The 72,089-nt window shown below is 37.7% G+C and overlaps 1 protein-coding gene and 1 non-coding gene across 2 annotated transcripts; both read left to right on the forward strand.

Annotated features, from left to right (window-relative positions):
• The first annotated feature begins 22,990 nt into the window (after positions 1-22,990).
• On the forward strand, positions 22,991-23,063 carry Trnav-gac (transfer RNA valine (anticodon GAC)). The gene has a single exon. It is a non-coding gene; the product is annotated as a tRNA-Val (tRNA).
• A 23,105-nt stretch (positions 23,064-46,168) lies between these two features.
• LOC135076546 (uncharacterized) lies at positions 46,169-50,010 on the forward strand. Its single transcript, XM_063970993.1, has 5 exons — positions 46,169-46,341; positions 46,805-46,926; positions 48,797-48,895; positions 49,252-49,362; positions 49,900-50,010. The coding sequence occupies exons 1-5, from the start codon at positions 46,320-46,322 to the stop codon at positions 50,008-50,010; spliced, it is 465 nt and encodes a 154-aa protein (XP_063827063.1). The 5' UTR covers positions 46,169-46,319.
• The last annotated feature ends 22,079 nt before the right edge of the window (positions 50,011-72,089 follow it).

Below are 72,089 nucleotides of genomic sequence, written 5' to 3' on the forward strand. Positions count from 1 at the left end.
ATGATGTTGGTATACACGTTTGTCAAGCTCATAAGAGCTGCTGAACTGAGCCGCTGAACATCATACAACTAATAGAAAGGTACGAAGAAATATGCATTGTAACATTGTACCCCGTGTAACATTGTGCCCCACCTTACCCTACTGTTAAAGTTAGGTGGTGCAACTCAGCCTAAGGCTTTACTAATTATTGACGAATATTAGATGAGATGATATGAAAACCACAAATGGTCAAAAAATTTCAAGCTCTTTAAATTTTCAGATTATGTTAATCTCATGCTAATCATCTTGTGGGTTGAAAATCAATGAAAATCCACTTATAATCAACTCCAAAGGAAAATATCCAGTGTTCAAAAAAACATTTATTGAACAGTAAAAATTATACAACAAGTGGAGTTAATGCTAAAAGCATTCTCCGGCAAGCCCTGGGTTATGCATAAAGCTATATTTAGGACATGACAAGACTCTTTTTAGGGCACTTACACACACATACTAACAAGGAGTTTGAATTGAATTGGTATCAGATCCAAAAATAATTTAATCTGGTAGTCTCATAATTCTCCGTGATTTAGCTTTAACATGAAGTTTTTCTGTCAAATACATTTTTTTTTAACTGTTGGTCTCTTAATTCTCTGTGATTTGACTATTACATTGTTGCTGGCAGTTTAGCCAGCAATCCTTTTTTGATATTATTTATATGTTTTTTTACTTTTTTAAAATATTGTTTTTGGTTTTTGAAGTGGCCTTTTTTACTGTCTCTTGTGCTCGGCTAGTTTTATGGCTTGAGCTAATATACTGTTTTGGCCCTATTTGGAGTTTTTCCTTGAATTACTTCTTGCATATTAATCACCACCAGCAGGCCTACCTCTCAGCACTATACAGTCCACTCCATCACCCATTAACAACATGTTATTTGTTATTTTTAAACTATGACTACGTTTTGGCTACGAGGAATTAAGTTTCCTCGTGGCCAAATAAGTTAGGCATTTTAGTTTGGCCACGAGGAAATGAGGCATATTTCAAATTCACTTTACACTATATTTCGCTGAATTCAGTCCAAAAATTTGCGGTCAATCGACCACCGATAGTAATTTATTACTGACGCATTTAATTTAGTCACCAGACCAGTATTAAATTGGCTTTGAAATATTAGCAATTTTGTTAAATGTTTTAGTAAAATATTTTGGGGTGATAAAAGGTTTGCGTAGTTGAACTACTTGTAATATTTGTATTATAAGTAGGTAGTTCTGAATAATAATGAGAAGTATATTTTGTGAATGTCTCTGTAATACGAACCAGTTCAAATATAGATTTGGAACACAACGGACGTCTCATTCCACCTACCTTCTACAAGCCCTACACGGACATAGGGTTGCCAGGTCCAAAAACACAAAAGCCGGACTATGTGCTTCATTTGGCCGGACATTTTACCCTAAAAGCCGGACATGCGACGGGGAGGGGGGGGGGGGTGCAATTAGTGAGCTCACGAGTGAGTACTATCATCATCGGTTGCCAACGTCCTGATGCGTGCGTGCCTTATTCTGTGGCTCGACATTCGCCTGGCGCGGCAGCCAAATAAAAAGCCTAACAAAAGCCGGACAGGCCGGACATCGGTTATTTTGGCCGGACACGCAATCAAAAAGCCTAACTATGTCCGGCTTTATCCGGACGCCTGGCAACCCTACACGGACACCGTACACTTTACTACTGATAGCCGATTTTGTGGTTTGTGGTTGCCTATTACCGAGTAAAATAATGTAGCATTTATCAGTCAAATTGTTTTAAAGTGGACATATTTGTATTGTAGCGATTAATTTTCCCTATAACAAAATAATAATACCTACATAGTGTTAACTGTTTATTGTGAGTCTTGCCCGTATTCACAAACGATGCTTGCTTAAGTGAATGCACAGCGTTGAATAGAGCTCTGTGATTGGTTGGTGTGTCACCCTGTGCGTCCACGCCCACTGTGAGACCTCATAGTAATGTTTGTGAATAGGACATTAGGCTGAGTTGCACCACTTAACTTTAACCGTAACTATAACGATAAATCGGTGTTTTTTGTATGGACTTTGACAGATTTTTATTTGATACATTTATGGTGCAAATTAACGTCCATTAGCACTACGTAAGATACCATAGCATTTATATTGACGTGCTGTCGCCTGTACATATTACAAATAACGGCAAAACTTTTGCGAACGAACAAACTGACTTACAAAGACCGTTATCCGGACAGGCGCAGAACATCGCATGTCTGTGCCGGTCATTACGGCCGGCCGACGGCAGTCCGGGCTAATATATGTTTTCACACTAAATAAAACCTGCCCGCCTTTTTCAGCGGGTTAGAACTTATGTGTGGGGCCATTAAACTAGCGTGTGAGAGACACTATCTTATATACTGCAAAAACGTGCCATAAGATACTTGTATAAAATGAAAGCAAGAGCGTCCCTTAGAGAATTGTTTAAAGAAATTGGCATTCTCACGGCCGCTTCACAATACATCTTAAACTGTATTCTATTTATTCAACAAAATATTAATGAATTCAAAAAGAAAAGTGATATTCACCAAATCAATACTAGAAATAAAAATAAATTGGCTATACCCGCTTTTAGACTTTATAAAGTGTTTGCCACCTTTATGGGACAAGGTATCCATTTTTATAACAAAGTCCCTGATAAATATAAAGAGCTACCGTACAATAAATTTAAAGGTATAGTTAAAGATCACATGCTTAAAAAAGCCTATTATACAACTCGAGATTTTCTTAATGATAAGTCATCCTGGGAGTAGGATTATGGTGCTCTCATGCTCGCACTAAAAAGAATTAAAATCGTGCTATGAAAAGTAATGTATCATCATCATCATCATCATCAACAGCCCTTTACAGTCCACTGCTGGACTATGAGCCTCCTCCACTATAGTGGAGGGTTTTGCCATAATCTCCACGCTTGGCAGGCGGGTTGGAGATCGCAGTTTAAAAGATTGATGTTTTTCAGAGAGCGCTGCTGTAAAAGTAATGTATAAACTAATCTAATTTTCTAAAATGTTATAGTGTCATGCTTCTCAATCTGGACTGTTACTTAGCTTTATTATTAGTTTTTTTTTTCTCTAAGAGATAACTTGGTATTGTCATTCTCACTAAAATGTCTCTGGGGTGGTGGCGTAGTGAGGCGGGTCGTTACATTCCCTTTAATATGGTCGAGTGAAGCGATGGCTGGTTCACTCGTCATGTCTGTGAACAGGCGCTGCTTTCGGGGACTGGTCAATCCAAGTTATTCCAATTTATGTATGCGAGTCATTTCTACTGGTATTTAGGTATGTAATCTGTAAGTCTAGATATTAGCACGTCACTACCTTGTTTAATATACCACGCAATTTTGTATACCCATTCTTATAAGATACACTATACAAGAATGCATGGTAAATTCAGTGAACTGCTCCTGAATCGAATGTACCTACTACTGCTATTTCTATTTATTTATATTAACCGGCAGACAGTGGTGACTGAGTTTGTTGCGGCGCTTCTTCTCAGCACTTGCCAAATGTTGGTCTCGAAGCGCTGGTAGGGTAAAAAGATTATGAGACATGTAGAGGCTCCTTAAGAGCAAAATAACGATTTGTAAGAACTATTTATTAGTCTAAACAAATAAAGAAATTTTGACTTTGACTTTGACTGTTTAATACCACTGCAGTGTTCCAATAGGTAAAAGTAGAGTTCTAAAAACTATCGCGTCTTTTGATACTACAGTACCTATGTCTTGTACAACCCTGTTTTGCATATTTTCTAAGCTCAAATGAACAATGAGAGTACCTAATCAGTAAAATTGTCAGACGAAAAAATTCCTAACAAAACTTATATTACGCGAACTAAAATATAAGTAGATGTTTCTGTGATCTTCCTAAATAAGTCTACGAAGAATTATGAATTTCATCCTTCAGTATTCATATTTAAGTTAATCTTTTCTTAAGCAAGGTCTAGATTTTAAGCCAAAGTACACTGCTGTCCTCAAAAAGCGTTTCCTTGTACCGCGTCGTGGCCCGCGCGCCGGCCGTCCTGCGTGCGCGGAAGTGGCAATTCCAGCGCTCTCTCGGGAGCGACCCACGACAACGCCTCGCTAAACGCGCCAGATTCACGCCGCGGCTTCACTGAGAGCGGAATATGATTGTTCTACGAGATGTAGGTATGTTTACACGTGGTTTAATTGTCTGGCCTAAGCGCACTATTTTTAATAATAATAATAAATAAAACGTTTATTGCCAGTAAAATCAAATACATAAAGTCCTTATATCTAGCGGATACCGCACTAAGCGAGGCTTGTTCTCAAAGAGCGGCAATCCTGCGTGCGCACAAGTGGTAATTCCATAGCGTTCTCTAGAGAGAGACCCACGACAACGCCTCGCCAAGCGGCTTTACTGACAGCGGGGCGGACGTAATTATTCTACACTATATGTATTTTTACATGTGGCTTAGATTCTGGCCTCAGTTACATTTGTTTCAGGTTTCAGGCAAAGAACACTGTTATCTGTTCTCAAAGAGCGGCGGTCCTGCGTGCGCGGAAGTGGCAACTCCAGCGCTCTCTCGGGAGCGACCCGCGACAACGCCTCGCTAAGCGCGCCAGATTCGCGCCGCGGCTTCACTCACAGCAGCGGGCGGACGTAATTATTCTACACTAAGGCTGAGTTGCACTACCTAACTTTAACCGTAACTATGTATAACGATAACCGGTATTTTTTGTATCGAGTTTGACAGATTTTTGACGTTTGCCAAAGTTAAAGTAGGATGGTGCAACCCAGCCTAAGTCTTTTTACATGTGGCTTAGATTCTGGCCTAAATTACACGTGATTCAGATTTCAGGAATAAGCGAACTGCTATCTGTTCTCAAAGAGCGGCTCTCCTGCGAGCGCGGAAGTGGCAATTCCAGCACTCTCTTGGAAGCGACCCACGAAAACGCCTCGCTAAACGCGCCAGATTCGCGCCGCGGCTTCACTGAGAGCGGGTGATTGTTCTAACAGTAAGGTTCTTAAAGATGCGATTGGAAGAAAAGGTTTTTTTATTTAGCAATATCGGAATCGTGCCACAGATTGAAAATACCGCCAAAGATTTATGGCATAAGAGAATCTCAATTAGATTATTGTGCAACTATTATAGTCATAGTCCTTGCTATTCACTCTACCCTGAAAGAACATTATTCAGAATATCGTTAGTTCAAATGCACGCTATCCCGAAAAACTGTAGACCTGAAGATCCCCATACAACGCCAATTTTCAGCCCCGCCCAATATAGCACCGCTTTCTATCAAGCCCCGTCCTAATAGCTCCAGATTCGAGATAGATTTTTTCTATAAAGATGTCCAGGTAGATAAAAGAGGTCGTTTGCCGAAAACTTCTGCTAAATGCCTCCAACTTCAGCCTTTATTTTATCTTTCACTAGCAGACGCCGTCGGTTTTGCTCGAATTTTTGATGCATAACAATTGACTTATTAATATAGATTTCACGGACCCCTAATCGTGCCGTAATCTAGAGTACGTCAATGATAAAAAGATTGTTAGAAAAGTTATCGAAAATTAGGAGAAATAAAGTTTTATTTTAATACTAGCTTTCCGCCCGCGGCTTCGCCCGCGTGGAATTTTGTCTGTCACAGAAAAACTTTATCGCGCGCGTCCCTGTTTCAAAAACCGGGATAAAAACTATCCTATGTTCTTTCCCGGGACTCAAACTATCTCTATGCCAAATTTCATCAAAATCGGTTGCGAGGTTTAAGCGGGAAAGCGTAACAGACAGACAGACAGACAGACAGACAGAGTTACTTTCGCATTTATAATATTATAGTATTTAGTTGGGACTAGCTTTCCGCCCGCGGCTTCGCCCGCGTTGAATTTTGACTTTCACAGAAAAACTTTATCACGCGCGTTCCTGTTTCAAAAACCGGGATAAAAACTATCCTATGTCCTTTCCCGGGACTCAAACTATCTCTATGCCAAATTTCATCAAAATCGGTCCAGTGGTTTTGGCGTGAAAGGGAGACAGACAGACAGAGTTACTTTCGCATTTATAATATTAGTATAGATTTATAAGTGCCCTGAAAAGGGCATACCTACACACTCGTAGTATATTATTTTGATTTGATTTGTAAGTTTGACCGTTCATGATTTGCCAAAGGCTCAATTGGATCAACGGCTTAACGTACCCTCTGAAGTACAGAATTTCATATCAAATTGATTCCAGCCTGCAATGTCTTAACCACACGGGACAAATACACAAATGGATTTTGCACTGTGTCTAAACCTAATCTTTTAGTCCCCTTGGAATAGTACTTATCCTTTGTTTTGATAGTAGTACCAGTGTGGTACCAGTAACCTCTTTAGGTTTAAGTGAACATAATGAATGGATGCAGATGGCATAAAAAAGTTAGGACAATATACCTACACCTCTTTGTGTTAGTAGAAATGAATCTAAATACAAAACCAATAAAACTCAAAGTTGACTGACTGACTGACATAGTGATCTATCAACGCACAGCCCAAACCACTGGACGGATCGGGTTGAAATTTGGCATACAGGTAAGTAGATGTTATGACGTAGGCATCCGCTAAGAAAGAATTTTACGAAACTCCACCCCTAAGGGGGTAAAACGGGATCCACGCGTACGAAGTCGTGGGCGGCCGCTAGTTAAAACAATAAAGTAGAACCTACTATGATGTGAAAGTTTCAAAACGCTCATAAATATCTAGTTGTTTTATCAAGAACTTTTACATAACCAAAAACATTTAGCTCGAATTTTCGCTATTTATGTTTTTCGTTGTAATAAGATATTCATTTTTACCCAAGATCGTGTAATGTAGAAAATTTTCGCGCAAAAATAAAAAGGAGGTAATGGCAAAAACTACTTTGGTTTGTAAGAAACACTGGCTAAATAAACAAACACCTTGGTAAACTTTGTGATGCGTATCGCGGCTCTGAGAATTTGCGTTTTTGTGGCAAGAATGTATTTTTTGCTTTTACTAAAAACATCTTAATGAAAGTAGGTACATACATTTATGACTCAGCCTGAGTAGATAGAGATTCTAAATTTTCTTACCAACTGAATGAAAAAATTCACAAAGATTGTAGTTAAATACCTATTTTGTTACAAGATTAATATCTGGGATAAAATATGTGGCGTAAAGGCATGTAGATACATTGAAAAATCTTGCTGACTGTAGACTTTTTCCGCTATCTATAAATGTATTAAAGGTCTAATAGTCTTAATAGGTGCTAATAAGGAAAAATTGCGTATTTTTCAGCGTTGAAAAAATATTTCCCTAAATACTAGAGAGTATCATTAGTAATTTTAAGGTAGGGCTCTCCTAATTCTGGCGTAATAATACTTAAAAGGAGACCCAGCCATTTGTGACCCAGCAACAGGCAAATCCTACCCAAATTAAAATACTCAATGAATATTCACAACTGTTTCAAATATAAACACGTAGGAGGAGAGTTACAGAGGTGGGTACAACAAAGGCTTTCTCTAAGCCTTATAGCAATTTATGGTTTATGGTTTAAGACATTTATTTCTCTAAAAGAATTACATTCACTTACAAGAGAAATACAAAATTAACCTTAAAAATATAAATTATTTCGCGAATTTGTTGCTCTTTCGACACTCCACAGTTTGTTGTTGTATGTTTGCTTTAGTTGCAGCAAATCGAACGCACAGTGTTGAATAGAGCTCTGTGATTGGTTCGTGGGTCACCCTGTGCGTCCACGCGCACTGTGAAACCTCATAGTACCTAATGTTTGTGAATACCGGCGTTGTCACAGGCGCAGAGAAATCGGCTCTCCTCGGTATCCTCTACAGTAAACAAACATCAAAAGTACCTTTAGTCTAAATGAAATATTTTACGATCCCCATAAAAATATGGAGATTCCTCTTTTCACCGTTTAGCTTAGGCCTCGTAAATTCGGGATATCGATGTTCCTACGGGAACTATAAGGGCTTCCCGCTCGCATGGGACTCATTATGAAGTTTTTAATGGTGTTATACCTTATTGCTCCCTTGGCTCAAGAATATGCAAAATTTGAAGACGCTGAAGTTTGAATGTTCTTTCCCTTTAGACGTATTAAATGCTGTCATTATGAAAACGATTGTTCGTGCCTGATAATGGCACAGATTCAGGCGCGGGTTATGAGATTTTCTGCATATTTTATACTTTATCGTTGAAGTGTTGACTTAATATGCGAAGACACGCAAGCTCAAAGCGCAAGCCGTTTGAATGGTTTTTTTTTCTGAAATAGACAAAAGTACTGATCTTCTTACAAAATTAAAAACAAGAAAACCTCTTTTCGTGCCTCTTTGATTTAGTTTTTTGTTATTGCTTAATCACTGCACGTTCTCAGCATCCATCAAGCGCCGACAAAATTACTTCGAGAACATACTTACGAGTATGTAGGTACCTACTTACTTATTTAGAGGATGACGGTACTTCAGGCCAACCTACACCACGCTATCGCAGCCTCTGCGGTTATAGAAAAGATCTTCAGCGAAGGTGGCCTGGACATCGCCCTCATTCAAGAACCATGGATAAACGCCGACTCCATGGTAGCCGGTCTGAACAACGCTGGTAAGATCCTTGTATGCGAAAAAGGCCGCAAACCTAGGGCTTGTATCGTGTTTAACAAAAATACTAACTTCCTACCTGTTCCAGAACTTTGCAGCGAAGATACTGTCACCGCGTACGTAGAAGTCAAAGGGCCGAACAGGTCCAAAGTACTCTTCTGCTCGGCATATCTTCCTGGAGATAAGCAAGATCCCACTGAAGAACTGACTAACGTCCTGGAATACTCTAGAAGACAAAAGTCGGAACTGATAGTGGGATGCGACGCTAACGCCCACCATACCATCTGGGGAAGCTCGGATACCAACATGAGAGGTGAGTTACTATCCGATTTTCTTCTATCTAACTGTCTACAGGTGTTGAACAATGGCCACACGCCAACATTTGTAACTAAAACCAGACAGGAAGTAATAGATATAACATTCGCAACGGAAAATGTGTCAAAATGTATTACAAAATGGCACGTCAGCAGCGAAAACTCAATGTCTGATCATAGACATATACGTTTTGATATTTCAGGGCTGGCAGAAGCTCAATACCCAAGAGTAAGAAATCCAAAAGATACATCCTGGGATATGTATATAACCCTGCTCAGTGAGAATCTAAAGGATTTACCCAAAACCATCAAAACACCGGACTCTCTTAATGCCGCGGTCAAAATGCTCAATAATGGCATAATCAATGCCTACGAACGGAGCTGCCCCGAAAAAGAACTAAAATCTAATAAATCACCAATGTGGTGGAACAAGAAGCTGGAAAAGCTCAGAGCCATTACACGTCGTATATTCAACCGTGCCAAACCGTGTGACTGGGACAAGTACGGAAAGGCCCTAACAGAATATAACAAACAAATCAGAAAAGCCAAAAGAGCCTCTTGGCGACGCTTCTGTGAAGAAATTACACAAACTCACAAAGGAGCAAGAATTCACAAAATCCTCGCTAAGACCCCAAACAACTATCTTGGACTACTAAAGAAGCCAGATAACTCATTTACGAACACCGAGATGGAGACTCTGGATCTCCTTAGGTCTTCACACTTTCCGGGTTCGTACCAAATCAATACACAAAGCAATACCCAAAGGAATGATGAACTCCATAGGGCTAAATGCTCAGACTGGAATAAGGCCTGCAATATCTTCAGGCCTAACCAGATTAGATGGGCTTTGGAAAAGTTCAAACCATTTAAATCAGCGGGAGAAGATGGCATCTTTCCTGCTATGCTACAAAAAGGAAATAACTTACTTCTCCCGCATCTGGTAAAAATATTCAGAGCAAGTTACGCTTGGGGCATTATACCAGAACCGTGGAATTGGGTCAAAGTTCGTTTTATACCCAAAACGGGGAAAAGGGACTACTCACAACCCAAATCCTTCAGACCCATAAGTCCAACATCCTTCCTGATGAAGGCCATGGAAAGGATAATAGACCAGCACATAAGAGCCAAATACTTAGTGAAAAGACCACTAAGCATCAACCAACATGCATACCAAAAGGGAAAATCTACTGAAACAGCCCTGCTCGATCTGGTCGACAAGGTGCAAAAATCCCTAGAGGATAAGCAAACGGCCCTATGTGCTTTTCTTGATGTTGAAGGTGCATTTGACAATACCCCTATAGAAACCATTCTAAAAGGAATGGAGGCAAAAGGGATTGATATAAGCACCATCAGATGGGTAAAAAACATGCTCTCCAACCGAGTAGTAAACATAACCCTCAATGCTGCAAAGCTTGAATTTCTTGCCACAAGAGGATGTCCACAAGGAGGCGTACTATCCCCACTTTTATGGACCCTAGCAGTAGACCAACTACTTATTAAGATGGCAGAAAAAGACTATGATACTCAAGGCTATGCTGATGACCTAGTGGTTATCATCAGAGGTCCCTGCCTAAGCACAATTTCAAGTCTAATGCAAGGCGCTCTCAACACCATAAGTAGATGGTGTAGAGAAAACGAATTATCTATTAATGCGGATAAAACAGTGATAATACCATTCACAAGGAAGAGAAAACTGGAAAAACTGGTAAATCTGAAGTTAAATTCAAAGACTCTTCCTTTCTCAAGCGAAACCAAGTATCTAGGGGTAACTTTTGACCAAAAGCTTACTTGGAACTCGCATCTAAACAACATCATCCAAAAAGCCAAAATGGCTCTGTGGAGTTGTTGTCGAATGGCAGGGTCAAGATGGGGACTAAAACCCGCAATCGCCCTATGGCTGTACACAGCGGTCGTGAGACCGATAATAACCTATGCCTCTGCCGTCTGGTGCAGCAAAGTCAACCAAGTGACAACAATACAGAAACTGAGCAGCCTACAACGGCTAGCCTGCATCACAGCAACCGGAGCACTATCAACGACACCAGGGGCTGCATTAAATGCTCTGCTGGATCTTATACCACTGCATATGCATGTGCAAAAAGAAGCCAAGCAGAGCACATATAGAATCTGCACCCGCACGAAAGTCAGATGGGCTTCTCAAAATCTGATAAGACTCAAGGAATCAGTACTTGAAAACAAACTTCTGTGCATGCCTAGTGACGACATGCATACGGAATGTAACTTCACCAAACTATATTCCGTAAACATACCTCCTAGAGACAAATGGCTAGAAGGCCAAATGTCATTTAAGGAAGGTAGTCACGTCTGGTACACGGACGGATCCAAAAAGGAAAATAATGTAGGTTGCGGGATCTACGGAGAGAGGCCTAAGCTCAAAGTTAGCCTAAACATGGGGACGAAAGCCTCAATCTTCCAAGCCGAGGTCTTTGCCATAAACAAATGTGCAGAGATAAACTTGGAAAGGAAGCTCCAGGATCAACACATCTACATCAACTCAGACAGCCAAGCAGCACTGCTGGCCTTAAAATCCTTCGAATACACGTCAAAATTGGTGCAAACATGCACCGAGACACTGAATGCACTGGGAAATACCAACAAAGTAACGCTTACCTACATGGGTACCAGGACATTCGAACATAGAAGGAAACGAAGTAGCAGATGAACTCGCCAGAGATGGAGCCGATAACCCTCAAATCGGCGTAGAACCGTTCTGTGGCATTACCAAACAACGAGCCACTACGCTACTAACCGCCCTCTGCAAACAAGAGGCTATTGAGTGGTGGAAGTCTACATCGGGACAAAAACACTCAAAAGCACTCATTCAGGGATATAGCAATAAAGTAACTAAGGAACTGCTAAAGTTCAAAAGATACAAAGCCTGTGCAGTGACTAGAATACTGACCGGCCACTGCAAACTAAACAAACATAAATCGAACATGAACATGACCGAGGAAACTCTGTGCAGATTCTGCCATACAGAAGAAGAAACGGCCATGCATGTTCTTTGCTCATGCTTCCCGCTTATGAGCAAAAGAAGTATCCATCTCGGGCGACACATCATGCACCCGGATGAGATAGCAGATATCACGCTCCAAAGAATCTGGAAATTTATAGACTCAACGGGACTAAGCAGTGAACTTTAAAGACAAGGGCTGCCACAATAGATCAAACCTGGTCGAGTTGGCGCAAATAAAGGCCCAAAAACCAATAATAATACTTATTTAGAAAGGTTCTAGTTTTTTTTGTTTGTTTAGAGTTAAGTTTGCGTTAATTTGAGTAATTTAATTTCTCATATAAGGTTCTAGACCCAGTTAAAGCTCTAACATTTAATACTCATGTAGATATATGTTGTATAGATTATTGGATTGATATTATGTGAATATCAATCCAATAATCTATACAAATGTGCATTGTTTTGTTAAACATCTACACTCGGCGTCAATGAAATCGCACATTTTGAGACAATAACTTTAATGATTTTCTCCTGACACAATCATGGTGCTCCACCAATATTAGTGTTATTTGAAAGCCCAATAAATAAACTTAAAGGAAAACATTTTTTTTTTAATCAATTAAAAGGTACCTCACCTCTGAGACCAATTATATCAAATAGACATCTCAGGTGTCCTCTACAGATGGATAGCGATTAATCTCAATTGAACAGTTTTATAGCCATAAAAGTTGGCTCAAGGGTCCTACCTACCTGTCGCTTTAAGAAGAGACTATTGGATCCTTCTAAGGACACATTTTTGAGGTAAAATAAAATCTTTTATTTTAATTAAATGAAGTTTTAGGACGAGGCTTTCAAATGGTACTAATATTGGTGGGAAGTGGGGATGCATACGTTTGAAAGTGCTTGTCGCGGGAGGTGCTATTTATTTGACGTCGAGTGTATCTAATCCATGTCATATTATCAGAGTAAATACAAATGAGTAGGTCATCTTCATAGAAACGCACCGAGCGCGGTTTGTATGTGTGCGCGCCAATATGTATGCGGCGCGCACGCACACTCTGACAAAATTTAGCGTGGATTAGCGGGGTGTTGGCGCGCTCACATACAAACCGCGCTCGGTGCGTTTCTATGAAGATGACCTACTCATTTGTATTTACTCTGATATTATCTTAGCAATAATAATCCATCAGATCGTGACTAAGACGGCGCCGCATGTTGTGGGTTCCATTCCCGCGGTGTTTGCTTCAAACATTGGCTTTCTCGTAATTAGTTTAGGATTGGAACTAATTAAGATTAGCCAATGTAATAAACGGAGCTGAGTTGTGCGAGCTTATTTAGCGCTAAATATAGGTCGCCAGAACAAACACCAGCTGCCAATTGGTTTACGAAGTGATGGACACAGTGTGAGGGCATTGAGTAGGTACGAATATTTATTTGTGTACTCTTAGGCTGGGTTGCACCATCTTACTTTAGCTTTAACAAACGTCAAAAATCTGTCCAATTCCATACAAAAAACACCGGTTATCCTTATAGTTACGGTTAAAGTTAGATGATGCAACTCAGCCTTAACTTTATTGTGATGTTAATCTGTTAAAATTTCAAACTTTGTGATAACGCATTAAACGATATTGTGCTAATTTAAGAAGATGTCCACTAATATTTACCTTTGTTTAATAATATGACGGATTGACATCAAATCACGATCACACAAACACTTCGTATAATAATCATTGAGTTAAAATATTATGTACTACGTACTGAAACGAAACGAAACAGATTACTTCAATGCGTAAAATATGGATAAAACCATTGTGAAAGTCATGAGATTTCATATTAGAGCTTTTTGCGACTTTATCTTGTGATTTTCAAAAAGTCAAAGAGAGGTTAAATAATAAATTGAATGATTGAATGATGCTATTAGATACTATTAAAGACCCTACTGTGTCTCTTTTCTAGAAATTAAGCCGTCTACATAAGCTAGCAAGGTCGCGGTTTCGCCACGTTTCGAGTATCACGCTCTAAGATGTCATTATTTATTTGACACTGGAGATAATTATTCAGCAAATACTACGCTTTCCTGTATATTTTAAGTTTAGTAAAGTAGAATAAAAACGTTAACATTAAATTTATGTGATCATACTGACCATTTTTCTTCTGCGATCTCTAAGGCTGAGTTTCACCACCAAACCACCATATTTTATCTGTAACAATAACAATAACCGTTGCTTTTTGTAGGGAGTTTGACAGATTTTTGACGTTTGTCAAAGTTAAAGTAAGATGGTGGTGCAGCTCAGCCTATGGAAATCTTTATATCCAGCATTGGACTGCAACTATCTTCAGCGATAATATTCCATTCACAAAATTGACCCTGTACCCAACTCGGTCAACCCGTAAATATTGCGAACGACAGTAGTTTTTCGTAGTACAGGGGTTAGTAGCTATAGTCTGGTCCGTGAGCACGTAGAATTTTGTCCAATGACCCCAAGCTACCCATCCTTATCGCTCGCGCGTAATTATGTTGCTATCGCGCTCGCACACTCACTGCAGGTGCCAGTCGCACAGTTGCGACAGCAATATAATTACGCGCGAGCGATAAGGATGGGTAGCTAGGGGTCATTGGACAAAATTCTACGTGCTCACGGACCGGGCTTTAGTCTCTAAACTCTCATAAAAAACCTTACAGTGTCCAAGAGAGATAAGCCGCAAGATTAGCGGGTTGCATCCAGACGTGCCAAAGTCTCCTATCTGGATTAATCTGGATCCGACCGGCGCGGGCTGCCGAAAACCGGTAGCGAAATGGAAAAGCCCGGTTAGCTACTTTGACAGTTGGTAACTTTTGTTCGATAAATTGGAAGCTGAGCACAGTGTTTTATTACGGGATTTGGGTAAGATTTCAAGTTTTTACAGAAGTTGTTAGGTCTGGGTCTCGTTTAGTCTCAATTTGGAAAGCTTTTTTGCAGAATATTCCAAGGCAATAGTTATTCGTTGCTGGAGACTAGTCTTCGATTTCGATTAGATTTAGGATTTTTGAGATCACAGCCTTGTTATAAGACATGTAAGTCTGGTATGTCTCAATTGGACCAATTACTTACTGTAAGACTTAGTCTTCAACATTTTTGAGAGGCACAATTAGAGTCCCAAGTCGAAGTTAGTCTTACATTATTAATTAAAAAACATAACCCTCCTTCTGGTGCAGTCGGGTAAATAATAAAACGCTAACAAGTAACACCTTTCATCGGTTGTTGTGAACATTAAACTCATTTATTTTTGTAAGCAGGCTTTTAAAAAGCACTTTTACATGTCCCAGTATTAATCCTACCACTGTTTCGGGACAATAAATGGGCCAGTGCTGAGATGAAGCAGCGCAAGAAACTCAGTCACTTGTCAGCCACTTTTCAAGGGTTTACAGTCTTTAAAATATACATAGTTATAAAAATTGATGCAAGCTAGGCAATTAAATCTTAAAAGGGAAGTTATTGTCGAAAAATACCCGGTAATTGAGACCGATGGCCTATTCGCGCTTAGGTTGGCCAACCCCACAAAAAATATTATTCTCCACCGACAATTAGGTCGAGTTTACTCTTCCTACCTAATCCTGGTTGAAATATTAGGCCCTCGGGAGAACTAAACTTTTATAATCCTTCCAAGTACTTCCAAGTCTTCATATAATCGTGAGGAAATAAGTACCTAATAGCAAAACCGTTGCTGAAAATGAGGAATTTTCTTACAGTTTTGTTTCCAGTATTGTATTTTTTTGTGTGATGTGTAGATGATGTCACATCATGTTAACTGAGACATTTTGTAGCTGTGAATGGTTTTGCAACAATGTGGAATCAGAGGTGGAATTGTGTAAAGCAATGGTGTACATTAAATGTGTTTTTCTCATTTTTTTTCTAAAATACTGTTCAATATTTATTTATTTAATAGGACAACCAACAAGCCATACACTAGGAGCAATCAATGTTTTGATATTGTTGTCTCTTAAATATTGTGCCCAAATTGATTTGACTACGAGTATTAGGTACTTAATTTATCCTACTAATATTATAAATGCGAAATTTGGATGTTTGTTACTCTTTCACGCAAAAACTACTGAACGGATTTAAATGAATTTTTACAGTATTACTGTTTATAACCCAAATTAAAATATAGGCTATATTTTATGACGATATGTGACAAACTAAATTTCACGCGGGTGAAGCCGCGGGCAAAAGCTAGTTGCTTAATATATCTAATCAAATAAATCTCATAGTGTCTGTCTATTTACTCTGGCCAATTTTTGATAATTTTACTAATATCTCAGTAGCTTTTTGTAGTCAGAGTAACTATCAAGAGGAAGGTTATGGGTTCATATCCCACCAGAGCCAGTCGATAGTTTCAAGTTTTAAAGTTGTTTTTAGAGTTTATTTGTAGTAAATTGAGATTATTTATAGATAAGTCAGATATTCTTTTGATTGCAAGATCCCCAATATTTATACTTATTGTAACAAATCGAAACAGACCCAAGAAAAGTCGTGTATAGAAACACATACAAAATTGACAGTTAACAGCCTACAGAAACATACTTATACTCTAAGGAGACAAGTATGTACTCCCGAAATGCGGGCTACCCCCAAACATGAAGTAGTTTCCTCAACAAAGTTGTTCTGCAACATGCCCCCGATGCAGGTGGCCATTAAGCAGTCTCTAACTAACTGTAACCTGTATTGGTTAACTTGAGATTAGATTGTAGTCGGATAATTTATGGCGTACGATATTGCTTAGGCTGGGTTGTACCATCTTACTTTAACTTTAACAAAAGTGTATCCACGATAACCGAACGATGAAGGGGTCGGAATGGCCGACTCGAGATCCGAGGTACGCGCGTTCGAATCCCACTGCTCGACTATTGTGGTGAGCCCACTCGTAACTCAAGCATTATTTAGCTTAGCACGAGGGACTAACGGGACTATTAGTAATTTTTACAATACAATTTACAATGTACTATATAAAAATAAGTCGGGTTTTCCTCCCTGACGCTATAACTCCAGAACGCACGAACCGATTTCCACGATTTTGCATTCGTTGGAAAGGTCTCGGGCTCCGTGAGGTTTATAGCAAAGAAAATTCAGGAAAAATGTCAACAGAAAAGCGGGAAGGTGGTAAAACGGGATCCACGCGTACGAAGTCGCGGGCGGCCGCTAGTAATCTTTAAAAAATCTGTCATAGATCGGTTATCGTTACAGTTAGTCAGCATAATGCTAAGTTGGACCATCTTACTTCAACTTTAACAAACGTCAAAAATCTGTCAAACTTCATACAAAAATTACCGGTTATAGTTACGGTAAAAGTAAGGTGACTTTGAACGTAACTATAACGATAATCGGTGGTTTTTGTATGGATTTTGACAGATTTTTAACGTTTGTTACAGTCAAAGTAAGATGGTGCAACCCAGCCTTAGTGTTGTTAACTATTATTATCTGTGGTGTGTGGTTTAACGATCTCTGCTAGAAAGTTATTGAAAGAGAAATTATAATGAAAATAACTATAGTGTGGTATTAAAATTATGGCGTCATTTAAGAAATAATTTGAATTGTGCTTTGGCGTTGGATTTTTGACTCCAGAGAATTGCAGAGAGTATTAAAATTAATAAGGGTGTGAGACATCAAATTATTACGTAATTGTAATATTAAATTATTATGTAATTGTATAACACAGACTTACATCAGTTTGAGCAAATATGCATACGAGTAAAGTTAAGTATTTTACCTGCTAAGAAACTTAATCTCTTCCGGGAGCAAGTTATACATATTATCAATAAGCTACAGTCATCCATGCATGAGGATGACCCTCTCTATTTTTTTGTATTGCACAAATTACTAATAGTCCCGTTAGCCCCTCGTGGTAAGCTAAATATCCTTGTCTTACGAGTGGTTTCACCACAATAGTCGAGCGGCGTGCGGTGGGGTTCGAACCCGCGTTCCTCGGATCTCGAGTCGGCCACTCCAACCCCTTCACCGTTCGGCTATTGTGGCTTCATCAATCATTTTACCAGAAGGTTGGCCTACACTCTCCTCGCTCATCAAACGGGTTGCATATTCTCTTTGGTCGCTCTTATGATATCTACAGAGAGAAAAAGAGGCCTCAGTAAGATTGAGAAACTATGTACATGTACACTAACGACCAACAATGTTGCGGTGTTCACCTCTTGACTTACTGAAACCGTAAAACGGGCAATAAGCGTTTACGGCCCAACAAATTGAACTAAGTCGAGCTTGCTCCGTTTGGTTTACTATGTTGCGTAGGTTTTGAGATCTTGTGGCAGGTGAAGATAAACAAACAAACATAAAAATACGTCTGTAAAACATCGGGCTCAGTGGCGTGCCTTGGGGCAGAACTATGTGTACCTGTTGACTGAAACTGGAAGCTTATGTTGCATGTTCCATGTGATCATCTTTAAACAGACTTTTCTACCACAAAGGATAAAAATCACAATAAATAAAAGAACAACTTTGTGGATCGAAACCCGCCACTGGAGCTGGCAATGCAACGTGTGACACGCGTATCACCTACCTACCTAGGCAAAGTAAATGTGAATTTCAAGACACTTACGAGTAAGAATTTTCTTCATTTAACAATTAAATTATTACGTATTAAAATAAATCACATCAAACTTTCTTTTTATTCACATTTCAATTTTGTTTAACGAAAAGATACTTTCATCGATACTTATTGATAAGATTTTGCTATTAGAATAGAAGCGAAAAATGAAGATTTTCTTCGGTTGGAATAAAATATTCCTTTTAGAAAACTTGCGAGCGTCATAAGCCGAGTACAGACGCGTACTAAGGCCGGAGCATGGCGCGGGTGCAACAATATTGGTTCAAAAACTTTTCTAGGAAATGTGACTTATAAAAGTTGACACTAGCCGTAAGTTGTGTTTGTAGACATGGAAAAATATAGGTTATAACAGAGTAAATAACCATTGAATTTATTTTATTTTATTTTTTGCGTTTAGGCAAATTAAGTACACGGTGATACTGACATAATTTGTGAAACATTTTGAATTTTCGACGTTAAATATATTTCAAAATTGATTTTAAACTTGAAAGATTGATTGCACCTCGTGAGAGGCTCAATCACAGCTGTGTTTAAACAATTTATACCTACCTAACACTTTAAAATTTCGATAAGTTTACCACATTCTTTGTATGTTAATATAGTAATTAGTACATTTGCCTGACAAGTAAAGGTTCCAATTGTGATTTTTTTCAAGTTTTCAATCATGTTTGACGATAAAAATGTTTTGCAAATACCCCTAAGCCTAGGTGCAGCCCACCGACTTTTAGTCGGCCGATAATTGGGCCCGAAACCTACTTTAGGCTTTGTGGATACATTGACGCTAAAGGATACCCAAATACGTCCCTGATAACACGCAGTAATTTCAGATTATAGTTACGAAGGCCAGCAACTTTGTATGTAAGCATATTAACCAAGTTTAAGCTTCGCTTTTTGGCTGCTAACATTTGTCGAGACAGGCGTTAAGTATTGCCAAAGATTATATTTACAGACTAGCTGTGCCCGCGACTTCGTATGCGTGAAAACCCGTTTTCGCAACATTTTTCATTATTGCTCTGCTCCTATTGATCGTAGCGTGATGTTGTCTAGCCTCGATAAATGAGCTATCTAACACAGAAAGAATCGGACCAGTAGTTCCGGAGATTAGCGCGTTCAAGTAAACAAACAAACAAACAAACTCTTCAGCTTTATAATATTAGTATAGATGGTCGTAGTTATAAAGAAAGATAAAAAAAATGGTGTACACCATGCTCTATATTATATTTCAAGTTTTAGAAAAAGGAGGAACATAGTTTAAAGCATCTAGAATCTTGTTCCTGTGTCCAAATATAGAACATGAATCTATGATTATGACGACTTGAAGGTATTCAAGGCATTCGTTGGTTGTGAAACTAATGCCCCTTTTTACCATCAACCTAATTTTTAAGTGACCCCTATGGTAACATAAAACAGGAATTTTATTTTCATAGGGGTCACTTAAAAATTAGGGATTGATGTTGAAAACGGGCATAAGACACTGTACTGACGATTTTTTTCTTTATCATGAAATAAAGATACAGAATTGATCTCACCTGGCAGGATTAACCATATTTTTTGCCTAAAACTTGCGAGTTCGGGTGTTACTTAAGCCCTTAAATGGTAATGTTAAGTTTCAAGATAAGGGGCAGACGAGCATAATCTTAAAATTTACGAATATAACTTTAGTACGTGAGAATTAGAAGGTAATTTCTGCGTACTTTATCAAAGTTAGGCACAATTTACTTCAGATAATGTATCTGTAATAACATTTTTATCAACTTACATCGAAATTCAAAGGTTCATTTTGAATCTAGAGCTTATAACTACATAGTTGCTAAGTTGATTTTCTTAAAATGAAAAACTAGTTACAAACTTTGAGATCTTTCTAGAAAAACTCTATTGGCTTTTCTTGGAAGTCGATTGCTATGTTGGAACATTATAATTGGTTTTCTGAATTGAGGATTCTAAATTAAACCAGTATCTGTCAGTATCTGTCAGTCTATCAGTTCTTAATTTTTTTAGCATTAAGGGCCGCAATAGGCAAACAATAGGTTCGATTCCCACTTACGATATGATTTTTAAAGTTATTTAAAACGTTAGTTTCATTGATAGCTTAGTAGGTAGTAGACCAATGGAGAGTATACATAAGAACGAATTTAGAAAATAGAGAAATCACGTATTTTCAATCTAAACGCCTAGAAGGTCACACTTATTTTGTTAAATATGCACACGTCATTTGCATACTGACGCTGGGACAGGTGAATGTACGTACATAAATAGAATCCAAAATATAAAACATTGTTGTTTTGTATCCAGAAAGGAGTGAATGTCATGAATAAAGTTCTCTTTATTTCGTAACGAATCACGTACGATGACGTCATATCACTCTTTGTGAGACAGGAAAACCCGTCTGTTTGCGTCCTTCTGAAAAAATCTTCCAGCGCCCATGGAACGGACGACTGGGCCGTATTACTAACTAATAGAAGAGTTTTTTTAGTTACAGCTTAAAAATATAGCTTAGCTTTTTAGCTATTGCAACGTTTTTGCCCAAGTTTAAAACATTATGAAACTTCTGCCAAAAGTAGGTAGTTTCAAAATTTCAAAATAAATATTTTACGGTATTTGTTAGGTAAATAGGTACAAATATTATAATGGAAGAAAGAAATCCTATATTTATACTTACACAACAGTATCGTTTTTGGATATTTAATTGATACTTCCATCACCATACTACTAAGATTTATAAAACCGTCGGTCCACCATATCTTTCTGTGAAAAAGCATTCGTTTAGTTGATAACATCCAGACTCTATCTTAGTCCCTAATGATACCGGAAAGGACATGCGTTTGTGTCGCGATTCAAAGGGGAACGTTTAATATCCACGACGCATTCTTTCTTACACGAAATTTTTGGATGTTTGCTCTCTCATGTGTTTCCGACTGTTCTCCTGCATTTTATGTGAAAGATAGAAAAGTTGGAATTCTAAAAAACATAATTATGTAAAGATAAAATCGATCCAGTTTCATTATTTATAGTAAACGTTGAAGCGGTGTGGTTAGCAAAATGTAGATTTTAATTTAAGAAACAATGAGTAATTTAATTGACTTACAATTAATTACAATTACCAAACCATCTAGTGGTTTTAATTTCAAAATAAGTCTGAAAGAGAGCCGAAACAATAACATTTTGTTACATTCAGCATTTCCCAGAAACCATACATCGGCTTAAGAAGCTACGGGATATCTTTGACAATTAGGCTGGGTTGCACCATCTTACTTTAACTTTGACAAACGTCCAAAATCTGTCAAACTCCATACAAAAAACACCGGTTATCGTTAAAGTTACGGTCAAAATTAGGTGGTGCAATTGAGCCTTAGTCTAAAAACAAACCCGAAATTACGATAAAGAAAGGCCTGTCTCCGCTGGGAGTAGTGCTCTAAACGACGAAAAGAATTCACCTCATCTGCTTATAGTTTTTAACGACTGATCGCAAGATAAAACCACAAAACAAAAAAAATCAGCATTAAAATTGCAACAGCTACGTGCGAGGTGCTACGTGCTACGGACAAAAATCCGTAGCATCTCGTAGCAACCACTACGGACAAAAATTCGTAGCATCTCGTAGTATACCCGTAGCAGCCGTGAGAATGGTACGTGCTTATTGGCAATATAGACTTTCCTTCCTGCAAAAAGATTCGTTCTGGATTTTCTCCGTTACCGATAATAATAATGTAACTTAGGTAAGTTAGATTTATCCAGATCCAGTTCAAAAATATCAAAAATTTCGAACAGTTTTCAAGTTCTCAAACTACGGAACTGTCCAGCCATAAATCAGTGGGATTCATGGTAAATCAATGATGAGGGTGATGCATTCGCGTGTCAAACAAGCAGACAAATAAATGTTAGACTTCACATAGCTTGAATTTGGTATGGTGTGTATTAAAACATAACCCACCAACCTATTAAAAAAAATGTCTGGCAAGGAGTTGGAACTGTCAAAACTGTCTGGCTGATAAGGAAACTACTTCTCATTATTGCCCTAATATCTTATATAAAAATCAGCTTTTATGGTAGGTATAACGTAAACCTAAGTTTTACGGTGGCTTTTTCTGATATCAAATAGACTGTAAATTCTTCTTATGTTGTACCATAAAATCTGATTTTTATGCCTTTGGTTAAATAATAACTAATCAAATAGTCGTATTGTGATAAGAATACGAACATATTTTTAATTTACAGTCACAACACAAAAGCTCAAGTTTCTATTTCATACAAATCTTTTTGAGACTCGTGCGATTTGTCTGTGATTAAGCAATAATGAAAAAATATGTGTTGTTTGTGGATGCGGGTAGCATAGGACCGGTCGTTATGGAAAGCCTTGGGGGAGGCCTTTGTCCAGCAGTGGACGTCATTTGGCTGAAACGAACGAAGCAACGATGTGTTTTTTTTTAATTCATTATAAAATAATTAAACCCAATAATGGGCAGTAAATACTTTTATGTTGAACAGCCTAGGCGGTTCATCCAGAGTCTAAGTAGCTCAGATGGAAGAGCATTCGCCCGACAAGCAAAAGGTCGTGGGTTCGATTCCCGCCTTAGGCAGTTCGATTTTTTCAAGTTATTTATAATTTAGTTGGAGAAGCGACTCTAATCCCTAAAAATTTAATAACCATTTTATGTTGCAGTTGGTAATTTAGCCTTTTTGTGCAGTGTCTATGTCTAAGTGGTCTGTAACACCATAAATTACTTACAACGGGATTTGCAATCGGATTGAATATTCAATTGCACCGTTTGAAATGAGAATTTTGAAGACTTGGCTCGGTTTTTAGTATTCGTGTCAAGAAGAAGTGATAAATTCTGGTGTCTTCAAAACTGTGAAAATAATTCATATTCATTCATATACTTTAGAATCGTTATTAATTAGTTGGAAATACTGGAAAACCTCTCAATATTTAAGCTGCTTAGTCAAAAATCACAGAAAAAATGTGTTTGGAATTTGGAGCGTAAGAAGGAAAAGACCACGAAGATTACCACGGATTTATTTTAGAACATACAGCACACAGAGACTAGGACATGAGATCGAGCGATTGATCCAGAAGCCTGGCAGCCTTACATTGACAGCGGAGTGCCAAATTCAAATATGCTTGCGTTTAACCAAAAAGTTTCTAACTTTCCAACAAAATGCATATCTTTTTCAGCAAAAAACCATATCATATCAAAATTATTAAAACTGTGGGTCTATAAGTATTATACAGAAAGAGATGCATAAAGACGTAATACCTATTTCAAAATACTTGAATGATGTTAAAATATCCCAATAAAGAACTACAAGACTTATTATTCAATTTCCTTTTCATGAGTGATTCAGCTATAAATGTCTAAATCATAAATCTATTGATGATTGAACTGATGAAAATATCTCAATATGATTGTACAAAAATATCTTTAGAAAACTTATCGCACAGTCACTTAGCAGTAGATGATCGACGAAATCATTTCTTATTGTTATTTCTATTTCATACTCTGCTATTTTCCGCGGAGCGTTTTCCTCATGATTTTCCTGCAACTAGCGACAACTTTAACAAAGGGATATAATAGCTTAGTAATTCCATAGCACAAATTGAACAAACAATACATGTCCAGAGAACTGAGCTTTAATGCAAATCATCGTTGCTAAATTAAGTTTATATTGCAAGTAATAAGAGAGAAAGAAAAAGGTAAATGCTACATGTAATTTTTACCCGACTACCCGAAAGTTATGATTCTTAAATAATAATACTGTTTCTCATTTTATTTCCTCAAGTAATTTTAAAATACCAGTAGAAATTCGTTTACTTGAAGATCAGTACAGACTGCAACGATTATTAGTGTTTAAATTATTACTAGTAAAATATTTAATATTATCTAGACACGCGGCAGCGTGTCAAGCCATTAACTATGATAATTATCTGGGAGTGGGACGTATTTTATTAATATCCATAAACTTTCATTTTAGATTCTACCACAGAATAATAATAAGTACTACGTACAGAAGTTTTACTTCGCGAAGGTATTTAAAAAAATGTATGCTCAATGTCATTAACAATATGGTGTAATTTAGCCTGTCTCAAGAGTCAAGCACCATTTTGTTGACAAACGTCAGTGATCGGCACTGCGCCGAAGCTATAGGGCTGACTTCGGTAAAATGATGTGATGTGAGGTGCCAAACTGCGGAAAATGGCGGAGGAAATACATGATTTAGCATGAATTATCATGAATAATATTAACTACTTATTTACCTCTTAGTGTCTTGAGGCAACTTAAAAAAGTACATTCTGCGTTTTTATTAATATTTAGGCAGTTAAATACTGCACAGTATTTAGTACACCATTTTCTTTATTTTCTTCCATCATACACAAGAATACGCGTGCGTGAGTCAATGTTCGCTCGTGTCACACACGAGCGAACATTGACTTGACAGCGGCCTTGTCGAATAGTATCCTGTAGGTGGGCCATCGTGCGTGTTTTGTTTTCGATGTAAGCTCGCGGAGATGAATAGGCCTGATTCTACTGCAATTACCATTATGTTTATCACAAATGTTCTGTTTGCTCTGTTTGATGTGTGGCTTATGTAACGATCAAAGCAGCGAAGTGTAAGTCAAACCGTTAGGCGTGGGGCTGAACTTTTCCTATTGCCCTTAATAGTTGGCCAGTGTACCGTATTATTGACTTGTGGCCAGCGCCAAGTACTTATGTGTAGGCTGTTCTATTTGGGGATCGTAATGGCAGTAGGTCACTGAGTGGTCAGGAGAGGAACTTGAGTTCAATTCCCCGTCAGATCAATTTAGAAAGAAAAGTTTCTAAATGGGTTTACTTTTGTTTAAGTACCTAGGTACATATTGTATGTTGTATATAGTAACATACAATATGTACCTAGGACAGCAAAGTATAGTCGCTGTTATGAGAGTCTAATGCCCGTTTTCACCATCAATCCCTAACTTTTAAGTGACCCCTATGGTAACATATAACAAGAATTTTGTTACCATTACCACTTAAAAATTAGGGAATTGTTACAAATCAAATCAAATTGCTACGCCATGTTGTTGTTTTTAAAATAGTCGTCATTTAATACGGAATATAATAAACTAGCGGCCGCCCGCGACTTCGTACGCGTGGATCCCGTTTTACCCCCTTCATGTATCTTACACGGCTTAGATTTTTTCATACAAATGTTTTTTCCCGCTAACTCCCGTGCCCGTGGGAATTTAGCAATATCCTGTTGTAACTAAGCTTTAAGTTTACTAAGGTACCTGCATGCCAAATTTCAAGCGTCTAACTTAAGCGGTTTAGATTTTTCATACAAAAGGATTTTCCCCCTAATTCCCGTTCCCGTGGGAATTTCGGGAATTCCTTTCTTAGTGCACCTCTACGGTACCTAAACTACGTCCCTTTCAAATGTCAAGTACCTACGTTTAGCCGTTTAGGCTGTGCGTTGATATGTCAGTCAGTCAGTCAGTTTCTCCTTTTATATATTTAGATAGTACAGTCAACGTAAAATAGTTTGTAATACCAAAAATGGCAAAAGTTGACAACCTTATTCCAGTTGTAAAAAGACGAGTTGCAAACTTTTTGGCCACTTTGGGTTTCACGAACTAAGTATTTGATGCTAACTGTACAAAGCCCGGTATAACTAATTGTATCCTGCAATAGATTTTCTTTCCATTCCCTTTGATCTAGACCAGTGTTTCTTAACCTTTAAGTCACGAGGGACCGTTTTACCAAATTTCTGTCTTGTCAGGGACCACTTATTATTGTTTATTTTTTTCAAATCCTATGAAAGGGGAGGTCGATTTCTCGCTCACTGTGCGCAGTTTGCATTGTGTTGACTCGACTCATCACGTCACGTCACTTGTTAATTACGATGTCTTCGTGGACCACTTGGAATGCCTCCAGGGACCACCAGTGGTCCGCGGACCACCGGTTAAGAACCACTGATCTAGACTAATCAAGCTTAGATGGTTACAGCCTGTAGGTACTTTATGCCTGCACAGTCGATAGTAATAATGCTTTTGACTTGAAGTGCTCTATAATTTAGGTCCACGGCTGACACAGTTAGGTTTTATCGGAACCGCCTGAGAGCATGTTTAGCGCTTGTCAATTTTGCTTCTGCAAATAATAACGTATAGGCCAAGTCTGTGCAAAGTATACCGAACTCCCGGCAGCTACAGCCCTTGAAATTATTTTTAAGAATAAGAATAACAAAAACTTTATTTGACACCAAAACAACAACACAATGAACTAAAAACAAAACAAAACCAGCAATAATCAAGACACGACGACGGCCGACACTGGTTTTCAGCGGGTGCCTTTTAGTGTAAATGTTACTCGGACTTTTACTGTACCTATAGTATAATATAATAAACTAAATTTAATGCACCTTGAAATTTAATCACCAAGGAAACAGATGCAGTTAAACGCACCATTTCTATGCTGTTGACATTTAACTCTGTGAATCACAAAACGATTGGCTTGCCCTTGGGCTGTTAAGCTAGCACTAAGAAATGTAGATACACCCATGATAACGATATTTTTTAACAGTTTCGACTGTGAAAAGTAAAAAGAAATAAAAAGAAAAGTATAGGTAGTTTTGGATTCCTTAATAAATATGTCTGCCAGATTGTTTTAAAGCTATACTCGTATATATTGATAGCACAGTGTGCAAAATCTATTTAAGAAGATGAATTCAACTGAACCTACTTTAAGGCAACGCTAATTTATATGTTCATAGTTACTGCTATGTATTATATAACATAAAACAGTTCAGTCGTAAAAATCTAATGTCAACGCGTGTTGCTAAGTTGCCAAGTTCCAACTAATATGAGATAAGTTTCTGTATACCAACTAGCGTATTATTACTAGTTTTGGCATAGAAGTACCTACAGGAGCATAGAATTGGATTTCGTAGAAGATTTATTTACATACATGGCAGGCCTGTTCATCTCCGCGAGTTTACATCGAAAACAAAACACGCACGATGGCCCACCTACAGGATACTATTCGACAAGGCCTCACATACGAGCGAACATTGACTCACGCACGCGTATTCTTGTGTATGATGGAAGAAAATAAAGAAAATGGTGTACTAAATACTGTGCAGTATTTAACTGCCTAAATAATAATAAAAACACAGAATGTACTTTTTTAAGTTGCCTCAAGACACTGAGAGGTATCTAAATAAGTAGTTAATATTTTTCATGATAATTCATGCTAAATCATGTATTTCCTCCGCCATTTTCCGCAGTTTGGCACCTCGCGTCACATCATTTTACCGAAGTCAGCCCTATAGCTTCGGCGCAGTGCCGGTCACTGACGTTTGTCAACAAAATGGTGCTTGACTCTTGAGACAGGCTAAATTACACCATATTGTTAATGACATTGAGCATACATTTTTTTAAATACCTTCGCGAAGTAAAACTTCTGTACGTAGTACTTATTATTATTCTGTGCTCATGGTATGTTACTTAAGTCTCTATCACAATTTCAGTCACTCAGACTTTTATTACATTTGTTCTCCTTTGTTTGGTGATCGAAAAGTGAGTAATTTAGCTAGACAACATATTTGTTTTTTCAAATCTATCACCATTTGCATCGAAGCAAATCTATCATTTCTTTAATAGTCAGATTTAAATAGAGCTATCTTTCCCGAACACTATAATCCAGCCTTTTCAAGGCGAGAGTGAATAGGCACTTACAAGGCAGATATGTACCATCCTAGACTGCATTCACTTAACATCAGGCGCGATTGCGGTCCTTGTTCTGCACAAAAAAAATATTATTGTTTCCTAATAAGGGTAAGTAAACTATAATTAACAATTTAGTTAACTTTGCAACTGACATACCTTTACAAATAGGCTTAATTAATTAGTTATTAGGTTGTATTGTGTTAATTGTCACTTGAATGCTGCGGCCTTTGAGGCCGAAACTAATCGTGTTTGCGTTTATTGCCACATTATTCATAATAACGTGATACGGGCGATGGCATAATGTTGCCAGCTAATTACGGTGTTTATTGTGAAACACGAGGAATTATAAATGACTTATTGTATTGCTACCATGTACCTTAATTTTATTTTGAGTTTCCGATATTTCGGCACTATTGCAAGTATTACTTTGACTTATTCTTTTACAGGATGTAAATGATAATCTGGCTAAAATATGTGGAATGGAACGAAACTTGGCCTTCACGCATTTGTTGTTGATCGGAGTTGCAGCAGGCGAAATAAATATAGGTATAGCTAAAATTAAACGGCGTAGGCAAGTTATTATCTCGAATTTGATATAAAGTATGTAGTACTAGCTTTCCGCCCGCGGCTTCGCCCGCGTGGAATTTTGTCTGTCACAGAAAAACTTTATCGCGCGCGTCCCTGTTTCAAAAACCGGGATAAAAACTATCCTATGTTCTTTCCCGGGACTCAAACTATCTCTATGCCAAATTTCATCAAAATCGGTTGCTAGGTTTAAGCGGGAAAGCGTAACAGACAGACAGACAGACAGACAGACAGACAGACAGAGTTACTTTCGCATTTATAATATTAGTTGGGATTAATGCGAACTGTATACTTACTAGTATCACAGTATAAGAGTAAGTTAGAAAAGGCATCAACACAACCAAAAAATATCAAGAAAAGTTTTTCGTGTAGATACAATCATTTTCCGCAAAAACCCCACCACTTGGCCGAAATATTATCAAGAAGTGATCGAGTCAACGTTCTCTACCTTACGCTGAATCCTTGAAAACACGTCGTAACAAGGTAAAACTGCTTTAGCCAAGCGAAAAAGCTTGTCCTTTCACTCTAATGAGCACTATCGTTTGCGGCGACGAGATTTTTTGGGATCGCTCGCAAACGCCGAATCACCCTTTCAGACTTACGTGGTTTGACTCCGTAAACTGAATCGAACTTTGTTATAACTGAGTTAAGATACAATCTGGCTTGTGTTTGTGTAGGTGGTTACAAACGAAGATTTAGGGTCATTCCGATGTATGTTTCGGCCTCTTATTTTTGTAAGCAGCCACTCAAAGTTGCAATCGTCGGCTGTGAGAATAGGCAGAGTCCATCAGTGTTAAGCTCAAGTTACTGGCAGAAGGACGTCTCTGTATTTTCTTATTCTATTTTTATTATTATTGGCAAAGATGAAATTCTATATCATACACCGAAAAGCTTCTATTTGAATTGTTTGACACTTATCTTGTGATGTATCCTTCGAAGAGATTAGTTAGTATTCCGATATAGAAATGTAAATGTATTTCAGTGACTTACCTACTTCATTTTATTCATTATTTAATTATTATGAATTATAATTTCAGACGATATAAAATACACTTGTCAGAAACACGTACGTACGTACGTACACGAATCGTATAAAATTATATAATATTTAATTTAATTTTCAATAATTCAGTAAAGCTTTAGTCATGTTAATTAATGTCAAACTTAATTTTACTCCAAAATGCTCGATAACGATCATTACCTTCATGAAAATTAATGAATTTAATTTAGTCCAGTCAATGAATGCTTTAACGACGGTGTAGAGAGAAATCCGTGGAACACAATTTCTGACCTCGGGACTTTATTTAGACTAGTTAGGAGGTGAACATAGCAAAAGTCCCCGCCCTTAGCCCTTGAGCCGGCGGGGAGAGGGGGGTTTAAAGGTACTACGTTTCGGTTTTTCGCTTAATCCTCGAAAGTTATGCGTCCTATTGACATGACTACTATGAACCAAAAAAAGCTTATTCAATTTGCTACAGGTGAGACAGTCAAGTTTTTCTATATCTTTTATAGTTTTCACGGCATCTGCTCTAGAAGGTCTATAATATTGGAAATTTTATTTTTGTCCTACATGTTCCCATCAGGAGAAAATCGACTAAATCAACATTAAGCAAACATTTTAGACATACGGGAGCATGTTAAGCCTAATTCCAGGGAGGGGAGTACAGTACAGTACCTAAAGAACCGTTTGAGTCATATTTATGAAATTTGAAGCTGATGTTTATCTTGCAAGTCTCAACACATGAGCCAAATTTGAAGTGTTAATGCACAGTAGTTTTTGAGTGATGAGGAGTCAAAAGTGGCTCCAATTGATTCGTCTAAATATACGCACAGTGCAGTCCCCTCCCTGGAACTAGGCTTAACATGCTTCCGCATGTCTAAAATATTTGCTCAATGTTGATTTAGTCGATTTTTTCCTGATGGGAACATGTAAGACAAAAATAAAATTTCCAATATTACAGACCTTCTGGAGCAGATGCCGCAAAAACTATACAAGACATAGAAAAACTTGACTATCTCACCTGTAGCAAATTGAATAAGCTTTTTTGGGTTCATAGTAGTCATGTCACTAGGATGCATAGTTTCCGAGGATTAAGCGAAAAACCGAAAAGTGGTACCTTTAAACCCCCCTCACCCCGCCGGCTCAAGGGCTAAGGGCGGGGACTTTTTCTATGTTCACCTCCTAACTAGTCTAAATAAAGTCCAGAAGTCATAAATTGTGTTCCACGGATTTCCATCTATAATGCTTTATTGACTGGACTAATTAGTCAATACAGCAAATGAAAATATGAAATTATTGACTGTTGAGTGGTTTTTCATTGAATATAAAAGAAAATTGAAAATAAAATAAAAGCACCCTCTTAATAATAATGATGCAAAAAAGGCGCAGATTTTTTCTGGGAAACGCACGGGTATATTCTGTGGAAATAATCATTAAAAGTTTGTGCGTTTATACCATTGGCCATATTCAGTGGTATTTTGATTTATTTCCACGTATTTCGTCAGATATTTACGCAATTTGTTAAAATGCTTCAAAAAGTTCGAGATTGGTGTTTTTTCCGATCTTGATATTAATATTTGGTCAATCTTTTGTGATTGTTTATTGCCCAGAGAGTCTAATTAACCATGGGCATTTAGACACTTCAATTCAATTGAGAATGTTACTAGGTATGCAAAATCACTTGAAACCTATGTTACAGTTAAGCTTTTACATTTACAAATACATTAGTTTTTATTTCATTCAAAAATACCCAGTAGTTATGATTTTATAGGCATTCAAAGTTCGCTTAAATATTAAGTCCCGCCGACAGTCACGTGACCCCGCGTGACGTACATTCACAGCGTCCGCTCACTAGAAAATGGATATAAACATACTTAAATAATTTTTTTTTGTAAATACAAACTTATTATACATATTAACACCCAGACCCATCACAGAAATTAAAATTGAACCAAACCCAAACTTGATGCGATTGTGTCGTTTTATTGCGAATTACCTTCCAGCTCCATCATTAGACCCCGATTACTATATAGAATTAAAATACTCATCAATACAAAACGAACGAGCCCAAACTCGATGCATTTAAGTCGTTTTATTATAGAGTTCCTATGGCCACCTTCCAGCTCCATCATCAGATCAGCTCCATGTCATCATAATATTGCATGGTCATCCAAATCACATGTGTTTGCGAAATTTCAGCTTAATCGGTTGCCTGGAAGTGGGTCTTAATTCAGTTTGCAAGATTCCACCCATACAAATATGAGCCAGTCGTTGTAATATGACGTCACGCGCATAAAATGGCGGGCCGGCCGCCGCCCGCACTTTTAAAATTCAATATCTTGGAAACTAATTAACGTATCGAAATAATTCTTTCACGTGTATTTTTTATTTTTTACAGAGAATACAGAAAGCTAAAAAACAAAATTAGTGAACATTCTTCATTGCAGCAAAATGACGATTTGTAAGAACTATTTATTAGTCTAAACAAATAAAGAAATTTTGACTTTGACTTTGAAAATTAGTAGTTTTTCGACCGACATAAATAAATGTAGTAGGAAGGCGCTAGACCCAGGCCGCTACCAACCGGGCAACATGGAAAGCATTGGGGGAGGTCTATGTTCAGCAGTGACGTCCTATGGCTGAGATGATGATGATGATGATGATGATAAATAAAGGAGGAGGTTTTTTTTTTATAAAACCTACATTCAAATAGCGTCAACGCAAATGTTAGTATTGAATGAATAACAATTTCTCGCATTGAAAATCATATTAAATATTTCACGGAAGAATTGGCAATATTTTGCGAGTAGCAGTATATCAAATGGCAATGTTTTGATATTACTAGCGACAATTTTATAAGCCGCCTACTGTGGGCAATATTGTTTGGACTAAGTTAAAGGATTAAGCGCATTTTTTAGTGTTTTGCATAAGTAAGAGTAAATAAATAAATATTCTTGAACATTCGTGTTGTATTTATTAATATTGAACCCTATTTACCGATTCAGCAGATCTACACTAGTATGTAGTTACGTCTCTAGTTAATAGACAAATCGCTCTATGTCGCCATCTTGTTGTCTGTGGTAATCTCTCTGCAATAAAACTGCGTCTGCTAAATTTAAACTATTTTTATTTAAATTCATCAGGTTATGGGCCCAGGCCACCTGATTTTTGCATAAAAGTGAACAGTAGAATAAAACAAATAGTTTAACAGTTAGTAAATTGAGAAATACGCAAAAATATTGCAAACATTTTCACGTGGTTCCATCTTTAAAATTCAGCAAAAATGTCGTCAAATAATACAATGGCGTTAATCGAAAAGCTGACAGGACGAGATAATTATCCCACTTGGAAATTCGCAGTCCAAACATATCTCGAACATGAGGAACTTTGGTGCTGTATAACGGCGAAGGAGCCTGTTGATTCCAAACTTGACACGAAGGCCAAATCGAAAATAATTTTACTTGTACATCCTATCAACTACGTACATATTCAAGAGGCCAAAACAGCAAGAGAAGTATGGAATAACCTCGCCAAAGCGTTCGATGATAATGGTTTGACACGCCGTGTTGGATTGCTAAGAGATCTGATCACAACCACTCTTGAAAGTTGTCTGAACATAGAAGACTATGTGAACAAAATAATGACCTCCGCACACAAGCTAAGAAACATCGGGTTTGAAGTGAATGACGAGTGGCTTGGCACTCTATTACTCGCTGGCCTGCCCGAAGTGTATCAGCCGATGATAATGGCACTTGAGAGCTCTGGTGTAAGAATAACAGCCGATTCCGTGAAGACTAAGCTTCTGCAAGATGTTAGAAACTCTGAGTCCAGTGCACTGTTTGTGAAAAACAAAGGGAATCAGGCGCAGTATGTCAAACAAGGTCAAACTTTCGATAAGAATAAAAGTGGTAAAGGCCCAAGGTGCTTTGTGTGTAATAAATACGGGCACATAAGCAAAAACTGCAGAAATAAGAAGAAGAAAGACGCAAAATCAAGTGAGAATTCCGATTCTGGTTATGTCGCAGTGTTGTCTGCATCCACAAACAACGACAGTAACTGGTACATTGATTCTGGAGCGTCAATGCATATGACTAAGCACCGTGACCTACTATATGATGAAATTCTACCTCCGATTTCCACAATAAGAGTGGCCAATGACATGAAGCTCTCCGTAAAAGCCTGTGGTAAGGTGAATCTGAATGTGGTCAATACGCAAGGTAAAATAGAAACCATCCAAGTACAGAATGTGCTGTATATTCCAGAGCTGGCTACCAACCTACTCTCAGTTGGTCAAATCATTAATAGTGGCTGTAAGGTAGAGTTTGACACGCAAGGTTGTAAAGTACTAAACAAGACAAAGAAACAAGTTGCGGCGGCTACCAAAGTTAACAATATGTACAGGCTAAATACACCTAGAGATTTGGCATACATATCTGCTACTACTGAAAATGATTGTTATCTATGGCATCAGAGAATGGCACATTTGAACTTTGAAGACTTGAAGAAAATGTCAGAAAGTACTGGAATAAAATTAGAGAACACGGATAAAGTGACATGTGTATCATGCATGGAAGGGAAACAGACAAGATTTCCATTCCCTTCAGAAGGTTCAAGAGCAAAAAGGAAGCTAGAACTTATTCACTCCGATGTCTGTGGTCCAATGGAGGTACCATCTCTTGGAGGTGCTCGCTACTTCGTAACCTTCATTGATGATTATACCAGGAAAGTTTTTGTATACTTAATAAAGAAGAAATCAGAAGTATTTCAAAAATTTCAAGACTTTAAAGCGTTTGCTGAAAATCAACTTGATTCAACCATAAAGATCTTACGCTCAGATAATGGTACAGAGTATCTAAGCAATGAGTTTCAAAACTTTTTGAAGAAATCTGGAATTTTGCATCAAACCTCAGCTCCGTACACGCCTCAACAAAACGGCTTAGCAGAGAGAATGAACCGTACATTGCTGGAAAGAGCTAGATGTATGCTGTTAAATGCAAAACTTCAAAAACAGTATTGGGCAGAAGCAATATCTACTGCATCCTACATTACAAATAGATGTCCTACAAGAGTTTTGTCTTTTGCAACACCGGAAGAAATGTGGAGCGGTAAAAAGCCAATTCTAACTCACATGAAGGTATTTGGTTGCGAAGCATTGGTTCATGTTCCAAAAGAAAAATCAAAGAAATGGGATACAAAAGCAGAGAAAATGATATTTGTTGGATACAGTGAACAGACTAAAGGATACAGGCTTCTGGATCCCAAAACGAAAAAGGTATTAATAAGCAGAGATGTGGTCTTTTTAGAAAACTCAGTTAAACAAGACTATGTAATATTACCTTTATCGGATTCGGCTTCAAGAAGAAAAAGTGAAGAAACTGTCATGAATGACACTGTCATTTCTGATTATGACACAACTGAAAGTTTTGATACTACAAAAGATGATTCAAATAATGATTTCTGTTCAGATGAATGTTCTCAAGAAAATATAGATAAAACAGAAATTATGTCAGGAGTAATTACAAGATCTAAAGCGAGAATGAATAAAATGCAAGGTAATACATATGTTTGTACAGATATGTCAGAAGAACAAGTCCCACAAACATACAATGAAGCAATATCTTCAAATGATGCTGCAAAGTGGAAACTGTCAATCGAAGATGAGTTGATGGCACATGAAAAGAACAAAACTTGGCAATTGATTGAGAAACCTGAAGGAGTACGGGTAATTGGCTGTAAATGGGTCTTCAGAATAAAAGACAAGCCATCTGGTCCACTATTCAAGTCAAGGTTATGTGTCAAAGGATGTAGTCAAAAAGAAGGAATAGACTACAAAGAAACTTATTCTCCCACAGTGAGGTATGATACTGTTCGATTTTTACTTTCAGAAGCAGCTCAAAACAACTTTGAGATTGCTCAATTTGATGTCAAAACTGCATTTTTGTATGGAGATGTCAAGGAAGACATATACATGACTCCACCTGAAGGCTTGGACCTGGATACAAACTCAAATTTGGTATGTAAACTTAATCGTTCTCTCTATGGTCTCAAGCAGGCACCACGCTGCTGGAATGAAAAATTTGACAATTTACTAAAGTCATTTGGTTTTGTCAGTAGTCATGCAGATAGGTGTGCATATGTTGGAAATGTAAACAATAATAAAGTTTATTTGCTATTGTATGTTGATGATGGGCTCCTAATGTCAAGTTCGAGAGATTCTATAGATATAGTAATATCTGAATTAAAGAAAAACTTTGAAATAAAGCTGTGTGATCCAAGTGATTTTGTGGGGTTACAATTTGAAAAATCTGAAGGATGTATTTTTATTCACCAAACAAAATATGTTGAAAAGCTACTTCATAAGTTTGGAATGCAAGATGCTAACTGTAATGCCATTCCAGTTGACCCTCACACTACACTAGAGAAGAGTACCGGTTCTGCAGACAAGAATATACCATACAGAGAGGCAGTTGGGTCACTTATGCATCTGGCAGTGGTGAGCAGACCAGATATTATGTATGGAGTAAGTCTGGTGAGTAGATATCTCAATTGTTTTGATCATACACATTGGTATGTTGTCAAGAAAATTATGAAATACTTGAAAGAAACCAAAGACTATGGTTTGTGTTATAAAACATCACAGCAGAACCAAGTAGAGGCATACTGTGATGCAGATTTTGCTAAAGACACGTCTACAAGAAAGTCGTTGACAGGATATGTGTTTATCAAAAACGGCGCAGCAATAACATGGGCAACACAACGTCAGCAAAGCGTTGCACTTTCCACCACTGAAGCGGAATTTATGGCCGCCTGTTCTGCGACAAAAGAAGCTTTGTGGTTGAAAAGACTGTTATTAGATATTGGTAAATTCAATCAGGATTCAATTTGTTTGAATATAGATAACCAAAGTGCAATTTGTTTAATCAAAAATATTGATTACCATAAGCGTTGTAAACACATCGATGTCAAATATAATTTTATAAAGGAGAAATATGTAGAGAAACAAATTGATCTCAATTATGTTTGTACTAAGGAGCAATTTGCTGATGTATTCACTAAAGCTTTACCTAGAGACAAGTTTCAGTATCTTAGAAGTAAAATTGGTATTATAAAACTTGCACATTACTAAAACTGTTAATTTTTGGTGAGAGTTATTAATATGTCTTTAAGTTTACTTTAGATGCAAATTGTTATTTGTATTGATTTTAAAGTAGTTATGTTTTAAGAACAAGGGTTCAAATTAGGTGAGAGTGTTGTATTTATTAATATTGAACCCTATTTACCGATTCAGCAGATCTACACTAGTATTTAGTTACGTCTCTAGTTAATAGACAAATCGCTCTATGTCGCCATCTTGTTGTCTGTGGTAATCTCTCTGCAATAAAACTGCGTCTGCTAAATTTAAACTATTTTTATTTAAATTCATCAGTACCATATTTATATTTAGGTAGATAAGTAAATGAATTTTGAAATTTTGATAAATTGATTTTTCTCTATAAGTCATTTTACACTTCAGAAATAGTTCTACACTCAGCGGCACGGAATTTGGCCCAAGCCTAAACACCCAGATATGAGGCCAAATAGGTGTTGTATACCTAAGTTTCGTGTGACATGTTAACAGAACATTTGTTTTTGTTAATTTAAGAGGCTAGATTCATAAAAAAATGCGTCTGTTTAACTTTTTTGACTCTAGAAACGCATTTCGTTGTTGGAGCGTAAAGAGTACGGGTAAGTTTGAATTCGATATTAAAAATGTTGTAAGGGTTTGGCGTTTTGTTTTTTGTTTTTAAATTAATCTTAGGATTATTCTCATTTCCATAATTTGAGAATAATGCCCATTACTCTAGCTCAAGTTGCTCAAATAGTGTTGATTAGAAGTCAAGGGCGTATGCAGCGGGAGATGGCTACAACTTTCAATTTATGGCGTACAAACTTAAAATACACGTTAAAAAGGCATGACCAGACCGCCTTTTACACAAGAAGACCAAGAAGTGGGGAATTAAGGTGTATGTCAGCGCGCGATGACCCGATTATCGTGCTTGCAATATCAAGAAATCGGGTTCTCATTACGTTTGAGATACGCCAGCGTTTACAAACAGCAAGCCCAGTGAATGTCAGTGAGCACACAATAAGAAGAAGGATGGAGGATCATAACCTGCATACTCGAAGACCAGCTCGAGGACCAGAACTTCTCCGATACCTTCGCGAAGTGCGACTTACGTTTTCTAGAGAACATGCAAATTGGACGTTAGACTAATGGAGTAAACTCTTTATGAAAACTGTCTGTTTGCGTAGTAACTCTTCTCCGCACCTTCTCTATACACTTCCACGGCCGTCTGGAGCTCTTAAGGTGACTCTTCAATCATCGATCTATAGAACTTTATTCCATTAGCCTTGGGTCGAATTTGCATGTTCTCTAGAAAACGTAAGTCGCACTTCGCGAAGGTATCGGAGAAGTTCTGGTGTTAACATGTCACACGAAACTTAGGTATGCAACAACTATTTGGCCACATATCTGGGTGTTTAGGCTTGGGCCAAATTCCGTGTCGCTAAGTGTATATTAAACCGCAACATCAACACAAGTTATCTTTATAGAAACTTGATTGAATCGTCAATAAAAATCCGCTTTTTTTTGCACCAGCGTCAAACCCGTACTTGTAGAATGGATCACATTTTTTACCACATATTTGCATTGGACCAATTTAATTCCCGCGCAGCCATGCGTTTGTTATTGCGTAGCAACTACTTCTGAATGAACCAAAGGACTGTTGAAAATACAGGTTCAAATGACATAAAGTGGAACTACTTTCATGTTTATTAAATTGTTGACGAGTAAAGTGGAGTGTTTTAACCTAGAAACTAGTTGAGGTTTAATTTATATTAAAACTACATGCTTTACGAATTAAAAGCCGAAGACAGAGAACTATTTGATGTCGAAACATAAATGGATAGGATCTAAATGCTGGTGGTGGTAACAATAGCAGCTACTTGCTTTGTCAAAGATGTAAGATACTTTTAATATAAGTGCCGTACTTCATACCAACGTATAATAAAGCTTGTAAGCTTTGAACATAGCTTATAGAGCTGCCCGTTGAGGCAGAAAAGTTCTCAAGTGGCGACCACAGGCCGGAAGACGTAGTGTGGGCAGGCCCCCCAATAGATGGACAGACGATCTGGTGAAGGTCGCGGGAAGTACCTGGATGCGGGCAGCGCAGGACCGGTAGTTATGAAAATCCTTGGGGGAGGCCTGTGTCCAGCAGTGGACGTCATTTGGCTGAAACGAACGAACAAACGATACATTATACGGTAATTATATTTAGTTCCATCCCCCAAAAGACGTATAATCCAAATAAATTTAATACAATAACAGATGCATCACAATAGTCCAGCGGCCATATTAATAAAGTACTTAATTTCTTTGTTCATTCCCAATGAATGGTTCCAAACTGAAGGCACATGCTGTAATAAAAGTGATTTGCGATTTCATTCCCAGTCGTTGTCCTGTGGGAATATATCAAATGTGTGAGGTAATGGCGACTACGTATTATTCAGTCATTTATTTTAATTAATTTCGTAAGTACCTAATGTATGTTATTCTGGCGCGATTTGTCGCTGTGGATTGTGTTTGGATGGTTATAATGGGCCAGCGGCCATTCACGGACTGAAATACGAGTAAAATGCGTTGGTAATTATTCTGAAAAATTAATTTAAAACGATTAAGTTTTTCACAAAAAGTTGCATAACGAGTGCGATAAATCTAACAAAGCTAACATTTATATGATATAATGCGCGTGAAAAAGGCTCAAAGTGCAGTGTGCGGTAAAAGTGCCTGAAGCGAAATACTCGTTTAATATTCATACTCTTTATTAGTAGGGAATTAGGGACTTTTTCACGGGACTATTCCCACCTCTTGCTTGCTCTACCACTCTACCACAGATAATATAAAACTAGTACAAATAGGTACCTAGCCTAGCCGCAGATTACACTGAAAAAAATGTTTGGTTACTGCTTACACATCATTTGGCTGAAACGAACGAACGAACTGCTTACACAACAAAAGTGACCACCGAACTAAGTGTTAACTATAACCAAACTAAGTCTAGCTCACTACAGAATTATTTGTTTAATTTAAACAACATTTTGTTCCTCATAACCAAACTGTTCGGTGGTCACTTTTGTAGTGTAAGCAGTAACCAAACATTTTTTTCAGTGTACAGGTTTTTAGCCGGCCTATAGTTGGGTCGGCCTTGATAAAATTAGTATGGACATGTAAGAATGTGCGCACATTGGTATCGGCCAATTCTTCATACCAATTAGAATCGGGCAAAACTATCGGCCAACTAAAAGTTTGTTGTCTGTGGGAAGTCTATCACCTGTGGGTCTAGACAAAGTGCAAATTATAATCGCAAACCAGTCGAAAAGTGGTCGAAAAGCCCCTTTTTTGTATGGAGTTTTGACGGATTCGATTTTCGATTCGATCAAAAAGTGCGTTTTGTCTAGGGGGGCTTTATTCACAAACGATAATTGCATAAATGAAGCAGCAAATCGAACGGACAGCGTTCAATAGAGCTCTGTGATTGGTTCGTGTGTGACCCTGTGCGTCCACGCGCACTGTGAGACCTCATAGTAATGTTTGTGAATACGGGCATAATATATTATGATTGGATATTAATTTTAGGCGACAATATTATAGCTTGCCCGACGGTGACTTTTTTATAAAGAACTTAAGTACCAATTTACGTAAGTGCTTGACGTTATACTAACTGATCGAGCAGGCTTGTCAGCTACATATTTTTTGTCCTGCTACCCTGATTGATCGCTTGTACCTACTCCGGGCATGTATACAATCGTAGTCAGTTGTCCGGGAAAAGTTAACTGTCCCGGGACTCGGACATTAATCACAAAAGAATTGGAGATAATATCTACTTCCTTCCCGGACAAAACGGATGTCGATATAAAAGAGGTAAAGGCTTATCACAAAAAATACTACTTTTCTTTACGGAACAAGTGGGTTAAAATAAAAACTATTTTTTTTAGCCAAATATGGATTTTTAGGAGTGACATAAAACTTACTACCTACCAAATACCTAATTATACGAGTATTACGCGTGTTTATAAGGAACTTATCTCGCAGATAAAGCCACTGGCAACTAGCAACGTTTACGTTTACTAATTTGTTACAAATCGTTATGTCAGATACTTACTTTGAAACTGATGAAACTATTCCTCAATTTTATTTTAGTACAAATCTTAGTAAAATACTTAATGTCTTTACTGCCGTCTTAAAGATTAATACCATTAGTCTTTAAGTTTGTGGTTGCTACCTACCTCAGTAAACTGCTTATCAGGGCAAATGTGTACCATCCTAGACTGCATTTCACTTAACACCAGGGCCCCGATTGCGCTAAATATTTTCAACTACAACGCGACTAGACGACGAACGAAAATCACAAATTCGTATCGCGGCGTCGCTTTGACAGCTAGTTCAAACGAAAACAAATCGCAACCACTGATTCTTTGAGTAAAAGCTGAAAGAAAACTACTTTTTCTCAAACTCAAGTCATACGCCTTCACGAACATTTAATTTTCCTGTTTTTAGTGAAAAAATAAGGTGTTTGGATTTTTATTGGAAAGTGATTAGATCCGTTGTTTCGTCTTTGTTTGCGCGTGAACTTTACCGCGATACCGAATTTGCACCTCAGCTGGAATGAAAAACGGAGCGCAACTGGTGAAGAAGCGCCATTAATGTATTGGAGACGTTGAAAATTAGCACAATCGGGGCACAGGTGCGATTGCGGTTAAATACCTGTCTCGTTCTGCTTAAAAAAGACAAACTTAGCCAATCATAGATGCCACATCGACCTCAAATCCAAGATTTAAAGACAAGATCATTCGGAGTCCATTCAACCGAATTGCCTTCGTTTTATTTATTTGTACGGAACACTAAACGTTTTTATTTCGATCACGTATACAGCGCCTTTATAATTCATTTACTCGGTCTTACAAAGGTTCTCTCTTCTTTGTGGTAAAACAAAATGTTTTGGAGAAAGGTTTTCAGTTTGGTAATAAAGGTTTTAGTTGTCGACATACAATATTCATATGTCTGGTAATGGTGCCTTTGATGTGGGTTTAAATTTAAGACAAATGGTTGTTGACAATAAATAGTATTGAATTGAATTATAAGTAGGTAGCCACTAAACATTAGTATCAAGCCTAGTGAGGTAACGCAAACATAGGTGATAGGTATTACTTAGAATTAAGCAATATTCATTCGAAAATAAAGAAAATAACAGTTTATTTTAGTGATTTAACTACCGTAGGAACTTATTGATTAATCAAATTGTATTTTATGACGTCATCATTTCATCATCCTAATGAGAAAGTTTGTGAGGGACGGATAGATGGAGGTATGTACTCATACGCAAAAACTTCATAACAATATTGGTCAAGTATTTCGGTCTTTCTATGACTGAGTTTCAAGCGGACGAAGTCGCGGGTACAGCTATAAACAAACTACAATTTCTCTCACAACAATAAAATATATCATGTAATTTAGATTGATATTGGTGAATTAGTAAAATTTGTCTTTACGAATCCCTTGAGCCTAAATTGCGGGACTTCCATAGAACGGTTGATTAAGCCGATTCCAGGATGCGCTCTGAATGTTAACATTGGTTTATTAGTAATCAATGCAAGTAAGAGGACGACATTGAGTTAAAGTCCTTATTTAGAAATACAGTGGTGTTATGAGGTCTAATTTAATTACAACTTAAAAGCTCTCGCGAAAGACCAGTTTCTTGACATGCCCTTACGAGCATGTCATGATAAATACTGAGCGGGAGCCTATCGACGCAGTGGCCCACTATCTATACTTTTATACTTCTATACTAATATTATAAATGCGAAAGTACGAGTAACTCTGTCTGTCTGTCTGTCTTGCTTTCACGCCTAAACCACTGAACCGATTTTGATTAAATTTAGCATAACGATAGTTTGAGTCTCGGGAAAGGACATAAGATAGTTTTTATCCCGGTTTTTGAAACAGGGACGCGCACGATAAAGTTTTTCTGTGACAGTCAAAATTCCACGCGGGCGAAGAGCTAGTTTTCTATATTCGTTTTGTGTTGTTATTATTTATAATTTGTGCTTACTGTGACCAATAAAGTCTTAATAAAGTTCTATTCTTGTTAAGTTGCCGTGTAGGTAGAATGTTGATACTAAAATAGTAGCAGCAATCCCCAGTTTCAGAGGAATCGTTTTTTTAGCTTTGGCAGTGCGGGACCAGTCGTTGAAATATTGTTTTCTTAAATAATTATCAGACTTCTATTGAGTCATGTGCGGCGACCCTAATTTATTACCCTGATTATGTATTTATGTACTAAATAAAGTAAATAAAACCCCAACCCGCCAGACTCTATTGAACGTTCTCCCCATTGAAATTGGCTAAAATTTGTATTCAATACGAACCTTAATAATTTACTTTAATCAAAGTTTGTTAGTAAATTGGAATAAAGTCATGTATTCCCCGAGTCTTTCTAAATTTCCTCAGATCAGTTGATTAGGTTGATCACATCTGCTGAATGCTAACGACGCGCGGTACGACGTTTGGCTGGTTTGGCTACTAATTTGTAGACAAAAACGAGCCTAATGTTTTACCTAATAACATATACCTTGTCCCTTTACTTTTGTACAATTTACCTCACATCCAACAAAAAATATAGGTAAATGGCAATTACTACAGATAAGATACCACAGTGTTTATCTGGACAGTTTGTTTATACGAGTATATTCAGAACACACATACTTACCCTAAGTAATTATGTTCAATAAAACTTATGTTCTTGCAACTAATTTGAAAGAAAAGTCCACTTCAAAAACGATGTTGGGAGCCTTACATAATGTATGGTTTCTCATGAGGATGAGAAACCATAGACTATGTGACCTATGACGTGACTATTCCCACCACTGAAACTTCTGTGTAGCCAGGATCTACAGCTTGACCGCCAATAAAACACCACCAGTGAAGTTCAAGTTTGTCCCGGGGGAAAGTTAAACTGTCAGTTGACGCGCAACGAAGCTAATCAGAAGAACATAGGAAGAGTTAGAAGTTAAGGTTCGACTTCCCTCCAGTGCAAAGAGGATGACAGGTGACAAAACAAGATCATTATGAATGTGTTTAGTAAATTAACGAAAAAAAGATATACAGGGTAGAATTTTGTAATGCCACCTAGAGGGAAAGTACTCTTAATACTGTAGATAGAAAATTTTACTAAAAGAAAACATTCCTTTATTTTTTAAAAGAAAGAGAACTGCATTCAAAGATTTCCTTACTACTACTTATACCATACAATTTTCTGTAGTCTTCCCGGGCGTGGCAAGCAAATTTTTGGAAATCTTTAAATGCAGTTCTATTTCTTTTCAGAAATAAAGGAATGTTTTCTTTGAGAAAAAAATTCTATCTACAATATTAAGAGTACTTTCCCTCCATGTGGCATTACAAAATTCCGCCCTGTATAAAAGTGTGGCGCGCGCTTAACCGCCTAATCTTCACCGCTACAAAATTGCCAAAAAGTAACTGACCATCAAACTTTCATATTAAATTCATAAAGACCTACTTTACGAGGAGCTTACGCCAAATCCTCCCCAAACACAGATTCAATTCCAATTGTTACACAAAAAGTTTGATAATGCCGCCTAATCTCGACTCGAGTTGCTGAATTATGACAGTTCAAAAAATATATTGCGGGAAGCGAAACAAACGAAAATACAGATGAAGCAAAAGTCAGAAACAATTTTCTCTGCGCTTGGAGTTCCGCAAGCGAATGGAATGACTCGGCTGAAGTAGTGTTGGTAGTGTGGTGATACTTCAACTAATATTAATAGCGCAGTGTTGTGAGGATGGATTAATACTTGTTTGAGAACGAGATGGCAAAATGCTAAACGAGTTTTAATGAAGCTTGAATTAGTATACCATTCCGTACATTAGAATAAGGCTGAGTTGCACTACCTAACTTTAACCTTAATGAAAACGATAACCGTGTTTTATGTATGAATGTTACTTCGATAGTGAGTGTAGTGGAAGTTATTTAAATGAAAAGAGTGGACTGTATAAAATTGTCTATTCGGTATAAATTTACAATGATATTGAGACCGTTTAGTGCAAAGTCGTTGAAGAGAGTGCGTCAGGATCGTCTTCTACTATGTTCGCTCGCGAACCAAACATAGCTCGTTCGTTCGAAGAACGCTCGCCGCTCCCTCCGGTCACGCCGCCCGCGGGCAATGTCCGTGAGTAGACAATGAAGTTTGACAAATTGTTGACGTTATTCTCTAGATATTTTCTATACCACTGCTGAGCAAAGATCTACACTGGATTTGCAAGTTTTGAAATAATGAGAAACATAACTGCAATTTTTTTCTCCAATTTTATTTTAAACAAATTTCTTGTCCTCTCCTCGAGCTCTCTGAGAGAGATTGCTTGTTAATGATACCAAATTCTGCTGTATCAGCTTTTTGTGTTCCTTGATATTATCAGTGTTTGAGTGGTGCACAATAAAAATCATCATTTCTGTAGCAAAATAATAAAGAGTATCCGTCCATCTTTTTTCTGTATCAAGTAGATATTTTTGTTAACAGAATCAAATACTTCTCATAATCATGTTTTATGAAAAGCGATATTTAATTCAACTTCTAAGTAAACAACATTTTGAGGTACTCATCCCAGGTTGAAACATTGCTAACGTCAGCTCTTGTTCATTTTGTTATACTTGTTTCTGCGCTTACAGTGAAATAATGGAATTGTTATTTTACCCCCTTACTAAAAAGTAACATGCACGTCGAACACTTGTTCAAAATGTCATTTTCAGTTACAAATACAAACTTTAAATTAGTGGTTCAACGAGCTTGTAACTTTTATGAAAGGGAAGGGATACCTTCAACCTCATAAAGGTAGCAGTATGGCGCTGGATGCAGGCCGCCACCAACCGGCCATTGTGGAAATCATTGCGGGAGGCCTATGTTCAGCAGTGGACGTCCTATAGCTGAAATGATGATGATGATGATGAAACAAGCGCAAATGATCCCAACGATTCGACATTCACTATTCTTGGGCCCTGCACAAGATTGATATTTTTTTACTAATAAGGCAGTTAATTTTCAGTACAGTTAGAATTAAAAGGAGAGGAGATTAGGTACAATTTTTCGTATAGTTAAGACAATTGTTGAACCAAGCAACAATCATGATTTGTATGGGACCATTTCAGTAGAATGTATGGCATGGCTCCCATCCTATCACTTAAGTATTTTCATAGATAATTTATACATTAATAACATTCTATTTTATTCATATTAAACCTTTTTGAAACTCAATCCATAGCCGCCTGAATCAGTTGTCAATTAAAAGTCAAAAATTTACCAGTGCACAACAAATTCGATTAATTTAATTTTTTCAGGATTTCTAATGAAAATTGTTTTGATTTAAAAGGTTCTAAAGTCTGTTCTTGGTTTGTCTAAAATTTGTGTTCATCAAGATGGATTTTTTAAGGGATTTACACAGATATGCCGACCGCTCTAAAAATTGGTAAGCTTCAGCTCACCATCATGGTCTACACAAGGCCTACACACTATCGGCCACAGTTTCAGCTACATCGTCTCGTTTTATCGCAAAGAATTACCATTTGATGAGAGCAAGAGAAAAAACGGAAATGAGTAGTTGGAACTGTGACCGATAGTACCTATGTAAGAAGGTATAAATTCATTTTATAGTAACATTAGACGGTGATCATTCTGGGAACTAGCTTGTCGTAGCGGACGCTCTTATTAACCTACCACTGATATAGTCACCAGAGAATTAATTACATATCAAGCAGAAAAAACATTCTTGAAACACGTCTAATATTTTACCATGCAGCCACCGTAGGTATAACTATAGACACAAATAATACTATCACTGCAATTTCAAAGTATCTACAGTAGCCAGGGTCTACTTTAAACTCCAATGAAGGTATAAGATTACTTATTAATTTTGAATTAACTAATTGCAGAGCACCGCAAGAGGAGGCATTTGTACAAGCTGTTGACGTACGCAACGGAGCTGGTAGATGATTTCTCGGATACCATGTCAACAGACCAGTACCAATGGCAGCGGACGATATTAGGGCATAACGTAAGAATTTCCTATTTTCAAAACACTATCGCCCGTATTCACAAACATTACTATGAGATCTCACAGTGCGCGTGGATGCACAGGGTGACACACGAACCAATCACAGAGCTCTATTCAACGCTGTGCGTTTGATTTGCTGCTTCACTTAAGAAGGCATCGTTTGTGAATACGGGCGTATGGCTCAGTTACACTATGCGGGAAAGACCGAGACGAAGCGCGAGCACGCACGCCGAAGTATGGACGACTCATGGCGAAACTATTTATTATTTAATGTCTTGATCAATTTCCCGCATAGTGTAACTACACCATTAACATTAGTTGATGGCTCCATTTGTTCTATTTACGTTAATGTTACTGGGAGAAAGGGACTAAATTGTTAAAATTGTCATAATTAGGTAATGTTCATTTGATATTTTTAGCCATGTTCTCACTATCATATGCTCATGGGGTCATCACATGGTGACCGCATTACTACTACTTATTGATGTCAAACTGAAAGAGATTGTGATAAATCAAGCATAAATAAGCTGCATCTAAAATGTTTTTAGAATGATGGGATAGCATATGAATGGTCTGGAGATCACAATATGATGATAAAATCTGATGGTAGTCAATATACAACTTCCCTAGAACCCATTGAGCGAATGCGCACACTAGGCGACTAGACGCGGCAACTAAACGCCTATTCTTTTCAATTTCATATAAGCGACCCCGCCCGCGACTCTATCGTGACGACCAAGTCGACGATGAGTCGCCGCGTGTAGTCGCCACGACGGTCGACCAGTGTGCGCTGTCGCTAAAGTTTAATAATTATGTATCCGCCATTTGACAGCGTCATATTTTCCTGAGGTTCCCGATTCCTGGAACTTATGATTTGCAAATGGCACGTCTCAAGAGTGATTTCACAAAGCTATTGCCTAATGAAAATACATTTATACGCAGAGAGCTTATTAATATTGACAGAGTTAAATTGAGTGTTTAAAATAAATTGGAACTGATCAATTTATCAATTTGCTACGAGTACATTATCGCGTAATAAATTGACTTGGTGGCCCGTAAAATGTAGTGCATATTTTTCACCCATTCGATATTGAAAGTTAACGTAGTGGTGAGATTTTAATATTTCATGTTGGACCCTGGAGGGTGTATCGGGCCTAGGGTTGCCTGGTGTCCGGATTTAGCCGGACATGTTTGGCTTTTTACAGTCTTGTCCGGCCTGTCCGGCTTTTGTTAGGCTTTTTATGTGGTTGCCGCGCTAGCTGAAAGTCGAGTCACAGAATGATATAACACTCGTAGGCTATGACACTAATTGTACCCCTCCCTCCGTGACATGTTTGGCTTTTAGGGTAAAATGTCCGGCCAAATGAAGCACGAGAGTCCGGCTTTTTTGTTTTTGGATCTGGCAACCCTAATCAGGCCCACAGGCGTTTATTAATCTCTCACTCATTTTTGGGATGGTGGTGTGAATAGGATAGATTATGGCCGACGGCAAAATAGGTTTTTAATCTGAGTAAGCTATTCAGAATTATGGGTTTGCAAATGTTATTATTTTTTAGTATAAACGAAGTGAATATTTATGACTAGCGGCCGCCCACGACTCCGTACGCGTGGATCCCGTTTTATCCCCTTAGGGATGGAGTTTCGTAAAATACTTTCTTAGCGGATGCCTACGTCATAACATCTACCTGCATGCCAAATTTCAACCCGATCCGTCCAGTGGTTTGGGCTGTGCGTTGATAGATCACTATGTCAGTCAGTCAGTCATCTTTAAGTTTTATTTTAGATTTTCGGAATGAGATGTGTATCAAACATATGAAATCTAAAAGTATTACGTGTGAAGTCAAAATTAAAAGAAAACTGGTTGTTCCAGTTCAGTGTATCCCGTACGAGTGGTCAATGCAACGGCGAGAACTGTTCAAATATTATGAACGTGTTCCGATCCTGGCTGTACGGGCATGAAGATGCTCAGGTAAAGAATTAGCTACCTTTTTGCTGAATTGATTTTTCTGCTGAATTTTGACTTTTCTTTAGATATTATCAAAAACCGATCAGAGAATTGAAAATTAGAGGAACATTGTCTTATGTTAATTTAATAGTAACACTAACCTATTCTAAATAATAAAACTGTCCTCTAGGTTTTCTGCAAGAGGTCGCTTTATAGCGATAAGACCGTCTCTTTCGACATTTGTTTTATCAATCAATCTTTTGGACATGTCAAGTTCAATCTTTTGGACATTTCTTTCCTTTTCTTATGTAGTATACAAGAAAGTGTGTTATATAATTGTATTATTTCTATACTTGTCTCTACACCCTGTATGTTACCAGGTGATGCTGGCTAGCGTACTGGTGGTCATCGGCTTGTGGTGGTTGGTGCGGCTCGTGCTGAACCTGCTCATCAACCTGGTCTGTCCGTTGCTGGTCGTTCTACTAGCTGTGGTAAGTTCTTGAAGGGATACCTTGGTATCCCCTTGGAGACCCTTGGTATCCCCTTGGTATCCCCTTGGAGACCCTTGGTATCCCCTTTAAGATCCTTGGGTCTAAGGGAGGGTTTCCCTCTTTGTAGACCAGTTAAAGTAAAATAAAAAGTAATTTATTTCCATCAAAAGGTTTACAGGCAATTTATTTTTCTTGCGGCTGCTGCACTAAGCTGTGCTTGTGTCGCGGTCTACGTTTGGTTTTCAATTCTTTTTGAGTATAAACTTTCTGATTTCATAACCTCGTGGCTTAGTCTTCATATTTCATTCCCAGCATCGCAAACTCCTGTGTAGCCTTGTGTTGTACTTTGACCGCCAATAGATACCCAACTTTTGAAGGCCTAAATTAGGCCGTCACAGGATAGATGGTATCTTTTGATTTTAGGAATTTGAGAAGGTTACATAGATAATTTTTGAAATGAAGTTTTATTCGTATAGTTCACTATTTAGTAAAAAATATTTCAAAATACGTCACATAACTACGCTACGTTTTTCGTAGATGTGCGTGCCCCAGCTTCGTTCCCCACTGCTGGGACAAAACTATCCAGCTGTGGCGAACCTACTAAGGAATATCTTACTCAAGATGGCCGAAAACATCAAGACTCAGTGAAAAGATTGCAGTGTGGCGTCGGCGTGGCGTGGCAGATTATGGAATTTGAAATTTTATGGTGGTGTTATTGAAAATTTATTGAAAAAACGCAATGTTGTCTTTCATTTCATAAAAGGACCTTTTGTAGGTACCAGGACTCTGTTACTACTAGTATTGGTTTTGTTCCCCAGTCGATTAAGAACGAGTTCCCAAGCAACTGCACTCAGGAGGATTTGATGAGTGCTGCTGAGTTTTGAGCTGACACTGTGTAGGTTTGTTGTCGGCACAAAAAGAAGAAGAAGTATTAAATTCTAGTTGATTCTCAATGATAAGTGTGTATTCACGTTTTTTATTGAAGAAACAAACAACATTTTGTAAGTACAACTTTTTACTATCGCTTATTACAAATGACGCGTCGTGAAACACGTTGTAACTTGAATTCTAAAAGATAACATCGTCCCATAATCGTGAACAATACTATTGTTTACTTCTCCCATTCTCAGCTTTAGAATTAGAGACGTTTATGACGCGAATATAAAGAAAATTTCAATAAAACCCAGGAAACGCACATTTTATTCGTCAAGTAATGAGAGACTGCGGGCATTGTCGTAAAGTGTCCGGAATTTAGGCGCTTTCATTTGACAACCGAAATTGAACTCGAGGGATTCAAATTCAAAGTTGATTTTTGTAAATTCAAAGTTGCTATGGTAACAGCGTGGCGCGTGGCGTAAAGGAGAATTATGAAATTGAACGATGTAAGAAATCTTAAAGATAAATTGATTTTTAGATATTTTGAGAGAGTTGGTACAAATAAAAATATTAATCCTGGTGAAGTCAATGGTGAAGTCAATAAGCTGTACTGTGTTTTTTAAGGGATTTTATTTATTATGTATGTTATACTAATGTAGGACCCGCCTTATGATAGTCGTTACACGATTTTTTTATATTGAATAATTTCTTAGTAAATTCTTGGTCTTAAATTAAAATATTTCGTTTATTTCTCCGGGTGAGACCATGTAATGACGTAAACACCGCTATGCCGCTATGTGGTGTAAAGTGACATTGTCGCGTATTTAGCTCATAAAGGCGCTGTATAACGCAGCGGAGGGCGGCACCTTTACAAACGCCGTAACCGACAATCGTAAACTGACAATTTAAGCTCGACGCAAATGCACCACTGACCACAGCCATCGGTGGCCAGCGAGTCCAGCGACGGCGACTTAACACACTTTTTAATGTATTTTGTACTAGGTTTTTTTTGCCCGCGGCTTCACCAGCGTGAAATTTAGTTTGCCACAGATCGTCATAAATTATAGCCTATATGTTATTCTGGGTTATAAAGAATAATACTGTAAAGTTTCATCAAAATCTGTACAGTAGTTTTTGCGTGAAGGAGTAACAAACATCCATCCAGACTTTCGCATTTATAATATTAGTAGGATAGACGCGCCGCATACGTGTATCCGCTGGCCGTCACTCGCTACAGTAGTGTCCGCAACTCGACACTATACAAAAGTGTGTTAAGTCGCCGTCGCTGTCCACCGGTGGCTGTGGTCGGTGGCCCATTTGCGTCGAACCATAAGGGCTTAGGGCTGACAGAAGATAGTAAATGGACTCACTTATCACGCGAACGAGATTAAGGATTGATTCTTGCAATTGCAAAAAAAAATAGAAAATCCCTAAGGCTCGCTTGCACCATCCTATTTTATTGTTAACAAACGTCAAAAATCTGTCAAACTCCATACAAAAAACACCGGTTATCTTCAAAGTTACGGTCAAAGATTAGTAGTGCAACAAAGCCTAAAACTTGCGGCTTGCAGGTGCCACGCATGGGGGCAATCCCGCGCCCGTGATTAATGAAATCTGAACGATATTAAAACACTCTCATTATCATCATCATTTCAGCCATAGGACGAGTGTCGCAGCGTAGCCCGTTTCGGTCGCACGTTCGCTACTGTCTAATACCGTGTTACGTTCCCGCGATAAGAAACCGGTTTGCCGCTCGGCGCGGCGAGCCTGCTATACGCGGCTCGGGCCGGTGTTTACATTATGAATGATAATAATGGTTTAATTCAAGACGCAGATGGAGTGTATGTTAACTTAATGATCGATGGAGTGGAAGATGTAGGAGAAAGAGAGATTGAGGACCGCACACAAGATATTAGGAATACGGAATACCAGACACAATTGGAAAATCGGGGAATTACTGAGGACAACATGGAATGTACGGAGGATAGTTTATTACGAGCGGAAAAAAGAATGCGCACTGTAGATGAAGAAGAGATTTGGACACAAGTTACTAGAAGTGGTAAGAGACGAGTACGGGAAGTGAGAGGCACAATGAGAGAAGCGGTGGAGAATAAAATAGAGATTTGTGTAACAAGTAAGGAAGCCTTGCCTAAACAATTCGCATTGGCACGATTACTCAAAGCTGAAAATATTAAAGACATATCCAAAGTTAAATATGTTAACCCGTTTAAAGTCTTGATTACTTTCGATAACGACACCAGTGCAAGTCAACTTTGTCTTAATAAAACCTTTTTGGAGAAGGGCTGGAAATGCCAAAAGACGCTTGAAGTGGGATTGTCGTATGGGGTACTGAGGGACTGTGAGGTGGAGTTAGAAGAGAAAGAGATTTTGGAAAGTTTGTCATCACCTGTAGCGGATATTATATCAGTTAAGAGGCTCAACTATCGCGATATAGATGGAAAGTGGACACCAAGTGGCTGTGTGCGAATATGTTTTCAAGGATCATCACTGCCAGCTTTTGTCTTTATTCATGGTATCAAAACCAAAGTAGACCAATTCAAATTTCCAGTGACCCAATGCTCTAAGTGTTGGCGCTTTGGTCACTCAGGTAAACTGTGCCCTTCTCGAAAACTAACGTGTCCTAAATGCAGTAACAATCATGCAAATTGCGAATCCCGAATTTTTAAATGCCCTAACTGTGGAGGCCAACACATGGCCATGTTCAAAGGATGCCCAGAATACTTAAAAGAAAAGAAAATAAGGGATATCATGGCGGAATTCAATTGCACTTATAAAATGGCAATAAACATGTACGTTCCAACATCACCACGGCCTTCACCAAGAACTTCACCACAGACTTCACCAGTAAGAAACAATCTAGATACACCCCTGTCTCCTAATGAGAGAGCGGACCAGACCCCATCTGTGAATAGCTCTTTTCCAGGCGAGACTGAGAAAACTCCAATTAGTAATAAAAACACCCAAAATAAAAGAAAACAAACCGGGGAAAAACAAAATACACAAAAAAACAGAGAACAAACTCAATCTGACTGGGAGGCTATGGCTTCAACAATGGAATCAACATCTTCATATATTGCTCCGAACAGTGATGACCAGGAAACAAAGGAAGTGAGGCACGAACCAGAGTTACTTCAACGTCTAAAGGAAATTATATTTATGAAGAAATATGACTTGAAAACTAAAGTTAAAATGACAGTGCAAGTAGTTGGAGAGTGGATTTTATCATATTTAATAAATAATATCAAATATGTGTCACTTTTAAAAAACATATTTGATGGTTAGGACAACTAAACACTTAAAATTAAATATAGCACAGTGGAATGCACAAAGTTTAAGACCTAAGTTAGTAGAATTCGAACAATTACTATGTCAAGAAAATATACACATAGCTGCAATAAGTGAAACTTGGCTAGAGCCTGATAGCAGTTTACGAGTGAATGGTTATAATATATATAGAAAAGATAGGGATGACTCGTACGGAGGAGTTGCAATAATGATTCACTATTCAATTCAATCGCAAATAGGCCAAGTGCAATATTGTACGGGCGGGATGGAGGTTATCAGTGTGAGGGTGTTCAACTGTGATCAAATAGATAACATAATTGCGGTTTATTGTCCATCATACGTACAAACTACTCAGCGGGATTGGGATCTGATATTTAGCTCAAGTACGCGTAAAACCCTGGTATTAGGAGATTTTAATGCCCACCATTCAAATTGGTCTTATAAAACCGATGTAAGAGGTGTACAAATTTTTGACTCGCTTATAGATAATAACTTAATAACACTAAACGATGGCAACCCTACTCGTATAAAGCTCGTAAATGGTTTAGTACAGAAATCATCACCTGATATCTCAATGGCTTCTTCTGATCTGGCAACTAAATTATTATGGTATGTTACATGTGAATCCCTTGGAAGTGACCATCTGATTATTAAATTAACAACAAATATTGAACCTACTTGGTCACCTCTTATAAAAAGAAACTTTAAAAATGCCGATTGGTCTTCTTACACAAAAGACATTCAGGAAAATCTTGTTAATTTACCACTCCCCCATGATAATCAAGAAGCATATGACATGCTTGTAAATATTATAAATAAATCAGCAGACAAATACATTCCTATAGTTAAAATTAATATGAACCCGGCTAATAAATTCTCCCCTAAACCATATTGGAATACAAACCTCTCCAAAGCGGTCGCTGAACGCCGTCTTGCACTCACAAAATTTAGACGTAATCCCTGTCCTAGGAACTACGATGAGCTTAAATTAAAAATCAGGGAAGCTCAGAGACTAATCCGTAACGCTAAAAGCGAGAGCTGGCGCAACTTCTGCAGTTCTACGGATGAAGTATTGTCTGCTGGGGATTTATGGCGAAAAATGAAATGGTTAAAAGGATACAAAACCCGCGGTAGTTACGTGGACATGGATAAAGCAAGTGCCCTGCTTCACAGTTTAACACCTGACTACGTTCCTCCATGTCCGCCTAGGTGTATTTCTAGGAACGAGGTATTGGAAGATTGCATCACGCTTCATGAACTCGAGAGCTGTATTAAATCAAAGGACACTGCCCCAGGGATGGATGGTATTTCCTATTCAATGATCAAGAAGCTCCCTTATGTATGTAAACACATTGTATTAGATTTATTTAATAGATTTTTAGATACTTGTTTTGTCCCTGAACAATGGCGTAACATATCGGTGATACCAATCCCAAAGGCTGGCCGAGATCCTAACTCATTGTCATCCCTACGTCCTATCTCATTAATTTCCTGTCTATGTAAAATCTTTCACCATATCTTAAACAGGAGGCTCGAGTGGTTTATAGAGAAAAATTGTTGGTTGTCTGATAAAACAGTAGGTTTTCGAAAACAAAGGTCCTGTATAGATAGTCTTAGTCGATTGGTGTCAGCTATACAGATTGGTTTTTGTAAAAAGCAAGTTACCGTTGGATGCTTCCTGGATATTAATAATGCGTATAACAATGTCAATGTGACGTCTCTTATTAGTAAATTAGATAGTCTTAATGTGGGTGCTAAAATCTGTCAATACCTCTGGAATTTTTTAAGTAATCGATGTCTACAAATTAAAATTGAAAATACTGTGTTAAGTAGAACCACTGGCCGAGGTCTAGCACAAGGGGATCCGTTATCCCCCTTACTATTTAATATTATTACAATAGAAGTGTGTGCCAATTTGACTAATATTGATGTCTCCCAATATGCGGATGACTTTGTCTTGTACAGCTCGGTGACCAACGCCCGGGAGGCCAAAGCTGCATTACAGGCGGCTTTAGATAGTTTTACAATTATTTTAAATGAAATTGGGTTGGAATTTTCTCCAGAAAAGTGTAAAGTATGCATATTTACAAAAAAATCAAAAAGAATATCAATAAACCTAAATATAAATAATCAGCCTTTACAGACGGTAGATAACGTGAAGTACTTGGGAATGTGGTTGGACAGGTCGATGAGATGGACTAAACATGTAAATGAACTTATTGTTAACGTTTTAAAATATATCAATATTTTTAAGGTCTTAGCAGGTTCAGGCTGGGGAGTTCACCCTAAACATCTGAGGAAGCTATACATATCTACTATCAGAAGCCGGATAGACTATGGTAGTTTTCTTTACGATATGTGTTGTAAGACTCATTTAGGGAAATTAGATAAAATTCAAAATCAAGCTCTCCGCGTCATAGGCGGTTTCATCAGGAGCACTCCAATCCACGTTATGGAGAGTGAACTATGCCTCCAACCTTTAGAACTACGCAGATGGTATCTAGGTGCTAAATTTTGCTTAAAATCAAAATCTTTTTCTGATAACCCCACTTCTTGTCTATTAGAAACTTTATGTGGTCTTTGTGAAGCTAACTTATGGAAAAGGAAAATACCGGTATTGACCATACTTCATAAGTATATAAAATCTAAACCTGTCAGCAATGTTAAACTATTGGAAATGTTCTCCTTAGACACTTGGGTAAATAATATATGTTTGGATAAAATTGTAAACCATAGTATTCCATCGATGGAAAAGGCCAAGCAAAAATATAATGTAGTCAAATTAAGAAAATTGTGCACAGAATACCTCAATACTAAATATTCAGACTCTTGGCCGATTTATACTGATGGCTCAAAACAAACAAATGGTATAGGAGCTGCATTCTTAGATACTAACACTCGTAGCTCAATGAAATTAAAGATAGATGCGAACATTTCAATCATGCACGCGGAACTAATCGCTATTGCTGAAGCATTGTCATACATTACCACACTAGATTACGACAACTTTGTTATCCTAACAGACTCAAAAAGCTCGCTACAGCATTTGGCTCGATGCACCTCGGTAATACGAGGGCTACCGATTGCCTATGACATTTTGAAATCAATTCGCTCTCTATTGATGCAAAAAAAATTGATTACACTTCAGTGGATACCGTCTCACATTGGGCTCTCAGGTAATGATGAAGTAGATACATTGGCCAAGCTAGCCTGTCTGGATGGTGAACAATTTTCTGTAGTTCCATTTCACACTGAACATATTTCTTCTATTAAAATAAGGTGCAATGAATTGTGGCAAGAATACTTTGATAAAAGGTCAGCAGAGAAAGGTATATGGTATAGAACTGTTCAACCGCATCCTTTGAGTTCTCCATGGATTGATTGTGCTCTTAGTCGAAATTACATAACGATGCTGTTAAGACTCCGTTCCGGTCACATTCCACTGAATAAGTTTGCTTTCATGATGAGAAAGGTTCCATCCCCTAATTGTAGTCAGTGCAACGTCCCTGAAGATGCATATCACGTTATGGTGGAATGTGTCCGGGGGCAGGTATTGAGACATATTTATTTCGGAAGTAGACTTAATGTTTTGGGTGCCTGTAATGAAGCTTTGTCTTCCCCTCTATCCAAAGATGCTATGTATTTATGTAAAATTGTCAAAGAGTGTTCAGATAAAAGAAATATCTAGTGTAAGATTGTTTGTGAATGCTATTGAGCGACATGTTCACTCAGTGAACAAGCTCATAAAATAAAGATTTAAAAAAAAAGCCATAGGACGTCCACTGCTGAACATAGGCCTTCCCCAATGCTTTCCATGTTGATAGATTGGTAGCGGCCTGCGTCCAGCGCTTCCCTGCTACCTTTACGATGTCGTCGGTCCACCTTGTAGGTGGACGTCCCACCTCTACTTCACGTTAAAACACTCTATTTCAGTGGAAAACTTTCAAAATGTTGTAGGCGTTTCATTATATTTTCTCCTTGTTAAATATGTATTTCAGGCAGACAGTTAAGTGCTAAAATCATTTATTATTCAGGGGCAGATTAGCTTGCGCCTACAAGTATAGCGTAAAGTAGAGACTTGAAGTACGGGTTGGAAAATTAATATTGAAATCATTGCTAAAAATAGGAGATTAAGGCAATAGGTGAAAATACTAATTGCCGACTATTAATAGACTGAGGTGGTTGGCCAGCTATAGTTACGGGATCGAATAAGTTGGTTTTAATCGATCATATGGTTTGTAATTCAAACTTGATAGTCATTTTATAAACCGGCACAATTCTTAGGGTACAATACATACGTAATCAGGTCGGCATTAATCCGCACATCTTAATTAATCAGCGGTGATATGTAGATAAACGTTTGGATACAAAGAGTACAGTTATTTCGGGCAGGTCTTGTTATTCGGCAAAGCCAAGCAAGTTCGACAAATACTGCCGAACTAACAATGCCGGCCCTACTATATGTGTAGCAACCCTTACTGAACCTCTAACATAACCTTCTAACTGTAGGTAGGTACTACATTTTTTCCTGTAACCTATCTTTGACGTCAGAACTCCGAAGGATAGACGTAACTAAAAGCCACTTATTTTTGATTATCTAGTAAAATGGGTGATTAACATTAATGCTATAATTATCTGACCTTTATTCTAAAGGGCCGTTTTCATTGGAAAAGTCAGTATCTAGCTAGGTGCTTATGCATTGAGCAGATTTTTATTAGAGGGGGTTAAATAAGTTGTGGGTCATCTGAAACTTTTTTGACTAAGAGAGGGCAATGAAACTTTATCATCTTATCACCTATTGATAGTAAGCGAAGACAGTTCCATAAACATCACCAGCATCAAAATAATTGCCTAATCATTGCATCCTATCCTGCTATATCAATCGAACAAATTAATACTATTTTAAATGAATCTGTCAGATAACCAAATTTTCTGCTAACTAAGATAAATAGAACTGATTTCTGTCCAAAAGCCGTAATCCTGCCTCCAATTAACTAATAACAAAACAACAATACCGTATTCTCCCATTTAACCCTGAATACCCTGACCAGCCTTTTCTTCCTCAAATGGCAGAATAACTCCAGTGAGGATGTTCCTTAACATCAATATCTCTTGGTCCACAATTAAGGTCCACTCTCGAGTGGCAGCGTAATTACAGGCATCGAAAATTACAGTGGAAGTGTGGGGCATCTCAGACGCGAGGGCCAGCGAGAACCGCCAACAAACTACGACGTATAAAATCTATATATATGTTACAGGAAATGTATGAAATCCGTCATTGTATACAATTCCTAGGAATTGTGTATAATTCCTAAAATCACCCGGAAATGTGTGATGTAAATTATATTAGACACATTTCCTAGGAAATTTACACATTTCCTAAACAGCAATCGGAAATGTATAAGATTTCAATGAATACGCGTGGACATGTGGTGCGAGGGGAGGGTATTGCATCATCCGATTACGCGGGGTCTCTATTGAATCGCCAAATTTTTGTACGCCTAATATTGTCTACGGCACACAAATTTTAAGGCTAAATTTTTTTTACACAAATGTACACAACATTATTTTTATTTCGCCACTTTTTTTTCTCCGAAACTTAAACAGCGCTAGGCGGCCGTTTACCGCGGCAGCTGTGTATGTGTAAGGTCGCAAGTCTAACCTAACCTAACCGAGACTTTGTTATCCAGCTACAGGCGTACTAAAACCTTCATGCCAATAATAGTTTAATAAGAGAGATGTTGAAATTAGGGATTTCCAATACTTATGCGTGATGCCGAAAAAAAGGTATGCCAATAAATTTTAGGCAAAAATTTTTTTCGGTCAAAGTATAACAACTGTCAGGCTAAACAATAATAATTGTGAGAAGTACCTATTGGCCAATGTGGTTTGGCTAAATGAAATTTTAGGCGTACCGAGGGGCACCCGATCACGCGATCGCGCTAGTGCCGCTTAGTTTTATACATTTCCTAATACAGTATTGGAATTCTATAAAATTCCTAGGAAAAGTATACATTTCCTAGGATATGTGCGTATTAAAAAATCTCTGAAGCAATATTTTATACATTTCCTAAATAGCTTCGGAATTGTATACATTTCCTAGGAATAGCATACAATTCCTAGAATTCATACATTTCCTGTAACATATATATAAAAATGAAACCCGTTTTCCGTTGTCACGACATAACATGAAAACGGCTTGACCGATTTGGCTGATTTTTTTTGTAGTTTTCTAATACTCTGTACAAGGTTTTTACGGAAAAAATATAAAGAAAATCTCTACGCTAAGGCGGTACGAAGTTCGCCGGGTCAGCTAGTTATAAATAAATATCCTTAGACATTGAGCGGCGGTTTTACTGGGTGCGTATGAACAGTGTAGCGGCGCGGCGGCGGCGTGGCGGCGTCGTGTGCTGGAGCCCTTACACTGCGCTTCTAGTCCCAAACTAAGCAAAGCTTGTACTATGGGTACTAGACAACGGATATAAACATACTTAAATACTTTTTTCTTGTAAATACATACTTATTATACATAGAAAACACCCAGTCCAATACAAACAAATATGTTCATGCACACAAATGTTTGTACTGTGCGGGAATCGAACCCGCTACCTCCGGAATAGTAAAAGACGGAATTAGATTACATAGCATAGATTTCTGTTGCTGCATCTACTGTAAGAGACCCGAAAGAATTTGTAGGCATGTCATAATAAAAGACACATAAAGCGCGAAATCAAAAGGAATTCCATTTTTCGACAATGAAAACAATAGCGCACTCAATATTGTTATACCAAAAGGCATCCCTTTTTGAAAGATTAAAAGAAACCTATAAAAATAAAGCCTAATAATAGTTGTAGATGTATTCGTAAATCGTCGCTTTTGTAAACATAAAAACATGAGCCCTGAAAAACTATATGAAAAATGATTTATGAAGTAAATAAGCAATGTCGTTGAAAACCTATTTTGCTGTAAAACATGCGGTTCATTTTTGGAATGTTTGAATGATCTGTAAATAAAATTATATGAAACGGCCTGGCGTATCTTATTAAACTGTTAGCTGCCAAATTGTAGACGATTAATTACTTTAGTCCGCTCCTCCAAGCCAACATTCGGACGGTTAAGTAAGTCAAGTGATTCTATTATCGGCTTAAAGCTATAGATTGTCTGGAATAAGTTCTATCTACTCACCTTGCTGGAACTGGTGAATCTGGAAAAAAAAATCGTCTGATAATACATAATTAAAGTAAGACTAGGCGCAGACCACCAATTTTTAGTTGGCCGATAGATGTGTCCGATTTTAAATTGTATGAAGAATCGGCCAAATCAAATCGGTGTAATGTGCGCACTTCCATACATGCCCATACTGATCAACTGCCCGACTAAACTAGCGGCCGACGAAAAATCGATGGTGTGCGCCTAGGCTAAGGCTGAGTTGCACCGCCTAACTTTGATCGTCACTTTAACGATAACTGAGGGCCTAGTGTGAGTTTACATCAATTACAGTTTACACTAGTGAGCGCGTAAAAAAATGACATTATAGTTCCAAAATACTGAACTGTCCTATCCATGACATTGACAGTGGGGCGCCACCGTCAATACCGAATCGCTGGTTTCGATTATTACCATGTTGGAAACCATATAGTTGAACGATGGTAGCGCCCCCCTGTCATTGAGTTTGGTGGGACAGTTCAGCGTGAGTCATCAATAAATGTATGACGGATTGTACAGCGCCCCTAGCGGAAACGTTTAAGAACTAAAAAAATTATACATTTTTCTAACGCGCACAGGGCGTTTAATGTAAACTCACACTCAGCCTACTGGTGTTTTTGTATGGAGTTTAACAGATTTTTGACGTTTGTCAAAGTTAAAGTAAGATGGTGCAACTCAGCCTAAGAGACTTATAGCAAACGGTAATGAGAGACGATGCGATCCATTCTTCTATTAAGTGAGTATAATATTTGGGGCAATGGCTTAACTCGGTTGAAGGTAGGTACATGATGTGCATTCAACGACGTAAAAATAGTCAATATGTTAAAATGATAGCGTAATATTATGGTCCTTGGACTCTGCGATAATCTAGAGAGTCTTTATTTAACTACTGCACCATTGATAGAATAAACATAAAAAACCAAAGTAAATTTCGACACCATTATCGTCTTGGTGCCTTTTGTACAGTTTTTTTTGTACTCTACGTACAAATACGTTAAATTTAACTAAAACTCTTTTCTCTACCCGTAAACAGTAGAGTACAAAATCAAGATAAATAAATTACAAGTAAAGGAATACCCAGTAATTATTGTGTCGCTTTCAGAATAATTACGTAAGAAGATCTTAATCAACGGGCTGGTGTCACAACAGCCTGATAGATTAGTTTCGGCAAATGAGACTGCTAATAATAATAATAATCCGTCAGATATAAATATTCGTAGATACATTATGTATATGTCATATCAAAGTAAAGAACATCTTGTGTAGGTGTGATACGTGTGACTTTGCAATAAAGCTGTACATGCTGATACAGTTTCCTCGTGGAAACTATAACAAAAGGCTTAATAACCATCATCAGTAATTAGTGTAATTACGCCATATTTTGAAGTCATACGATTCTGTGTATGTGTATTAAATGAGGAAGTGAAACACTTGCCGGGTGATTTTAGAGTAACATATGCCTACGTAGAGTTTCTGGACTCTATACTAAGAAAGTCTAGAAAGTCGAAGTGTCAATTGCAATTATGTAGGTACATACATGTAGCAATATTTCCTCATGATTGCTTTGGATTACAATTTCACAGCATTGACATCTCTATAATTAGCAGTGCTGATGAGAACATGGTTGTTTCAAGGTGCTTAAGTCACTCTATGCCGAGGCACAATGATTTCTGACTTGACTCAACCAGTATTAGCTATTGACGCCGCTGAACCGTCACAAGCCTGAGTATTTCGTACATGAATATTCATTGTCGTGTTGTTCCTTGTTGGACGCCTATATCGGCTTATAAACTCTGACAGCAGGGCTGCAACAATCCCCAATTTCCATTCAATACAAATTCAAAAGCCAAACAGTCAATTCCTTTTCTTTTATACAGTGGGCATACTTAAATTAACAAAAAAATTGATTTATACCTTTACGAGAACTATTGTACTATGTTCCAAAAACCTTTTAACCTAATGCTCACGTATTTTATTCAAATATCTTAAAAGCTAAAAGAATAAGGTTTCAAAGCGGTTTTAAGACTATGAGATTGGACTTATTCTGTCGTAAATTCGAGTCTACATCTGTAAGACATTTTCTATTTGTATAAACAATAAAACGTTTAAATAATAAAAATGTCAAAGCAACTATAAATATAATCTCAAAGCTCCTGAGTGCGTTACCAAATAACAAACTGGCCATCTGCAAAAAATCTCAAGGCGAAAACTTACCCGAGTCCAAAGTGACATCTGACAACCCTACTAAACTATCAACGCTAAAGAAAAACAATTTGGGCACTGGAAACTTGTTTTCACGCCCCAGTCCCCGAGGATATTAGGCTAACCGTTCCGGTCGTAAGTGACAACCCTGAGCAACCCTGAGCAATATCTAGTGTTGACAGATGGCGCGAATTCGGCGGCAACTATTCTCGATTGGTTTTCCAGTCAGTGTTTGGATAAAAGGTATTTTCTTTTTTCTAGCTTTCATCGAATGAACTGCATACGGTACGTTCCGAAGGTTGGTATGTTTGGGTGTTGCATTTTGATTTCGCATAGCTAACGGAACGGGTTGATTGGTTTTGACGGGAAGTGTATTTTTGATTGTTTTATACAAATTTAACCACAGAATAAAAATAAGTATTTAACCTTCTAGTGATGTTTTTGTTACTTTTATCACAGAATAATAATAATTACTGCCTTTGTCTTGACGTTTTGGCCGATAAAAGCTACGAAACAACGAAGGTAGGTTACTAAAATGTAAAATCCAATCTCAAAGTTTTCTTTAAAATAGGTCTAGCCGATGGTTTAATGCGATTTTCAGTACAAACTTTTAGTAATCTCACGTAGCACACAGTTACACAGATGCTTACTTGTATCATTGCTACGTTACGGTCCTCGGCCACGTCGACTTTTTGACAGCATCGCTACTAACGCGCGTTAGTCGCATTTGCAACGCACTATAGAAGTGATGCCAACGCGCTACGAACGCGCGACTGCATCGCTACAAAAAGTCGCCGTGGGCGAGGGCCCTTACCTATGTGTGTAATAAATATTTTTTATGAATATTAGAATTTTGATTTTGTTTTGTTATACGCCTAAAACTAAACTTCCAGGAAGCCTCAATAAAATATTATTTTCTTTGTCAAAAATATTTCAAACAACGACAGCGAGGAATGTAATATGAGCAGAGATGATGTCGGCGGATGGGGCAAATAAAAGGCTGAACGTGCGAAGAGAAAGTTATCATAGTTGACGAACTGTTTGAACTGTGTTTCTACTATGTAACGAGATTGATATCTTATCTTATTTTTGGTAGAACTGTTGTAGTTTTGCAAAAACGTCAGCCAGGATTCTGATCAGAATTTTGCCGTATTTTATTCCTACTTACTATTTTGTTTTATTTATTTGATCACCAACAAGGTTACATTGTAGCATTTACAAGAAAAACTAATTAAAGTTAAAAACATGCTTATGAGACTAAAGCAACAGCAATTAGTGGTCAAAGAACTGAAAATAATTAATATTATGGTGTAATGAAGTCCATATGCTTGTTCAAATCGGTGAGATTTGTCCAAGCATGTGGACTTGTATTTACGTTAACTAAGGAGTAGTATTGATTGAGCATTCTATTTAAAGGGGATATTTTTACTATACTTTTTAGATAAAGTAGAGAAAGTATAATGTCATAAACATCAATACCCTAGGATGCAAATCCCGACAAGGATTGTAAACGAGAGAACAGCATGTTTTATCAGCAAAAACTGATAGATCGCGGTAAGTCGCTTGCAAGCGATGCAATATTCCCAGCTGAGTTATCTTTCGAAGCTTAGTTGAAGGAATGTCTCGAGACTCACAGCTCGCTTACAGTCAATAAAATTTGTCGTTATAGAGTCTAGAGTAAATGTAAGATGTAAGTCGACATGGTGGGATACTTGTAAATCTACGGTTTAGAGGTTAGTAATTTGGAAACGTAATGCATTTAGGTACTACTACTATATTACTATTTTAGTTTCACTTTTCAGTCTGGAGCGAAGTCGAACCATCACTTCGAACTCATCCTATATTTTGTGACTAATTTCGTTGCGGATCCAATGACAGATTAACTTTCTTCCCCCGGGACAAACTTGACTTTCACTGGTTGGGATTTTGCTGGCGGTTAAGCTACAGATCCTGGCTACACAGGAGTTGCAGCGGTGGGAACGAGAGGTATGAATAGTCCCCTTTCAATTTTCAGTTAGTTTGTCTCTCCAAATAAAAGATCAATTTTTATATTTTTCCTTCACCATTCCAACCTATTATTATCACCTCAATTATCCCAAAGTGTCTCTATTTTTACAAGCTTTATTGTTTCGTCCACTCCACAGCCAGACATCTTACGGTGCGTTTATTTACCTACACAGGTAAACAAGAAGCAACTCTAATGCCTTACAATTAGTCACAATGGGCACTCTCGGCGCCCAAACAGCCGTTCAAATATTGGCAGACACTTACAAGCTTTTAGCATGACTTATCAGAGATTACAAGAAATGTCCTATGTTCTTTTGTACGTGGGAAACGTCATTGAACTCGACGCGTGTAAGACTAGGATAACCTGCTGATAATATTCCTGATAGCCTATTATAAACTTGTCTGTTGGATTATACATAACTTATGGTAAATTAGTCTATAGAGGTTTTTTCAGAAAAAGTCACCGTTATTCAGGAACCGTTACTAGTAAGGTACCGATAAATTATGTCTGATTATTATCTCAAAAAGTATCAACAATCGGTAAAACTGGTCATAAATATTTTTTGACATCTGTGGTTTACGGTAACGGGACTATTCCCAACTCTCGTTCTCACCGCTACAACTTCTGTGTAGCCAGGATCTACAGCTTGACCGCCATTATAAACTCAACCAGTGAAGGTCAAAGTCCCGGGGGAAAGTTAAACTGTCAAGTGCTTGGCACTGGAGGGAAGTCGAACCTTAACTTCAAACTCTTAGGAGTACCAATGTTCTTCTGATTATTTTCATAATTCATTACCAGGACATTAGAGAAAGAACCTACCTCTAACTTGAAAAAAAAAAAACGTGATTCTTATATTGAAAATTAAGCGTACCTTAACTAGGCTAAACAGTAAACACCAATCATAATCTCGTGTGGGGCAACTTTTCCCGACTTCATCTTTGTTTTGCGGTTCACAAAGCTGCCGACGGAACCCTGCCCCGTTTGCCCCCCCCCACTTTTTAATTTATCAAAACTTTTTTCATCCCCGAACATTTTTCAATGAGCCCTCCGTAAATTATAATTTGGTCCCAAACAAGTTGTACCGTTTATCGGATTGCGGTTAATTTGATAACTGAATGCAAACAAACAACGATTGGTATTTGCAAGGGGTTCGTAAAACTCCGTAATAAGTTGTAAATGTAACCTGTTTTGAGAGCAAAATAACAACTTTCTTTGGTCTTTGACCAGTGTGTATTACCAGTGATAACTTATGGATCTGAGACGTGATCGCTTACTATGCTCACAAGAAGGCTCAAGGTCACCCAAAGGGCGATAGAGAAAGAAGAAGAAAAGAAGAAAGAAAGAAAATAACTTTATTTATAGAGCGTGCTTTGCTCGGAGTTTCCCTGCGTGATCGAATCAGAAATGAATGAGGAGATCCGCAGGAGAATCAAAGTGACTGACATAGTCCGCAGAATCGCTAAAATCAACAATATTAAATGTTATTTGCAAACGGCGATGTCATAGCGAATCTGCTACCAAAATGTAGGTAGAGTTTCTGTCGGCTTAAACATAGTTAGTTTGTTTTAGGCCCGGTTTTTTGATTCGTAGTTATAATAACCAATGGTCAAATTTGACAGATGTCAAATGACAAGTGGTTAAATATCAGAAAAAAAATTTTTTCGAACAATGATTAGTTTGATACTAATCCCTAAGCTGTTTTCGTATTTTAGATTACATTTGTGTTGCTTACATATAATAATAAGAATAAACAAAGGTTCTAATGAAAACATTATTGTCCTTTTATATTTCAAAAGCTTGATAACCAAAGATAATGTTGTACCAATCACTTTAGCTAAGGATGCCACTTTTGTTAATGTTGTTGAACATTGTCTGTTTTTGTTTATGCTCGCCCCACTACTTTTAAGGGTCGGATGTCGGATTACTTAGGGCATCGGCTGAATGTAAACAGGCAGGGTCTTAAACTACCGAAGGGCTTTCGAGCGAGCTTTCTAAAGATGATATACAGGAGTCAAAGGGCGAAAGATCATGAGACATTACGGGAAATACCTACCTACTTAACGTTCATGCAAAATAAATTGAATTTATAGCCACGATAGCCCAACGGTGAAGTGGTCGGACTGGCCGACTTGAAATCCGAGGAACGCGGGTTCGAATCCCACCGCCGCTCGACTATATTGTGGTGAGCCCACTCGTAACACAAGCTTATTTAGCTTAACACGAGGGGCTAATGGGACTATTAATAGTACGTAGTACTTATTATTCTGTGCTATTAGTTATTTGAGCAATACAAATTGCTGCTAATAATCTTAAAAAAAATGAATTGAATTCCATAAGTAGTAGTTTTAGGTAGGTACCACGACATTATTTTGTCTATTATTAAAGTATTACTAGATGTGAAAGTAACATTGAAAACATAACGAGGAAAATAAATTCTCCTATTAATCCGTTTGTGGGAAGCGGATGAAATAGAAGATGTAATTGTTTCTTATGTAGGAGTGGAATGGAATGGAAATATGTTACTTACTTAGCTTTTGAAAACAAATTCAAGATACTGTTATTTACCAATTTATACAAATAAGTTGGTGGATCGACGGTCTGATGAAGGGCAAAGCGCCTGAATGCGGGCAGCACAGGGCCGGTTTTTATGGAAATTCTTAGGGGAGGCCTTTGTCCAGCAGTGGGCGTCCTTTGGCTAAAACGAATCTACGAATTAAGTTCGTTCGTTTTCAGCCAAATGACGTCCACTGCTGGACAAAGGCCTCCCCCAAGGTTTTCCACAATGAACGGACGGAACGAATTAAGTACTAAACCACTATTAAGGGTAGTAGAATAGTAACTGAGTTTCTGGTTCTGATTTTTCTCAGCACTGGCCCATTTAGTATCCTGGGGCAGTGTGGGCCTAAAGCAATACCGGGGCGAGTTAAAGCTCTTTTTAAAAGCCTGTTTGTGACTTTTAGGCTGGGTTGCCTCTTATTTTAACTTTGAGAAACGTCAAACTCCATACAAAAAGCACCGGTTATCGTTATAGTTACCGTTGAAGTTAGGTGGTGCAACTCAGCCTTAGACATACACAACTGACCTGAGCCCCGATTACGGCGTACGTCAGCTGTTTTGATCATTACGCTGACCAATCGTATCGCAGAATCGATGAAGCGCGTCTGGATCGGAGACGTTAAAAATTACCGTAATCGGGGCTCTGACTAGTTCTGTTAAAGGTGAATAAAAATGTATTTTTTCGAAACGGCCACACATACACGCGCGCTCAAATTCTAAATTCCCTTCGGCTCTTTATAAAGCGTTATCAAATACCTAAAAAGGTCTTTGATAAGCCGCCAGCCGAATTCCTTTGAATGGGCCCCGTGAACCGTGAACGAATCGTCGCTGGCGCAGATTGTGGGTTTTTTATGGTATCACTTACGCCTACTACATACATACAGGGTGTAACACCGAATATGATCAAGAAAATTCTTATTGTACCTATTTCTGTAATATCGACCTACTACGAACATTCAGTAAAAAATGCAAAATTATTTTTGGAAGGGACGCAAAAAAAAGTACAGCGAGAACCAAAGCTAATACTTTAACTGGGGTGAAAAGGCTTTTCTTCCCAAAACATTTGATTTATTTATTTGCAATTCACTGCACAAAGTTTTAATTAGTTAGTACGTCAGATAAAGACATTTTCATTTAGATTTTCTCACATTATATGATCAAAACTACTGTAGTAATACGAAATAATAAAATAAATAAATAATAAATAAAAATTCTTTATTGACATATAGTGTTACACTAAAACATACAACACAGTCATTAATGTAGATTACGACAAATGTGATAATTATTGATTTTGTATTATGAGTTTATTCCGGCGTTTCTTCTCAGCACTTGCCATATGTTTGTCTCGAAGCGCTGGTAGGGCCCAAAAGATAAGGAGACATGTAAAGTGCCCCATAAGGGCTACCTTTTCTTTTTTTATTGTTTTCTATAATAATATTTTGACGTTCATAAGTGCCACTTGTGGTCTAAACTGAATAAATACTTTTGAATTTGATTTTGATTTTGATATTGAGAAAGTAGAAACTGCCAAAGAAACTTTTGGCTTTCATTTCAGGCAAATAATACTAGCACTTAGAAAGAATTTTCAAGTTTGACAGATGATCTGAGTTCATTATTTGGTACCTAAATTATGATATCCAACCTATTCTGAACAGCCTGTATACGAGATTAAATAATAAAGGTGAATGTTACTGCCGTATGGAATACCTTTTTATAATAATGCGTGGAGTAATAGGGCGCGTGGGGTCATGTGTTATGAGTTTTTTGGTCATCCGGACTTTTTGTTCTCTCGATCTTGTTCCGGTGGTTCTGTGTTTGATTCCCCAGAGGTACATAAAATATGGAAAACGCTGAAATTGATGTTTCGTGTGATTAAAAAAGATTATAATGTTAGGAGCGTGGGGATGCTCATAAATATGCAATCTGAAAATATAAATAAGTACATAGGTAGAATCTTTATCACATTAACTTAATTTTTCCGACTTACAGTTTCAGATCTCCGATACAATTTTCAGAAATTAACTTAAAGACGAGGATATTTATTTACTTTTAAGCTTATTGATATTTTCTTAATTTCACAATACCTGGTACGTTTATATCTATTTAACATAAATGAACTACGAAAATCTAAGAAACTTGATGGATGCGATCCGAATTTTTCAACATGTAAATCGTATGTAATGAGATTGGAACTTAAAAGTTTGTCGAAACTTGTTGCTCGATTCTCTTTAGCGACGAAAAAACCTTAAACTTACTTAACTTAAAGGATTAACGTGTTAAAAATACATTTCCACAAACAAGATGCAAGTACGTCGAAGATAATGGCTCACTTGCAACTTAATTAATACGCGCTGCGGCGCCATTATGCAGATGCATGCTAATCCGCGCCTAACGACCGCGGTGCATTCGCAGCGATGTTTTTTGATACCCATACGGTTCATAAGTATTTAGGTATAGTGTGCTTTAATCATAGAGATATAGAGAGATGCCAACCAATGCGCTGAGTTCGAAACTCACACACACACTAATAAAAATATGTGCTCATTATTCACTGCGGTATCAGTACTCAACGTTCGAATAACATTTGGTACTACGCAAGCAATGTAAACTGTTTACATTATGATGTCGCTGCTGTCATCAATGCTTTCACGAGCAATGGTGTTCTGTTTTTGGGCATATTGCTGGAACACCGGCCCCGCCCCCTTGTCACATCTCCCTTTAGTTTCTGTGATCTGTCGGTTTAATAGTACCTACTTACGATTCACATAGGTATTATTAAGGTCGTGTACAATACGAGTATGCTGTTGTAATAGGCAAGATTCTGCAAAAAATATACATGTGTAGAGTCTGTACACTATAATTTATGATGATTTTATGTTTATGAGTTTATAAGTTGTACCCATACATCGATGACACAAGTTTAACTTGTTGCAAACTATACTTCTTTTAATCTTGGCCAGCCTAATATACATAAATTATTGTAATAATAGTTTGATTTCGTATATTATAAATGTTAAAAATTCCAACGCTATTTTGTTCTCTCTCTATTATCTTAGGTAACATGCAGAAGTAGAAGTAAAGTAGATAAATAAAGCGTTTTAGAAACAGTTTTGTATTAAATTCTTCAAGGTGGACCGACGACATCGTAAAGGAGGGAAACGCTGGACGCAGGCCGCTACCAATCGATCAACGTGGAAAGCATTAGGGGAGGCCTATGTTCAGCAGTGGACGTCCTATGGCTGACATGATGATGATGATGATGATAATTAAATTCTTAGTATTCCGCCCCGCGCTTTGCTCTATAACTATAAAAGCTGCCTTACACTAAAATATTCAAGTCAACAACGGCATAATAACGCTCATTTGAAGGCTAAGCCGGGAGTTTTACTATCATAAATTAAAACAAATCTTAGCAAAAGATTTATTTTAATCCAACTTAAATGATAAATGGTGAATAATTTTCAAATAAACCACTTTTGTTCTCAATCGCAATACTTAGATTATCCTAATCTCTATTAAATATGGTATTTTAACGTTTGTAACAAAACATTCCACAGCTTTATTTCATACTAGCGGCCGCCCGCGACTTCGTACGCTTGGATCCCGTTTTACCCCCTAGGGGTGGAGTTTCGTAAAATCCTTTCTTAGCGGATGCCTACGTCATAAAATCTTTTTAAAACGGTAAATAAGATATTTACCCTCCCGAATTTTTATAGTAAAAAATGCAACATAATAGTTTAAAATTCTATAAAGAAAAAATTCAATCAGGAACAGTACCACTGGTACAACTTTATCAATTGATAAGTCTGTACAATCCAGACCAATTTATGCATTTATTTAAAGTAACAGCAAATAACATATTTCTTTTTTACAAGTCAAGAATCAATAAACAAACATCCATCCCTTATCACCCTTCTCTATTTTTCCGATCCTTTTATATCCTTCAGTTCCTTCTTGATCTGAATACGTTATGAAAGCTCTATGTAACTCCTGTCATAAGCTAAAGTAACAAAAAAGGCAATAAATTACCCAGATTCTTCCAAAAATAGACCTCAATACCCCCAAAGTTATTTGTCATACCAACAAAAATTTCCAAGTTCACTTAGACAAGTCAAAACTTCACCTGAATAAAAGGGAAATATTCTTTGACAAATCCTCTTTCCTACGACTCCATTATTTCATTGTGAGGAAAATATTATACACAGCGTTTAAAAAGGACAACAGATGTCCGCCATAAGTTTCTGCCCGGGCGAAATTTCTGTGGGAGAGCCAAAGCGTTCTCTAGATGAGACGCAGGGTAGGTATTTTTTTAAGAAGTTTTGTGTTTTACGTATAATTAACTGTTATCATTTCAGCTAAAGGACGTCCCCAGCTAGACTAATGCCCGTTTTCATCATCAATCCCTAATTTTTAAGTGACTTCTATGAATACAAAATTCCTGTTATGTGTTACCATAGGGGTCACTTAAAAATTAGGGATTGATGGTAAAAACGGGCATAAGGCTTCCCCCAAGGATTTCTAAAATGATCGGGAGCTCTGCTCGCACCAGATCGTCGGTCCACCGAGTGAG

Source organism: Ostrinia nubilalis, chromosome 1, assembly GCF_963855985.1.
Source record: "Ostrinia nubilalis chromosome 1, ilOstNubi1.1, whole genome shotgun sequence".
Taxonomy (NCBI): Eukaryota; Metazoa; Arthropoda; class Insecta; order Lepidoptera; family Crambidae; genus Ostrinia; species Ostrinia nubilalis.

Bases quoted from the DNA above. Each gene is read 5' to 3' on its own strand.
- LOC135076546 (XM_063970993.1), top strand. From the start codon at position 46,320: ATGCCGACCGCTCTAAAAATTG. The intron at 46,927-48,796 runs GTAAGAATTTCC...TGGTTGTTCCAG, and splicing joins GGACGATATTAGGGCATAAC to TTCAGTGTATCCCGTACGAG. The intron at 48,896-49,251 runs GTAAAGAATTAG...GTATGTTACCAG, and splicing joins ACGGGCATGAAGATGCTCAG to GTGATGCTGGCTAGCGTACT.